We start from the raw sequence: 51,711 nt of genomic DNA, 5'->3' as shown, positions 1-51,711 counted from the left end.
AGAGAGTATTTTTAAAATACTCGTCCTACACGTGCTTAAAATATAAATACAAAGAGGCTCAATCAGAATGAAGAATCTCTCTCAGCTGTATAGAAATACACACCCCTGATAATACTTAATACAGTAATTTATGTGAGTGTCACAGACAAATGAGCAAGCTGTTTTACCCAGATCACTGAAGTATAATTAATAGATAATAAGCCCACATAATGACCGTTTTAAGACAAAGCCAAGCTTCTGAAAGGATCATCTGAGCTTTGTTCATATCTGACAAAGCTTGTCCTCGCTGCCGCCTGGCCAGCACAATCGTTATTGATCCCCTCTTAAAGTGTCCCTACATCACACGTCTACTGGGCCATGATACCTGACACCGGCCAAGAGGCCTATGATGTGTGTTGTTCATCCAGATTTGCAGCACAGTTTGGGGATGTAATAAAAAACAAACTGGGCATTTACATCCCCAGAATTAATCATATACTGGAAGCAAATATATCCAATAGCTTTTAACTTTACTTGCAAAGTTCAATCATATTAAAAAAAATACTTCAAATAATTATAATCTCATTGAAAAGCTTAAAGCTCGTCCTGCCACTAGCTTAGAGAGGAAGACAGACACATTTAGACCACTATATAATTATGTTTGTAAGATGTAAGACCGTATAAGACAAACAGCAAATATGAAAAAAGGGCAAGAGAAGGGTGAGGGGGGGGGGGGGGTCATCAACAACAAAAGGTTTCTAGCTGAAATCAAACTGGAGACACTGTGGCCATATGGCACATGTCCTAGATCACTAAGCCCCAGGGGAGCCTATAAACTTCTTTTGAGTCGTTTATGTTCTGCCTATATCCCCTCGTTTATACAGTAGTAACTGTCTGGGATGGGAGAGATCCATAAGCGAGAATATTTTCATCATCTGACATCTGAAAAACCCTCTATTTACATGTATAATAAATGAAAAAACCTTGCAATGCTTTTTTTTTGTTTGTAGCTGAGAGTGAAAAAGAGAGTGATAATACAAATGTGCTACTTTAATAAGAGCTTTTCCTGAATTATGTATCCGTCATCAAAGTAGAGAAGCATGTTAATAAAAGACCACATGCCTGCTGTGTGTGTGTGTGTGTGTGTGTGTGTGTGTGTGTGTGTGTGTGTGTGTGTGTGTGTGTGTGTGTGAGTGTGTGTGTGTGTGTGTGTGTGTGTGTGTGTGTGTGTGTGTGTGTGTGGCGGGAGGGACAGTGAGAGAGGGTGGGTGATAGACAGAGAGAGAGAGAGAGAGAAAGAGAGAGAGAAAGAAAGAGAGAGAGAGAGAGAGAGAGAGAGAGAGAGAGAGAGAGAGAGAGAGAGAGAGAGAGAGAGAGAGAGTATACACAATCCGAGGTCTTGTTTACTAATTAAATACTAAATCTTGTTTCATTATTGTATATTTTTACAGTCCCTGTCAATTGTTTTCTTTTTCATGTGGCGAAGTGTCTCATTTGCAACCTGAACATGATTCAGAGAGCGATCAATAAAATGTCTCTAAAAGACCTAAATACTAGCTGGAAACATCAAACCAAACTTTAAACAAAACTGTGCAACTAACTTCATTTATCCAGCCAATTATCTCTTACAATGAGCTGCGTAACATGAGTGATGAATTATCTTGTTGAACACACAGTTCTCCATTGCTCCACTGGATCAATACCATTGTTTTTTACGTGCTTCACTACAGAATGCATACATTCTCATTTTCAAATTCATGCCGAACAGTTAAAACAAAAACTATGTTCAAGATGGTTACTGGTGTCAATTTATTTCCATAGCGGGAAGACCAATGCACAGAAACTGATTCTCAGCTGCTCAAAAAACTAAATGTCAAGAGGTGAACAGTGACAAAAAAACATGACTTAATCTGATTAAATATCAATGATATCTTCCTTCAAAGTCAAAACAAATTAAATCAAAGGTGGCACCAGATTTAGTTTTTGCTCATCGACTGAGATCAGTTCAATCAGCTCTGCCACTGATGACTGGAAGCTTTTTGAAATCCTCTATCTGGCCACCGATTGCAGCACGAAGCTGCACTCTAAGTGAATGAAAAATAAATCTGCGCCATATTTGTTTTTTCATTACTGCGAAAGAGTGTTAATAGACTTTGTCTACCTATAAATTAACAACAAGGGCTGTACTGATGCTTTGAATCTATAAACGCAGCAGCTCGGTTTGCTAAATGGTTAGTAGCAAAGTAAAATAACTCTTTGCGCTTTTTAGTCATGCAGGAGAGCACACCTCTGCAGCCTACCCTTGGGCACTGACATAGTTTTTATGTTTCACTCACCCTGTAGCCATCAAAGCTTGTTGTGTGTGACAAATTGTGCTGTGTCATGGTCACGGTCGGCCTCTCTACTGATCAAGATGGCTGCCCTCCAAGATGATGACCATCAGGGAAAATGGGAGCAGGGGAGTCGGGGAAAGGTCAATGAGCCATACAGTCGATTGAGAAGGCCATGGTATCTGAAAGGTAAGTGCAGTTAATCTATGTTGTACATTGTATTGTATATGTTTTTGTTACTGTATACAGTTGGTGTCAAAAAATACAATTTCAATATCTATGTACCTCTAATCTCTATGTATCTCAGTTTCACATCCCTCTGTAAGTATGTCTGTCTGTTATACTTGCTGCACACGCACAGACTTTTTGTCTGAACCCCCCGCTGACTCATGAAATTCAGATGGGTTGAATCCTTCTTCAACTCATCTGTGCAGATCAGAGGCTGCAGCTGTGTGATCAACAGCACATGCGCCCTGCCACCTTTCTCTGTCTTGTCTTTTGTCTCAACATCTTTATTTCTCTTATTTTCTTGTCATTGCTCTTGTTGCTGCACAAGTCTACATCTAGTGTGGTAACGTTACGTTAGGTAGCTCAGATGAGAGAGAGCGGAGAACACACACAGAGGGTAACCACTTTTCCATGACCTTCTTGGTGAAATGGTAAAATTGTGTTGGATTACAAAAAGTGATTTTGATACTTCACCCCTTGTATCATATTACTATGTTAAAAGTGATTATGCAGATTATTGACTGATTTACTATGAATATTGTGTAGCCAACCTAACTTATTGTTGAAAAGTGAACCGTAGATATTGAATTGATAAAAAACTACATTGAAAAACGCGTTTCAAAATGGGTGGTATAAGAGAGACAAAAAAGACTAGAAAAAGAATATGAACTATAAATAATATATTGTATCATATGAAGTTGATTAAACTATGGTCAGAAAAACCAACAGACAAAGGTTGGCGTAAGTTTTTTTTTTAATTGAGAGGTCATGGATCGATGGTCTCCAATCAACAATTCTTCATTCTGTCTTCTGGGCTCATAAAGAGAAATTAGAGGTCAGGCTAATAAAAGATTCAAGCCTAGGAGGGTTGATGTGCTTTCCTTCCCAGTAATTGGCTGCGGTCCCTGTAAAAGCATGGAGTAATTGCAGGTTTCTGTGTTTTAATTAGTGCCGAAGCTTATTGCATGGCGCTTCCCCAGGTGGCCTGTAAATTCACCACACACAAAACCACAACAGCCGCTGCTGTGGAGAAGAGCATCAGCAAATAAACACATTAAACATTTCAATAAACCTAATTCTACACACAGCTGTCTGCAGGTTGGAGAGATAAAATTAAAGTAAATAAAAGTCAAATGATACATTGTCTTATGTGCAGTCAGTGTCCTTCACTGAATTCCTATTCCTCTGGTGTCTGAGCGAGCCAATTAAGGCTAATTTAATGTAGTGGAACTCTATAATGTACTCGTATATAGTCTAGCAGATCTGCATGTGCTAGTGTTTAATAGTAATACAATTTGTGACTGTAATTAAATATGTTCTGCATACCCAACACATATAGCACTGTGTAATAAAAATCCTGCCCATTTGTGGGAAAATTCATCACGAACAATCACAACTGAGCAGCTGTTGTTCAGCAACCAAATCTAAATAAATTGGCAAATTGACAGATTAGGCACCGACTGCACACATTCAATTATTTTTGAAAACTCATGCGCGAGCATTCACCACTTTTATAATTATTTAGATCAAATGTTTTGAGTTTGTAGGAAGAAAAAAAAGACATTTCAAGATATCTTCGGTTTTAAAAAGTTGAGACGTCAAATTTTCTGACATGTTCTTGAGAATTATTCAGTTGATTATATAAAAAAAAAACAGATGAATTGATACTGAATAGGATCCTTTGTTACAACCCAAATCCGTATTTTAAAATGTTAAAATATTTTGAGAATGTTTTAATCATGCCGCCAGGAACAGAGGTTTCATATAATTTCAACATCTGCAGTCAGATCATTTTGAACACACACATACACAGTTTTTCTTTTCCAAGTTCAAAGCTATTTATTTGACCAGAGAACAGAAGAATAACAGAAAATGTACCAATCAAATACCAGCAAACACGTTTGGTCCTAAATAACATTCTAGTCAGAATAAATGAGGTCTGGTCAGAAAACCCATCTACATGCTTCTCTGGAAATCAGAAAGAAAAACAGTAAAATGAAGCTCATGTCATCTTGAACTAAGTGTGTCAAACAAGACCAATTGAAATGGGATAATTAGAAGAAGAAAAAAAGATTCAATATTTATCAGATTTATTCATTCAAATTGTGTCTCTCCACAGCTGCCCGCTGCTTGGCCTCATGCCAGGACATTGATGCGTAAATTATTTCTTGCCAAATCTCTGCGGCACAGCCAGACTCCAGACCTGATCGTGGGCATCCTCCAAGTCACGGGAAAGCAGCTGATCCTCCGACAATACGTGCCCTCTGGAGCCGCGGCCAAACCTGCAAGCGAGCAGAGACAGAGGCGTCAATGGATGTGTGTTAAAATAATATATGGTTTGAATGAAAGACTTGGACCTCAGAGGGAAGAACCACACACTTTTGATGATGCATAAACATAGACAATTCACAAGCCGCAAATACAAAAGAATCATTCTGTCTGTTTGTCAAACTATGTTCATATCGAGCAAGACGGTAAAGGTAAAAGATGTAAAGTTTAAGGCCTCAAGTCTGGAACCACAATGCCACCAAAAATCATAATCTAATCTTTGCCATAAAATAACTGGTTGGGTCCTGAACCATTTTAAATAATAATCTCAACGACATGATATTTAAATATAAAATGGTATTGAGTTACTCGTTCATTCAGATATGGAAAATAGGCTTCGTTTTATCTGTATGTATCTGTACTTGCATAGCGCTTTTCTAGTCTTCCGACCACTTATAGCGCTTTCACAGTACACGACATCATTCGCCTATTCAACTATTTATATTTTCAAGTCAATTTTCAAGCCAAAATCTCAAATATTCTTCTGTTCCGGCTTTTATGACGTGGTTATTTGAAAAAAAAATCGAATAACTTTGTATTTTAAACTGATTTAAACTACAAGACATTTGATGACATTTAATTTTTTTAAATTATGATGGCCGTTGTCATCCAATTTTTTATGTTTTTTATGTTTATGGCCAAACAATAAACCAAGACAATCTTCAGCCAATGATTTGCTCAGGAACATAATCAGTTGCTGCCCTTTCTACATGGCTCTTGCAGTACATTGATACAAATATCAAGGCTTCATTAAATCATATACTATAATAAATTCTCTCCTTTTCTTCTCAAAACCTTCATGCAAGCCGAACATTATCCATTTGCTGTTTTAACTCAAACATGCTTGAGTGATCTTACTTATAAATATTTGGTTTGAATTCAGTGTTCATAAGAAACTGCTAAAATATTGAAATGCTACAGTGTTATAGATAACTTATTTCCAGTGTGGTTATGTTTTCTGTGTATGTGTGTGTGCGCTGACCTCTGTGGCTGATGGAGGACCGAATCCCTGGTTTCTCTCTGAGATCCGAGCAGCAGAGCTTTTAGCACCGCCGTCAGCAGACGGTCATCAATGCTGTCATCTGTGATTTCATTTTCCTGAAGCACAGCCGTGTACAAATAAACAAATGCAAAAGCCTTGAATTAAAAAGAACAGGAATATGTTGGGATAACATCAAGAACCCTAACTGCATTCAATTCTGGGTTGCAACACAAACCCCAAGGGGTGTTAATCTCAGTCCTGCTGCGAGAAGAGACCTTGAGATGTAGATATCGGTGTGCAAAGGCGAAGAAATGTACCTCATGCCCACTCAAATATCCATCCACCCTCATCTTTATGCAAAGGAAAAACAAGATCTATCTCTGCACGAGGAGAACCTTATAATTTTCCTTGTGATCTGAATCCTTCTCTTCTCCCGTGCTCTGGCTGTCTGTTGCCCTCAGAATATATTAAAGTGCATTTCACACTGTTGCATGACGAGGAACACTGTCTGAAATCTAAATGAGGGATATGATTCAGCTCGTCCTGCTTGATAAAAGGGCTCAAATCCCATCTACAGACTTCCTCACATGGAATGACAAACTTCTCTGAAAATGTTGGCAAGACTTCAGGTTGTGTGAGTTATTCATTTAGTCTCATGTAACACAGCGCGCAGTTCATATTTACATCCTGCCGAGAGGAGAGATCATTTTATTTTCAGATGCCAAACTTGTTTTGGCATCTGAAAACATAAACTATTTGGGAGATAACACATATTCTAATGGTGTATTTTCTTGCCACGGCAGGTTAAATGGTAGACTTGAAGTGAAGTGTGAGCGGTTTGTTGTCTCACCAGCCCCAGCAGGTGGTCGACCATGTTCTCCTCCGAGTCTGGTAGGATGTCATTTTGGTCCAGAGTGCCTTGGGTGTGAAGAGCCCGACTGACGCCAGCCATCGCCACAACCAGAGCCAGAAGAGTCACCATCGCAGCTGTTTCCATGGTCTCAAACCGAAGGGGAGCTCAGATGGAATTCTGTTGAAAAAAGGCAGGCGAGTGGTTGTCCAATTACACCTGTGGACTTCAAGAGGCTCGGCTCCTGGGGAACAGAGGAAATACTTGTGCTGGTCAGGGTTACGGCTCCTCTTTGTGCAGGGTCCCGGCTTACTTCAATGGTGGGAACATCCTTGCTGGGTCTTATATACACCTCACGGGCACTGGTTGAAATCCCTCAGGAGAACAGGAGAACGATGCTCCTGTACAAAGGGGAACAAGGGACCGGATGGAGGATGAACCAACCCCTAATATGAGACTTAACTAGGTCCATTTAGCAGGATCAGAGCATTAGGGATGCCTGAGAGCCGGGGTGCGTTATTATGTAGCCCCTAGGGTAGTGAAACGCAACTCTCACACTTATTAAACAGATAAATCCCACCAAATGGACCCTGATCCGCTAGTCCCTGTTGCCCAGTAGTCCTCACTGCATGGGCGGACAAACAATATGGGAAAACACTCATCACCCACTTAATCATGTGCCAATAATAAATCAACTTGTTGGCACGGTCTAATTGATCTTAGGGAACTAAGTGATGAACCCAAAGCAGCAGAAAATACAAAATAAAAACAAAGAAGAAATAAAAGAAATTAACACACATTTTATGCTTTTTAGTTTGTTTTTGGAAATTCAGCTTCAGAGCTAGTGTATCGAAACTAAAGGGAACGCTCAACGATAGCATCTCACGTCTCTTGCTAATGCCACTGATTTATTCATCTGTGAAGTATCAGCCTCAGAGTTTGTTTCTTAATTGTGTCTCAGATTTATGTTCACTGGCTTTATTATCATCTTACGGATCGTTTTGCCATCGGATAAATTCTCCAAGATCATGTTTCACGTCAGCGTATAATGTCAGCGTTAGCTAATGTTAATCTTAGTTAGAGGCAAATAGTTTAGGTTTATTATTGGGATCAGTTCACCAAAGAGACATTATGGCTCATCAAAACCTTTTCTTACACCGTAAGAGGCGGTTTAATGAGTTTTTTAAATGTTGATGAAGGTGTTTTTTGTTTAGAAAAAAGCATCTCCCAAAGGAACCCTTCATTTGCTAAATACTGTGGCGACCTTTTTGTTTCAAACGAACATAATTTGTGAAAGTGACACTGGCTTTTTAAGTGCCGTATGTTTTCACTTTGTCTCTGTCTTTGACTGTGTGTGTGTGTGTGTGTGTGTGTGTGTGTGTGTGTGTGTGTGTGTGTGTGTGTGAGAGAGAGAAAGAGAGAGAGAGAGAGAGAGAGAGAGAGAGAGAGAGAGAGAGAGAGAGAGAGAGAGAGTGACAGTTTGTGTGTACAGTACATGTATTTGTGTAATTAGTCACTTCCCCAATACTGGATGCGACATCAACAGACTTAGCTCATCAAAGTGCCTAATGGGCGACAATCCGCTTAGACTGTAACACACAAACACACACACACACACACACACACACACACACACACACACACACACACACACACACACACACACACACACAGTCTAACTGTCCCTGTTTAACTGCCATGGCAACCACAATGACATCTAAAGGATTCTGTGGGGAATTAGTTTTCATTAATATAATAAGATCACAAGATTAAAGAAAAATCAAATGTGCTCACTCTGACAAGATAATAAAGTACAAGTGTGTTTAGTCTGTGCTGTTTTGCTTAAGATTCTGTTTTTTTTTAATGTATTTTCAACAGCCCTTCATATGCGTTATCACGCCTTTCATATTTTGTTGTTGTTGACATGGCCGTAATGAATTAAAAGATATGATTTAGCATTGAGACTCATGTGTAACAACACATTGACCTATTACCTTAATTATAAACATATTTGAATGCACACATTTCCAACAATGTTAACAAAAAAAAGTAATATTTCACCATTTGATGGTGGATCGTACTGGATTGAATCGCAATCGATTGAACAGGAGACGGAGAGTATGGGTCAAGCTGTTATGGGCTACGTAGCTACGACATAACTTAATCACTGTGATCACACAGAAGGTTGCATCGATTTAGCTGAGGTTCAATCAAACATCTAAACAACGTGAATCACCTATAAGTAAACAGTGGAAATGGTGTCTTCGAACATAAAGCTGGAGGTTTGAGTTTCCATGGTTCGGTTGAGAAACATATTCACTATCCTCCCTAGATCTGGAGACGGTCAGCGCCGCTTACGTCCAGACGTTTTTTGCGAAGCCCAACATCTCTCTGGAACACCTTCTAACTACCTGGTTCTGCCAGTATTTTAACTGGACCTTTAAAGACCATGTATGGCAAGAGAAATAATCTCCCTGATGGTCGCCAGTTAGAACAGGAAATGAAGCGAGGATTTAAAGGTCAGGTCAATCTGACCTCAAGCCATACGGCTGACCTGTACTGTATGAACCAGAAAGCAGGCTGGGGCTCCGACCTGCGACGTACTGATGGTGACTGTTATCAAATGACAAGAACCTGTTTCTTTTTCACTAATTCACAAGATATGCATGTTGCTTTCAACATGAAAACACCAATATACCATTAGTATGTTTTCAAGAGGATGTACATACAAAAGTAAATGCTTTTGTGTCAGTAAGATCTGTCTCTGAAGTGTAAAGTGCAGTTGACGCTTTCATGCATCAGGGTTGTGGGCAACATTACCATGAAAATTAGGACTAAACTAATGCAAATGTATTCCACACAACTCCTTCAAAACTCACATTTAATAACAACTATTTATATATTTAAAAAAAAAAACAACAACAATATGTGCGTTTTAGTTTTCAGACCTTTGCCTCCATCTAGTGTTTTCAGAGTGAACTGCAGGATGATCAGGTCACATCTGGTGTACATTTCTAGGGAGAACAACACAACTTTTACGTTATTTTGTTTCCTATACTTTTATTTACAATGTTAAAATGGTGCAGCCAAACATAGAATAAATAAAACACTAAGTTATGACAACATCAAAACACAAAATAGGGGAAGGTCAGAACCGCAACAGGAGCTTCATGCAGCTAATACAAGATTGTCCAGCAATACCAAAAAAACAAGCTGACTCTTCATGCTTTACAGCCACTTCATCGACCCAAATTAAATCCAAAAACAGTCTGCGTGGTTCCTTCCCGACAAGTTCTGCTCCTCTAGAAATCTTCTCTCCTGTCTTCATTTTGTTTATTTGTCCACATGTCCAACAGATGCTTCAGGGCAGCAGTCTGATCTAGTTTGAAAGTTGCCTCGTGTTCTTTATCAGTCGCTCACAATCTGCCACTTCTACCATAAGGCACTTGTATGCAGTCAGACATGTCAGCACTGAAATGAATGTACTATCTGGTGTGACTGGAGTACAGTACCAGGACCATGTAGTGTTTGACAAGCGTGTTAATATCATACAAATAAAAAGTTGGAAATTTATTATACAAAGGTTGTGATGTCTCCAGTAACAAAAATAAAAATGAAGGTGTGGTTGAAAACCTCATAACAATGATCTAATTCATTCATACATATCATTAAAGGTTTCAATTTGAGACCATGTTTTCACACATAATCCTTTTAAAAAATTGCTTCAGAAATTTAAATGCTTACACTGCAAATTTTGAATATGTTTTCGCTTTACTTAGATATTTGGTTTCCATGCAACTGCAGTGCTGTGGTCATGGCTGTCATATGTTGTTGTCATTGTTATTCAAGTTCACTCAGGTGGTAAACTATTGATGTACAGTACAGTTAAACTGAAATATTAACAAGTGAAAAAGATATTGACACAAAAAGGCATTTCTTTTCCTTGAATAAGGATTTACAAAAAAACATCAGGTGAACTCATTTCCAGAGCAAACAGCAGGCCCAGAAAACAACACATATAAAGTTAGGCGACATATTATTAAACCGATATCTCAAACATTTTCCCAATGTTTACGAGTGCTAACTAAAAGAAAATCCCAACACATCATTTATATTTTTTTTAAAAAAAAGCCTTTCTTTCATTGCCCATATTAGTCGTCAGTCTTACAGTAGTTAAGGCAAAACATAGTTTTTGTCACGGGCAGTGGCTTCGTCAAAAATGTCCAGTGTCTCTGTATGCATCTACGATTATACCGTATGCTTGTGCATTCATGCGTGTCTTCGAATTGTGGTTTTGTGTCCTTCTTTCTTCGGACGACAGACGGTGAAGTCCATGTGAGCGCTCCTTCTGCAGACTGTGAAGCATATTGAGCAGCGAGACTGATTGTTGTTGAAAAACTGTTGTTGGCCTTCGGTATTAATTTGAACACGCTGATACACAGTAGATGCACAGTATAAATAGACTGTGCAAGGCCAGCTATCAGCAGGCTACAGCATGAGAGTGTATAGATCCAGTCACAGTGTAACAGGCCACCGATATGCAAGTACTGACACAGTACAGAGTGCACATGATGATCTCAGTCTGTGTGCACTTTGTTTAGTCAGTTAGTTCCAATGCAAAGACAGGATGAGTGCCACACATGGTGATTAATTCAGTCAGTCAGCGCTTCAAAGCAAGTTACGAGGTCCCGTCGGTCCAGTGCGTGGCCCAATCCTTTTTATGGACAACTCCTGACTTCTCAGTATGGAATTGTGGCCGGTCCTCGCGAGGAATCTTCACTGCGTGGTACTGAGGCAATTTGTCTTTGTAGGTGGCCCGTTGGAAGAAGCCACACTGTTGGCACAGGAAAGAGGAAAGCAGGTAGGGAGGAAGAATAGCAAAGAGAGGGACGGAGAGGCAGAAATGACGGGGAAAAACAAAGAATTAAGTGATGTCTTGTAGAATAATAGCAAATTACCTGCAATGGTTTGCTCTAATTTCACCAGATAAGAGTCTATGACAAGGCATGACACTTTCCCGTATCATGCCTTGTCATAGATCTTATAGTTCCTCACTGACGGACGGAACAAAAAAAGTGATTATCTGACCGTGTGCAGTCAAAGTAACATTTTAATCAAAAGTCACGTCCATCCAAGAAAGCGCATCCACATGCTGCACATTTCATTTGTTTTAAGTGTCCTCGATCGAAACACCAACACGCTGCCAAAGTGCCGTTAAGAGAAGAAGCACACATTGATGTGAACAAACCCCCTGCTGATTTTAATGACTAGTTGATTCTGGCACCTGAATAAACCAGTTGCTCATGGGCTGTAAGTCAAGTCCCCATCGACTGGTGCCAGAATGAACCAGTGCAGATAATGAAACCGTGACGTCAACAGCAGAGGCACAACACACAGCACAACAGGCAGCTAAAAAACCCTGACGGAGAGATGGCTCGGTGGTGTTCAAAAGGCACAGATTACAAAGACAATGCTAAATTATTGGAATCTTTACAAATCTTTGCCATACATGATCTCATAACAGAGACAACCGCACTAGCAAAAGTGTGCAGGTTGCTTCTGCCAAGTGCCTGATGGGTTACAAATGTAATAATATCCATCAGTTTAGCTGGCCTCATCTCATGTCACAGCTTGTTTTTGTTCTTAATTGTGTCAAAATGTGTTCATATTTCAGTCTGTAATGAACACCACCAGCCACAGCAGAGTGCATCCAGGAACAAGGCAGTTGTGGGTGAGTATTTTTACCGCTTGGAGGGAGAGGAGGAGGGGAGAGCAGGCCAGAGTGAAATTTCTTTTATATTATAGTTCTGATGCCTGCTTCTCCGCCTCCGAGGGTTGGACCCCCAAATGGGCGCGGTAGTACTCCGTCTCATAGTGCTGGCGCCGCTCACTGCGTTTGAAGAACCCGCACTGGGCGCAACAGATCACCACAGGAAAGTGAAATATTGGAAATAGAACGGGAAATAAAGAAGGAAGTAGATTTAGAGGTAGATAGTCCCCAGGTGGAAGTGAGAGGAGACAAAGCAACAGGGATGACACACAGAGGACAAACACAAAAAGGAAAGGAACATATGAGAGTGAGCTGGAAGGAATAAAATGATTAAAGGACAGAACAAAGCGGGTAGAAATAATTGGACTAACATGGAAAATGGTGACATAATGCCAGAGTAATGGCCAGTGGGATGACAAGGATGAAGTCAATTAAACTAAAAGAGCCTCTTATCTCGAGGCGGAATCTAAATCTAATAAAGCACATATTTTTACATTGTTTGAGGGACTTTGACTCGGACTTTGAAACATGAAACAAGAAGGCCTATTGAGAGCACTGCGTGTTACAAAATGCAGTGATAGTTAATTATTGTGTGTGTGTTATACCTTCCACAGTATGCAGACCAGCAGAGTCAGCAGCAGGATGCCCGCCAGCACGGCGATGAGGATGATCCACCAGGGGATCCTGTACTGGTCAGTAAGACCAGGCTCAGGGTAGATCATCACTGGCACCTGGAAAGAGAAGACGAATGTAATCGAAATGCAAAATGAAGAGAAAAATAGGAGATAAAAATCACCACACCTTATCGGGATTTATCAGTGAGTCATTCGCTTGTGCTTGTAATAATATTGTGTGTATTCAAATGAGGTTTAGAAATGTGCAGACTACCAATTAATCTTAAATTGTAGATACTGATGATAGCAATGTGCAAAAGGTGACACCAATCAATATTTACTGGACAAAAATGTGGTGCCGTTGTGTTTTTGTGAGGATACACGCTCCATGCTCTGAAGCCTGCCGAGTACCTGAGCAGCAGCATCCCTCAGGATCAGATGTTTGATGCTGGACTTCACAGTTATGTTGGCTCTGACCAGCAGCTCCAGAGCACTGACTGCTGCAAACTCCTGACAGACAGAGAAAGTTGGATCCACATTTATACATAAACTGTTCAGAGTTCAGATCAGAAATTAAGGTTGTGAAATCAAATTGCTTTGATTAAAATCAAAACCTCAGTTGTTTATGTTATTTATTTCGATAATGCATCCTTCATTCTGATATTAATGTTGCAAACAATAAAATGTGATCACAATTTTCGGTGAACCCATAACATAATCTAAAACCTGCCAAGTTTAACCTCATATTGTTCCGAAAATTATTTTCTTTTTTAAACTTATTTTTGGCAGTTTTGGCCGTCTTTCATATCATAACATATAATAGCGGCAATAGCTAAAACCGTGAAAAGAGGAACCACTTAAATTGAGGTTCAAGTGGGAAAAAGTCAAACCTCAGAAGAAAAATATGTTATTTGATGTTCACTCCTACTGGATGTCAAACAGCAGCAGCTGTATTCGTTTGCTGATGGCCTCAACATCAAAGCTCTCTTGTTGTACCATGTTGTAGTTATCATTCATTCAGCTGGACTGACGCTGAGATGGACGGAATGAGCAGTAAGTTGCTGATGTAATGATGACAGGCGTATTTTTGTTTTGTTTACCTCTATGAATGTGCTGTTCCACAGTCTGGCATGGATCTTGAGGACAGCATGACCAGAGAAGCTGTGGAGCGGACACTGAAAGAGGACACAGCGTGCCGATCCCAAGAGACAGTCCTGGAAGAAAGAAATGAGAGTTGAGGTGATATTTCAAATGACTTGGAGACTGCAGCTAGAACAGCGGTGAAAAGCAAAAGCAACAAAGTATTTTTTTTCTTCTGTCCGATCTGTATTTTTCTTTCCCTCTTACCAGTTTGAGTGACTTGCGTCTCTCCGAAGCTGCCACTGCTGGGGTGGTTTGTCCCATGCTGCCTTTTGTCGCCACTTGACCTTCCTCCTCTGAGTGGGAACGACGCGTTCGCCCAGCCTGGTGGGAGTGACACATTCACATCAGTCTCGGAAAAACATGAAATTGTCAGTTTGGACAGTGTAGTAATGTAGAACAGGAGGATGACGTAAACGTCTTGACAACCATGTGTTAGTTTACGTGCACCTGCGTTCAAACAATGCTCTCTATTTCTAACCACATTTATTTTAACAGGATGTAAAATATATTTAGGAAGGAAAAGCAGCGTTTTTGTCATTTTGTAATCATGGTTAACATTTCCAGCGCAAATTATTTAATTCTCAGAAGCGCAGAGAATAAGGTCTGATCTAATGATTGTATAGCTAATGAAATGAAAACATACCTGATTGAATAGCAAACTAATATTAAAATTGAGGTTGAACTAAAAGTTGGTCAGAATACCCACACCCACACAAAATGTAATGAAACAATTCATAATTCACAAATGATGGACCTGTGATTCCTCCGATGAAGGAGTTAAGAAAAGGAAGCACTGAAACTGAGCCACGTTGAGGTTTAATCTTCAGGAACCTTCCGGGCCAAAAGACATTGATCAACCGCACCTCGTGTGGCAAAAAGGAGTTTTCCTCCGCTTACCTTGTGATTGGCAGGCTGTGGAGGTTCTGCAGACGAGGAGCTGTGGAGCTTCAGAATATTTAAGGCTCCAGTTGGGGTGCACTGGGTGTCTGGGTGGCCCTCAAACTTCAAGCTGACGGGATACAGAAGCCATTTCTCATTGGCCAGTTCGTAAGGCCACATGATGTTGAGGAAGGCTGAGCCGAGCATCTGCAGAGCTTGGCCAGGATTAGCAACCTGGCAGAAAAAAGGAATATCATACAGATTATATTAAGAGCTGTGTCTTTCTGTAGCCATGACAGCAATCCAAACTCACATACAGGACCCCTACACACACACACACACTCGTTCCTCACCACAAACTCAAAATCCACAGGGCTGCCGATGTCCTCCAGACTGGTCATGGCACTCTCTCCCATCACCGCCCCGCTGAAGAACTGCTGGTGAGGACGGGCAAAACTGCAGTAAAACAGGATCACATCAGTGAGGCTGGGCAGCTGCATACACACTCACACGGCTTCATCAAACATGTATCTGTTTAATAGGCACAGCAGCAGTGCAGTTTAAGCCTGGGAATTCTGGAGTAGAGCAAGATGAATCTTTTTTACACAAACTCATGCATGTATGTTGTTAAACCCCACAGAAGTTTCCAATTTCCAATTCTTCAAAGTGTGGGGAACATGCTGATAGATAATATATGTGACACGGTCTTTCGAAGCCACACGCAGTTTTCAACTTGGATGAGAAACTGTTTTAAAAGGATCAACTCACCCGCTGACAGACAGGGGGAGCTCTATCACAACTTTAGCAAAAGCTGTGACTGGCGGCAGTTCAGGCTGCTCACTGATGCTGAGGACAAAAACCAAACCAAACACTGTGATCAACGTTTATTTGGGATAAAGAAGTCAAATATCTGCAGAGATGTAGAGGGCTTACGTTGTTAATAAGAGATCTGCTGTCAACTCAGTGGTCTCAATTGTGATGTTAGATGTACCCAAGTTGATGGAGAATTTCAGCTGAAAAAGCAACACATAAACTGATATTTTATCACCATAATTACACTCAACACTGAAATAATGAAGGAACTATATATATATATATATATATATATATATATATATATATATATATATATATATATATATATATATATATATATATATAAAATTGCATTTTTTAATCCTGACAGTCTTTCCAGCTTTAACTGAATTCACACAGTTTTATTTCCGTACCTTCGTATCTCGTTTCACAGGGTTTCCCAGGTCACATTCAACTTGAGAGCCATTCTGGTTCGCTTGGCATCTCATCTAAAGTCAATCAGGATATCAAACAAATATTATCAGCAAAAACAAAAAAAATAAAGTTCATGAAGTCACCTCAACGCCAACGAAAATGTTTCATCTCAACCTGTGGTGGGATCCTGGAGCCGGCGTAGGACAGAGTGTTTGGAAGGGAGATCAGCAGCTGAGCGGCGTGGGCGTCATCGCCGTCCTCTTCAGGGAGCAGCGGGTTGGAGGGTATGTTGGTGACACTGATCTCCAGCACCACCAACCGCTGGTCTGACAGGGAGAACACCTGCACATCATCCTCATCTCTACATGAGGACAGTGGGGAAAAACACATTTTTAAAGCTCTTGAGAAAATACACAAATGTTAAATCACTTCACGCTGAAGTATTCTCATGATTGTATTCTTAAAGACATGAGTGTTTGTTAATTGTAAAATCTCTTAGAAACTAATATCTTCTTGGTTCATCAGGGAATTCCTTTAAAAGCAGCATCAAATAATGTATAATCTACTTATAAGTCTATCCGATTCCATCGTAATCTGGGCCTTTTTAAAAGGGGTACCTTAATCTCAACCGGCCCCATAAGATGAATTTAAAAAACATGACAGTAAAAAGGCATTATTTTCTGACCACAAACAAATAACTGTTTGTGTTAGGATATAGGAAACAGTCTCTCAGAAAACAGTTCACATCATCATTGCCACCGACTAACTTTGGCAGTGGGGTGAAGAGGTCAGAGGTCAGAGGTCGCGTTCCAAACTGGTAGCTCAGCTTCAGATTGCTCTGGCAGATTTTGTCACTACCGCATCCTTCTCGCAGGAAATTCACCTTCACAGGGTCAACGAGACAGACGTAAAGTTGTTTATTAAATCACAAAGAGCATTCAACATTGTTTAGCTTTTGTAATGCAAGATTGAATTAAGTGGCATGGCAACTGCTAAAATTAGTTCATTTTTGCATCAACTCAGTTATTTTCAGCTAAATGTATTGGGGTTTTTGATTTGGCTCATATGTTTCATCCAAATTTATTTCGACTAAACTATTCATCAAGAATCTAATCAACCAATTCATTGTGTAGCTCTATTGTGTTACATGAAATGAAATAAGCAGCAGATATGTTGGTTTCAAGGGGAGAAAAACTGCATAAAAAAAACATGAATGCATCCAGTAGATACGTGTATGAGGAAGTAAAAAGGTGATTCAGCATAAAGCTTCAAGAAAGGATGCTGATTGAAAAACATGCAGCAGTACTGAGGTATTTGTGAGGTAATTCTCTTTTAACAACAGAATCAAACATGGTCCTTTTCTACAACAAGTATGATTAAGCATGCTTCTGTTGTTAACAGAATCAAATGTCCAACTAAATATGCTTTACATGTCATATTTTTGGGGCTTTAACTTGCCTTCACAAACCTGAGTTACTGCGGAAAAGAATGTTGATCGGAATGTAAATAAATCTCCACTTCTCCACTACAGTCATTTTCGGGTAAGTGTGGCCCATTAAAAGTAATCCGGGCCATAAAATACTTCAGCTTCCTTTCGGTTACAGACCTCAGAGTGCAGCGTGTTTGACGGGGAAACACTCAGCACAGGAGCCAGCTTCTCCAGCCTCTTGGCACCTGAGTGTCTGCGTGGTGGCACTTGCTTGATGGTGTGGGTTATCGCCAATGAGATCGGACGCAGTTTGTCACGGATGTTCTCCTGAACGGACAGAGAAGACAAAAAGATTGATGGACTGATTTTGGTCAGAGAGTTTATTTGTGGTGCATGATAATACTAAAAGGAGAGATTCCTCCTGATTGTCAGCTGTTTCCAGAGGCAATTCACAAAATAGAAAGCCTGAAAGTCTCTTCATACATATATCTGAGTGCGCTGATAGATGCAACTGTATCATGGACTCCTCATATATAATTTATTTGTAAGAAGATACAGCTGCGCATCTACTTTCTTCGTAGACTCAGATAACCTCAGAGTACTTTCTGTTTCTTAAATTAGGGATTCAGAGTGTCATGCTGTACTGCAGTACCGTCTGGCTCAGCTATTAAAACATCAAAAACGTATATATATATATATATATATATATATATATATATATATATATATATATATATATATATATATATATATATATATATATATATATATAGTCAAATCCAAATATTAGCCCCTCTCCTTTCAAACAGGATCAAAAGGATGCAAATACAATATCTCTTTTGACTCCTTGCATGCTTTAAAAGAATTACCAAAAGATTATCAACTTCTGCCCTCCAGTAGCAGAGTAGAGTTAATTTAAACTCAGACCAAAAATCTAAGTGCTGCTGAATAAAATCTGAATCCAGAGGATATAATGTAATATTATAAAATTGTCATAACTGTTAAATGTGTGTTATACATCTACATCTAGTGGTGTGTGTGTGTAACTGTATATTTAATCTGTGTGTTGATTGTTCTTTATGATGCCGTGAAACTCAAAAGGTGGATAGTAATCTACCTATACAATTGTTCCATTATTCCATCTTTTGCTACAAGAGTAAAATATAATACAAAACACAAGACCAAAAGCCACCAGTTATTGTCTAAACTAAGTTACTGACATGGAGCTGGAAGGTGGCGGTGGTGCACACAGGGTGACGCTGCTTATGCAGCTCCACTTCTTCTATCTGAGTGTACTCCGGCTGCAGGGAACTGCGGCCCAGGAAGTTAACACGGTGCGGGAGGCCCAACTTCCTGCGCTCTGTGTCGGCTTCAAAGTGCACCAGAAGTGCTTGATGGAAGTAAAAACAGAGGTGATGCATGAAGAGAGACGGAGGGATTGAAAAATGTCAGAATGCACACTGAGAGCACTTAAAGAGCCCACTGGGGTCCAAACACATATGAACCCCCCATCTGAAGGAATACAGTATTACACAGCTGTGACTTAATTAAAATAAAGTGTGTTGTTACCCCACAGATAAGGTTACTTTCCACTGTAAATAGAAATGACTTCCACGTGAGAGGCAGACACAAATGGTCTTGAAACAGAAGGTGTGACTTACTTATGTGTGGTGAGTAGTGCTCTGGGTGGGCTGTGAAGGTGAAGCAGGCCTTGACCTCCATGCTAAACAAGGCCGACGGCGGAGAGTGAAAAATGATTATCTGTTGCAACACTAGCTTAGATTGAAGTTAAACATTGCTTTTAATAAAACAATCAGAGGGATGAATACATTCACAGCTGTTTCTGTCAAATGATGAGTTCTCACCAGACTCCTTCTCTGCCCTTGCAGTTGTGCTGTTCCAGATCAATGAACTGAGGGTCGATCGATATATCTCTGATCACATGGATGACTGGGCGAGACCTGGGGGACACACAGAAACACAAAGAGTCAACTAAAATTCAGCTAAGTCCAGTTAGAGAGAAGTTCCTCAAGCAAAGGTCCAGAACATCACAAAAATGTCAAACTTGCGCTTTATGATTTTGTCCCATATGTATATTTATATTATAGATTTCTAATTGAACTGGATTATTGATAAATAATACATACTCTATTAATAAATACATTATATTCTCTTATTTTAAGTAAAAGGAAGGCTGGATTTAGGCTGACGTACTACGGTAAGTACTACGGTAACTACTACGGTAACTACTACGGTAAATACTACGGTAAGCACTGACTATCCAATGAAATAATGAAAGTTCAATTAAATAACATCAAAACAATATTTATTATTACAGATGTCTAATTGAACTGGATTAATGATAAAAGATATGTCAGATTTAGGATAAAACTTGGATTTTATGTGTTTTTAATGTTTGCTTGGATTTGATCATGGTCTATCTAACAATACAAATTAAACAGCGGGCCATTTTGGTTGTCAAATGCATTTAGTTATCGTATTGAGCATTTCATTTGGGCTTTTGAATAAATATCTCACCTAAAGAGAACCACTGAGTCATTAAGAGAGCCCACTGCAATATCAGGGTAGTGGTTATTATCGATATCCAAACCACCTGAGATGGAGTATCCAAAACATCTCACATCAAAGTCACGACCGTCCAGCACCTGATGGGATCAGAAACACTGGTCAGTCATCATTTGTCAAGTCACTCTCTTATTCTTCTTCATCCTTCTTCTCATGGATTGGTTCATTCCAAAACTGTTGTATGAAACTCACCTGAGCCGGTTTTGTTTCAATTCCAGAATCCGAGCCTCTGTAGATAAACACTTTGCCATCGCCATCAAACGGCGCCCCCACAGCAATATCTGAACAGACAGGGAAATCATTAAAAAACACTTTTAAGTGTTCAAACGTATCATTTAATTTTATTCTAATTTATATTGAAATAGTTTAAAATAAGAACTTTAGGAATGTTAACTGGTTTACAACCATTTAAATCCCCATTTTAAAAAGCAGCAGTAGAAATTGAACAGAATCAGTCCCTTTGCATTGTTGCGCTATCATAAAAATCTTTGATCATACCTCCATATCCGTCCTGATCTAGATCTCCAATATTGGCGACTGTAATCCCAAACATGGAGTCGTAGGTCCCGTTGAGCCGAATAGGCCGAGCCTGATCGTCCCAGTGACCGAAGGGGTTCAGGTACACATACACGGCTCCACCAATCTCTGCCTTACGGTCAAAGAAATTAGGAGCTCCAACAATCAAATCTGTCCAACTGAGGACAGAAACAGAGGATTAGAAATTAATGTACATTTTAAAAAAGGACTGAATTTAGTTTTTGGTGGACCTTGAACTCATCCACAGTCGCAGAAAATGCATTTCCTCCGATGTACTTTTGAGGTATTTCCATTTTATGCTACTTATTAATATGTATGTTCCTCTATCAATTCAAATGTGTGTAATACATAATACTGTACTTATTTCACTCCACTATATTTATTTCACAGCTATGGTTATAAGTTACTTTACAGTATAGCACTGTACAAAGCATGTAAACCAATTTATAAAATATGATGCTTTGTCATAGATTAAACTATGCAAAATAATATAAACCAGTTAAATGAGCTTTATATAATGTCCTATGTCATATGTTAGTGTTGTTCTCCAGCGGTAGAGAAGTACAACGGGGCCCACTCTGCCTAAAGAGCACTTTAGTTTGACACATACATATATTTTCCTGAAAACACTTATATACATTAGGTAAAATACTGAATACTCCTTCCACCACTAGTCAGTCTTATCTATTTAATGATGATCATCTCAACTGAGTCCTCGTCCAGCATTTCCTCACCCATCCCTGTTCAGATCCGTCGTAGCTACCGAGTAGCCAAATGAAGACGCCAGCTCCTCCCCCCAGAAGATGTGCTGTGGTACCAGTCGGTACACGTTGTCTTTCCTCAGCAGCACCACTGCCCCCGTGTGATTGGCTCGAGGTGCACCCGCCACGAAAGTCAGCTCCCCGAGGCTCATGATCCCCATGGCCGAGTCCACAGAAAACCCTGGAGGACGGAAGGCCGGACGGAGGGGAAGACGTGGAACAAGATGGAGAAAATGGGTCAGGGGTTAGTATTGACCGTGGAGCTCAGAGGCTCGTCGCCTCTCTGTGTAGCAGGTCTGGCTCATCTTCTTACTAATGAAATGTGTGCCTTAAGTGACTATTGATTTTATGCCAAACTCATGATGGGTGTAAATGTCCTGTGAGCATGTGTTTGAAGACTGCTGGAGGCCGGCGAATGGATACTGTGTAAGAGCAGGAAAGCCTGATTGTGTGTCGTGACGTTAACAGGAGATGTATGAGGCTTCAACCAGCGTCCAGTGAGATTCATGATGCTGCTGCTCTGTATCAGCTGCCTCAAGTGAAGGCATGATGTAAACATATGGGTGGACGTTAATCAGATTTATAACCTAAAGCTAACCACTCATTTGTGTGGAAGTGTGTGAGTGTGTGTGAGTGTGTGTGTGTGTGTGTGTGTGTGTGTGTGTGTGTGTGTGTGTGTGTGTGTGTGTGTGTGTGTGTAAAGGAATGTGTGCTTGCATATAAATCAGGCAGAGCAGCGGATTGAAAGTGGAAGGGGGAGGGATTGTGCGTGTGTGTGTGTGTGTGTGTTCGTGTGTTTGCTTCATAACAAGATGTGTGTTGAAATATTCTCATCAAGATGTGAAAAATAGCATGTCGTATCAAACATTTCACCTGAACAGAGAGCAACCACATGCATTTGCTTCACTAGTCTAAAAGCATGCAGGTGGGAGGGTGCAAAATGATCAATCAGGACATGATCTGTTAGTCCTGAGTAAACATGCAGGGGGAGACACAACGGAGACAAACATTGAGCAGCTCCACGGTGGCAGGTGAAGAATGTAACAGTCTGCATCGCAAATCCTGTAAAAACCAACGGAGGGAGACAAAAGGTGCTCCTTTTTCCACACAGGGCGGCTTTTGTCACACAGGCTCGCTACAAGGTCATCTCTATAAAGCTAAATGGGGAATGAAAGCTTAAGGCAGCAAAACGCTTGTTAAAGGGGCCCTGCAATGGTAATGTTTCTGCACTACCCTCATTCAAATCTTTGCATTATCAATTGCAGTGATATTGCACAAATATACATGTGGTTTGTGTGTTAATGGTCGTACTGTTATATTTGCCTTCAGTGTTACTATATATATATATATATATATATATATATATATATATATATATATATATATATATATATATATATATATATTCATTACACTGCCTGTTGTTATTGTATCCTGCTCTAATTTGAAATATTTAACCTGCTTATGTTCTTTGTGTGTAGCTACAACTGCCTTTCAAGCTCAACATTGAGCCTTACTGTTTAATTTTGCTTCATTTCATATGGTCGAAGAAACTATTTGATAGAAGTGGGTGCCTTTTTTTTTTCTTCAAATGTTTAACATCATTTAAATATTGCGGGATTTTACTCCATGAAATATACTTTAATCAGTGTATATCTTGTCCAGTTGAAGGTGCCTCACTAAACTGATAATGCAGTAATACATTACTGTCCACATGATTACTATACATTTAATTCTATAACTTATTCTTTGTACGTCCTCAGATTCCTATTCATTTTTAATTTTAAGGTATTGTCTCATGCATCATATTCAGTGGCAAATGCATGATAAATGTGAAATATGTGTTTTTGTTAAGTCATACTGCAACACTTTGAACTTGTTTTACTTTTGCATGTAATTGTTTTTCTGTTTTCAACTAGTATGAACAGTTAAAAATAAAAAATAATGAATAAAAACAGATTATTTGTTTTTTCTTGCCGTTTTTTTTTTCTTCATTATTTGAAAAGAAATATGCAATATAAGGTCAAGAACATAATTTGTTAAGATGATGAGCATATTGTTTTGACTTAAGCAGTATATAAAACAAAGGTACAGACACTATTTCCTAACTTACAACCGTCAAGACTCCAGAAAACCTGGCTTTTACTAATGATAAAGAAAATACGTATGATCAGAAATAGCGACAACACTGTCTGATTTCTTTTTAGTAAGCATGCAAAGGTGTGGCATCTCATCTGGTTAGGATCAATGGAAGCATGTGAGTTTTAAATGAAGGCCAAAAAAGGTCATGTGGGAATTAGTGTTGTCATGGAGACGGCTCAATGTGGAGAGCGGGAGGGTAAGCAGGCTTGGAGGTATGTGAATAAAGAGATTCATGGCAGATCCACACACTTAGTGAAAAGTAGTAACGGGAACCATCACACAAAAACGGTTGTGTTAACGAGGCGTTGCTACACATGGACGCTAAATACCAAGAGATTCACAACAAAAACACACTTGAGTCCACCACTTTGGTCCACACACAACAGCAAAAAAACTACTACATGGATTGCCATAACATTTTGTGCAGACATTCGTGATCCCCAGATGATGAATCCTTCTGTCTTTGGTATTCTCTTACACGTTCTCTCTAGCGCCACCAGCAGGTCAATAAAATATCTCGACATGGATCTCTAGATGGATCGGGACACAATTCTGTAGAGACATTAAACATCCATGGTCCCCAGAGGATGAGTCCTATTAGCTTTAGTGATCTCCTTACTTTTCCTCTAGTGCTAGCATGAGGTTTAAATTTGTAGTTTTGAATATACTTTGTCAACAACTATCACGTTGTTTGCAATGAAATTTGATACACACATTCATGATTCCCTTCAGGATGAATCGTATCAACTGTGATCTGAACGTCTCATGTAGCGTCAACATGAGGTTGAGGCGTTAACGTGTCCATTACTATGACCAAACATGCTAACTAATGGCATTCCCGCTGTCATCTGCTGTACTTTGTTTTTAAAGCTATCTAGCGAATGTTTGCATACTAATATAGTAAGCAAAGATGGTGAACATGCTAAACAGTATACCTGCTAAACATCAGGATGTTAGCATGGTGAGCATAATAACATGCTGATGTTAGCATTTAGCTCAAAGCACCTCTGTGCCTAAGTTCAGCCCTTACAGAGCCGCAAGAAAGGATGTAGGCTCTTTGTCTTCTTTGTTAACCAAACGTTTTAGTAAATTGATTTAGTAAAACTATGGCAACTGACGAGAAAACCACCACCACCTAGGAAGCTGTGTACCAACACACACATGCAGATTGAGTCAACACACTATAGACGACAGAAATCTACAGACAGAACAGACAAACACTCCGCTGCTACTCAAAAAGACAACCATCTCCTCGGCCTTATCAAGTCAATAGCTAGAAGGTGAAGGTGACAAATAATCACAAAAAAATACAAAAAATAAAGTGAATTTAAATTTGAATAACAACAAAAAACAATAATAATTTAATCAAAGTTTGGGATGGCTGTCTCTTTTGAACAGTGCAGGTGATACGGTCCCATTTAGTAAACAGATTACACACTAAAAATCTATCTAGAATTAGCAGAAAAGATTAAAACAAAAACGCAGGAGGACTACTTCCACTACAAGCCCAGTCCGGTCCAAACAAAAACACCTCACGCCTACAAACCTAAGTAGCTATTAGGAGCTACATCCTCAAACGCTGTGGGCCGGCTGGAGGGCTCCAGAGTTTTGTACAGCAATGCATCTTCAATGGGGCTAGCCATGAACAAGAGCCCTATGGCCCAAGACAGGAAAAGAGAAGAGCGAGAGAGGAAGACAGAGTACGAGTGTAGGAGGGAAGTGATGGGGTGGTGAAATGGTGAGGGGGGAGGGTGAAAAGAGAGAAAAAAGAGGAGGAGAGGGAAGTGCAGGTGAGACAGGCTGTGATTGATTGGGGTTTTGTCTTTGTGGCGCCACAGCGGTCAACCAAACCACTGGGTACCTGGTGGAGGGACGACGTGTTGGGCTCAGACTGCCTGCCGACTGGTTGTACACCACCCTCTGTAAAGTTGTGACGTGGTTTTCTGTACTTTGTTTTCGGAAGAGGGCGGTAAATGGGAGGAGGATAATGTCATAGTTGTTGGGCTAATTTATTTTTGGGAAATATTTCCCTTGGTTAAGAATTCATGCCAGGCCTCTGGACATTTCCACCCGTGTCCACCCAGATTCACATGGGAAACGTTAAAAAAAAACAACGAGGTGGAGTAACATTCAAGGCTCCGTGAGTCACACACAGATAGGCTCATCCAGAAATAATCCACTGGGAATGAGCAGTTTGAGGCATTTTGGCAGCTGCTACTGTTACTAGCTCCTGTGGTTTTGGCAGCCATGTTGCAGTCCAGCCTGAGCCCTGATGTCACCCTCCACCGGCCCTCTCTTTCTCTCCTGTGCACAGGCAGCAGTGAGCAGGGAGGGCTGATCCTACCCAGGTAACTGTGGGAGGGCACAGGGATGAGCTGGGCATTAAGTTGTTTCTGATCTGCCACCTCGTAGGGCCCGTCGTCATAGAAACCGAGGTTGAGCAGAGTCTGGTTTAGGAGCTGGACGCGCATCTCACCTGGAATGGAAACAGGTGAGGGCACAGCAACGCAACGAGCACACACAGCTGTCATCAGAATACAAACACTCGTGTTACCTGTTGCATGCACGCACGAGTACTTCATACTTCTAATACTAATAACATGTACTCTATGTAAACTTGTCATAGTATACTGTTTGTAGAGTGGAAACTCAACATACTTTACTACTTTAGACTGACAGGAAATGATGCAATGCACATGCAACTTGGACGTCATAAAACTTTTAGAAATCGGATGAAACTAAATGAGGCACAAACACATATAATTACACTTTTTATCCATGTAAATACAGATCCTGTAGTAGACACAGTTCTTACATTTAAAATAACTTTCATTAGAACCAGAAACATTATTTACATCTAGCAGAAAAGATGTTCTAATTGTTTTAGAATGTGCATTTTATAAATTAAAATAAACATGAGCATTGATCATCATGTTGCAGAAAAAATGAATCAATCCAGTAGCTCTGATAACTGCACCAGATAAATCTCAGTGCTTTCTGTGATGAGCATGTTGCAGCTCTGCATAATGTCCAATCACGAGATTGGTTTATAAATCAATTTGATGGTTTGAATCCCAAACTGTACTGTCCTGCTAATTGTACTGGGTTGGCTCTCTTCTCGAGCTTACATTAGTTGCAACACTATTTCTTTATCCATAAAAAATTGTCAAAGAAAAGTTATGTTTTTAAACATGAAGAAAATGGACTTGTTAGCTTGTCTTGTTGGTGTCACTTAGTGCCCCAAAAGTAAAGTAGGAAGTAACACGTTTGCCTTTTCACAGCCTAGTTTCCGTCATGCAGCCCCTGTACCTTACCTTTCCAGTTGTAAGTTCCCGGAGCCCCAAACAGTATGAAGTTGTTGTCTGGGCTGAAACTGACGGAGAGTCCCTGCTGGCAGAAGCCAAACTGCTCGTGTCCCTGCGGCCGGCCCTCGCAGAACTTCCATTCTCCTCCGTCCAGGTCGTCTCGCTCTGTCAGATCATCGCTCAGGACGTAGCAGCGTCCGATGGGGTCGCGAGTCTCTGCTGGTTTTTTCACGCGTTGCCTGAGCTCATACAGGTGAGCACAGGTCTGATGAAGGACAGGAAACGGCATTAAACAATTGATTATTGGGATTCACTGAGCTGTTACTGGTGACTTTGCAGACTATCTCGTATTCATCTGTATACATAAAGTTTCATATGTTAGTACAACTTAACACAAACAAGGTTCGTATGAATTATGTTCTCAAATCATTGCGTGAGAAGCGGGCCAACATTTTTATTTTCAAACACAAGACAGAGCCGGCTTCCTGTGCTGATGCATTTACAGGATGTGGTATTCACTTACCACGACCTTCCCTCCAATCCCCTGACTCTTGACAGTGACTCCCAGCCACTGGTTGTCTTTGCTCTCTTTGTTCAGATTCACTAAGGGAAAACAAAGAAGGAAATAGCAACCATAGGAGTTTCCGTATTGTAATGCAATTAGGATCTGAGCTACAGGAAGCAAAGAGCACTTTGTTATTTAATAGTTATCAAAGTTCAAACTATAGATGACAAATAAGAAAATATCCATGCAGGGTCAGTACATTTTAATGGCAACATTCGTAAAAAGCTTTTGCATAAAAAGGTATAATGGCATTCACAAGTAACTGAATTAATCTAGAAGAGTTGATTCTGATGTCACAAATAATCTCAATGGAAATTCCAGACAACAAAGTCATTTCTAAAATTAATTAATCAACAATGGGGTTGAAAAAGTGCAGAAAATAGTTCAAAATAATTGATATAATAAGATAATAATTAGAGCATATTAATTAACATATTTACACTGAACCTTGAATTTCCCTTTGGGGATCAATAAAGTAATTATCTATTTATCTGGTCGTTGAAAACTTTAAAGTGTTCGGTTTACTGTCAAAAATCGAGAAAAGTTCCAAGAAAAACAAGAGAACAAGCAAATATTCACATTTGAGTAGCTGTTTATTTCATTTCAGCTCAACTTTTACTCACCGTCTCCATCGATATCCACCCTCTCACAGTCGTACTCCTCTGGTGTGATTGGACACTTGAACAAGGCTCCGGGCCGGCTGCCCCTCAATAGGCCCTGCCCCGCTGCCTGAGGGGCCCCCACCAGGAGCCTGAAGAAACATCACAATGAACATTTCAGTAAAATACATAATATATAATAAAAGACTGATGGCTGATCTCACAGTAGTGTGTGTCATAGGTTCTCATGTGAGTCTGTTTGGTTCAGTTAAAACAAACCCGGGTCTACGATCCCATACTAGATCTGTACACTATAACCTCCTTATGCAAATCAACATGAGCTGGTACGACTGCTGTGCTTGTTACCAACGCCATGTACTTTGTTGGTTCATTAATTCCAATAAAAAGTGTGTGACGATCCTGCAGTAATAAGCTTCACACCATATGGGCTCATGCACTGGGGCTTTTGTACAGTCTCTACATGTCAGTCATGTCAGTCAAAACCAAAACCAGAGCTAAAATGCAACACTGTGTCCCTTTTTTATCTTTAGTTCTGTCTGAAATCACCCTTAGTACTACTTACAAGTTAAATGTAGCTGCAGTGATCATTAAACACTATTAGTTCACATGTTACTGGTGGCACCAGTTTGAACCATTTCAGCCTCAGCTGACCTTAGCCACCATTACTGTACAAACACCTGCAGCTCAAGCTATAAAAAGTCCTGTGAGACCACCTACAGTCGAAAATGTTATCTTGACTTTAAGATGATTCAAAGCAGCTCTGTGGCGTCTGCATGCACTGTATCTTGTTTGTACTAACAGCTGATCACAGACCAGCCTTCATAATCAAAGCAAGGAAAAGTTTTATTCTCAGTGAGGTAGGTGATGATATTTTGGGGCCAGTGTCACTGCCTCTGTGCCTTATTAGGAGCGGCTGATTCGGGCTAGGATGCTATTTAAAAACCAAACGTTGAGCCACATTCCACCCAACACGGTCAGCCATGGCATATGCATGGAAGCGAGACGCGGGGAAACAGAGGCAGAGGAGCGATATCTGAGAATAAAGAGAAGATTGTACGGTGGGGAAAAAATGTTAAAAGGATCAACCTTGAACTGGGTACCCAAACAATAGCTGCATACATAAACAGCCATTATAACAATGACGTAGGAGTAAAAAACTAGCAGTAATGTCTGTGTGAAAGCTTCCCATACCCCCCCCCCCCCCCGCCCCCTCATATCTAACTTGTTATGTGTACACTTAAATTAGAGTTATCTCTGAGGCTGGGAAGTATTTTGACTATAAATACAGTGTAGCAAGTTGATAGCGTTGCATGAGAAGAAGGAGGCGTAGACACAGACACTCTTCAACAGGCCATAACAGCAGCAACACATCATACTTATTTTTACATCTCGCCGTCTTACTCATTTTACGCCGTGACAATAGCAATCGCCCGGACTCAATATCTTGTCTTCTTCCAGTGTAACAAAAAACCTTGGTCCTCAATGTCATCCTCGCCACCATGACCCACTGACAATACAACTACAGACTCATACCACCCAGACTGCCAGACAGCTGTACCTTCTATTTTCTTCTCTTCCTTGACAAGAGCTTCTGTTGAGGTGCAGCCGTGCGTTGCCTCAGGGATGATTCCCCTCACCTTAATGAGTGAAAACCCCCAACACCCCTCCACCCCCTCCAAAGCCAGGACATCGCGCGTGAAATAACACCTGCCCCACACCACCCGTAGACCCACATGAGGAACTCTGACCAAACGGTGTTAAGCTAACGCAAACATGTTAAACAAAAGGGCATTTAAGAGGAAAAACATATCACGGAGTAAAAAGAAAAGAAGAAACAAAGATAAGATCTAATCCCTCTTATAGTTCGACATTCCTGGGGAGCTCTGGTTTATGTTGAGGAGTTGCGGTGATACCCATCGTCCCTCCTCTCACCCCGACTTGTGTTAGACACACTGGCAGGTGTCAGGGTGTAAGGTGGGAGGTCTGTGAAGATGTAATACCGCCAGAGAGAGTTGGACGCCTCCCAACCTGCCCATGTGCCTAAACATTATATTCAGCCAAGACTGATTCAAATGATTCTTCAGGGAGAGCACACCTCACAAGACGTAAAGTAGATGTAGCGATGAAACAAAGCCATTAGGGCCCAGGTCATCTTTCACCAAGAAGTACCATACTGCTACTAAGCAGTCACACAATACAAATATCTTTCAAACGCGGCTGAGAGACAGAAACACCTGTCTGTGTTCATGTTTATCAAACTTCAGTCAATGCAGATGGCACATACCTCTTGTCCTATCAGATCATATTCCCTGGCACTAATACTACTATGCCTCCATAATCTCAAATATGAGAAAAGAATTTAGATTAAATGCTTCATCGACTCAGTAATAGAAATATAATTGCCAATTGCTTTGTTTTGATATTTGATTTCAATCATTTTATAAAATAAAAATGCTTAACATTCGCCAGCCCTTTTTTGTTTATTTAATTATTAATTCCCTCATTCCCTTCATCTTTCCATTACATCAAAAGCATCTTTGTATAAAAATGTTGTCTCTAATTTAAAAAAAGATGAGATACGAGAAAACAAGGACATGTTGTCTGGGTGTCCTCAACAAATCGTCACAGCTCTGAACCTTTTTAAGTTTGATCTGTAGGAAGTTCAGTGCATGAGTAAGTCAGAATAATCCTCAGCACACACACATGTCCCAAATGCAGTGGTGTACAGTAACGAAGTAGAAATACTTTAAGTCATTTTTTTGGATACTTTACTCCACTATTCATATTTCTGTTGACTTTTACTTTGACTTCACTACATTTTGCAAAGGAAACTGGTACATTTCTCCTGAAACCTTTGTTACTCGCTACAAATTAAAATATATCTTTAGAAGAAAAAAAGAGACAACGACACCCGACATGTGTTATGTCCATTCTACTCCTTTACTTAAACCCGCTGCACAAAGACAGGATGTTGAAATGGAGGCAGGTTTTCAATGTTTTTTTGGCGATCTCAGGATATTCTGCCTTAGTTTTAATTCAGAACACTGGCAGAGTTGAAACAGACTTATAAGTTTAATTTTTGGGGAAACGTATCACGTCTGAGAAAGGCTTCAGTTTTGTGTCAATTGAGCAGCTGTTGTTAAATTGCTATAATGTTGACCACACCATCTTAGTTTAGTGTGTTTACCTGCTAAAATGTGTTAATTGTCACTGAGGCTGACGGCATTACTGTCCATAGAGCCATATGGTACAATCATGGAAAAATAACATTCCCAAAACTAAAATAGTGATTTATAACCCCACCCTGCACTGTCAAAGAAATCCTCCTTATTTTTCCAGCTAATCATCACAGACACAAGACAGTCACACCCGGGACCCTCATTGCACGCCACTCGGACCCATGTGTTCATTGAGGGGAGCATGTGCAGTGACCCCGACACTCTCCACAATCTTCTCCACCCCTCCCCCATCTAAACCCCATCCATACAACATAATCCAATCCTCCTTCACTCCTTAACTCCTCCCCCTCTCGCAGGAGTCACATCCATTTGTTTAGCTTCGGGCAGATTGAGAATGAGAGACAGACTGGACAACAATACATCACATATGTAACCAATATTCAGACCAGCATCCCTTCTCTAAATATCAAGAAAGAAACCATCCAAAAAGACAAACAGCTACTCAGAAGGATGTTGATCCATCTCCTCTTAGTAAATTACCTTAAAACATGAAATCCAGTAATGTTTAGCCGTTACTCTGCCTTCTCTTTGTTACAGAAATCACCCAGCAAAAGCAGCAAGTAAACACACCAGTACACAGTCAAACAAGACACAGAACAATGTGCCAAAATGTAATTTATGATCCAAAAAGAATTCCTGAAATCTTGTTTTGTTTGCTTTACAGAAAGAGGACTTTCACTGAAAAAGGAGAGACGTGTGAGAGCGATAAAAGACTGGCAGGCAGATCAGACATGATGGCCACACATGCACAATGTGTAAAGGGCCTCAATGTGACAACACATCATCCAAACAAAGTGCTTAAGGGGGCAGAAGCTTTTTCACACTTCAATTTAAAGAGCAACTGAAACAGTTAAAAGTGGATACAAACTTTTCTCAACCCAACCCTTCCCTGGAATTTTCCAGGCGTGGGCCTTTCAAAATGTTGAATGAAATACACTCTAAACATTTCTAATATTTACTTCCAGGACCATTTTAGTTGATCCCTCCTAATCTGCCAGCTCACACCCTTTGACATCTGTCCGTCGGACAGCAGCAAGGGGCTGTTGCTGTATAGACAGTGGCTCTACAGGATCAGCATGGGGGCCAGGGGCTCTTTAGGCCTTCTGTTACCCTGAGGCCAGACTGTGACCTCTGACCTGGACACACAAACATGCACACACACACATACTATATACATGCAAAGGAAAACATGTGCAAGCATTATTAACACTAGTCTGCATGTGCAAGCATGCAGACTTTAACTGAGGCATGTACAAACAGACTTGAATATTTGTTCATAAACTCACACACACACGGACGCACATGTGCAGATTCACGCCAGACAACAGGAGGCTGTGAAACAACTGTGTAAACTATGGATCAGCACACTGACTGTAGCCTGTCCAACAACATCGGCTGTGACAATCAGTCTCGTAAGACTGAGCTGTTTCAGAAAATGCTCGCTTTCACACCTGACTTGTGCTGATGAGAAAATGACAGCTGGGAATGAGGTGACAGAGCTGTGAATCATCACGTTTTTAACATCTCAACTCTTTCCCACTCTGGGCAGGGGAGGAAAAGGGGTTGGGTGATACACAATAAAGGGCAAAAAGCGAGACAGAAGCAGCTGCCATGCCATGTCAAAACCCCCTTTGGGAAATTGTGGTTCACTGTGCCGGACATGACTCAACTTCCTGCTTAAACGATTTGTTCAAGGACAATCACAAGGGTAGTTTATATCAGTTTAAAACAAACAAAAAACACTGCAACTTCTATCCACTGAAAGTATATTTCAGGAAGGAGAATGGTGCTTTCAGAGGACAATGGTAACCTCATCCTCACTCCACATGCATCTTTAACAACCTCTCAGCTCACCACCTGCCCCACTACTGATCAATAAGTGAATATTTCCAGCCATAGATGGTGTAATGATTGGCCCTTAGGTCCAAAGTGCAAAGAGGATATAACCCTTACACCATCCCTTTTTTTTATCTCTTCCTTTTCTTCTCATCCCCTTATCCACTCGTCCATCTATTGATCTGTATATGTAGATCTGGTTCTGCTACTTTGATTCTATTTTAATCTTTCCGTCCTTTACTGTCCATCCATTCATCTTGTGGGAGGGCTGGGACAAGCAGCATGCAAAAGCAGAGACGCACCCTGGACAGGTCTATCACACAGACAGACAAACACAGTCAATAAGTCACACCTGAGATCAGTTTAGAGTTTTCAGGTCACATCTGGAGGAAACTAATCATGCTCACAATGTGTGTGATTGTGTAATAATGAAAGACTCAGATTCAGAGAGAGAGTGTGATGTGAAATAGAGGAAAATAATTAGACAAAGACAGGAATTAATTTTCCACATGACTACAAAATGAAGATTTAAGTAAGTATGATGCACTGCTTTGCCATATAGTTCTATCAACGTCTGTTCTGCTTTCTTTCTACATTCATATGATTTTTTTAAGTAATGCGATGCCAACTGTGAGGTCATTACACTTAAACACATTACAAATCTAAGTATCATTTTTGTTTTATTTTCCAACATGGAGAAATGTTTTTCAGATGATTGAATTGATGATGAATTATGCTAATTTCTTATGCTACGCATTTAGCATTTAATCGTATTATCTTTATAATTTAAGGTTTATGGTTTTATTTTATATATATTTGACATAATTTTGTTAGATTATATTTTATATTAGCTCTCATTCTCACATTTTGTCCATTGAATTAAAGCTGGTGGTTAAAGCATGTAAACATTTACTGAAAATTATCTCTACTTAAGAACTAATTTGTGTGGTGCAGCTTCTTTTATTTTAGAGGTGTGTAAATCTCCACACACATACATTATGTGGTTTGAGTCGGATTTTACAAAGTTCTTGTGCTTCTTAAACAAAGTTCTCAAATGCACAAAATCACTTGAACCTGATTCAAGATACCAGCAATGACAGCACATGCGGACATTAGTGGAGCACTTAAATGTTTGAGGAAATTAGAAAAGATAAGCAAGTGACTGATAACGCAAAGGGCATCTCCTACTTTAAGATTTGTATCAACGTTTAATTAATTATATGGTTTGCACCCAAAGACTTTCCCGTGTAATAAATCAGAAAATCTCTTTTCATAACTACAAACAAAAAGCCACATCTATAGTAATTTCCTCTTCCTGTTTGCTTTTCCCGGCTTCTTTCAGATCACAGTTCTTTATCAGTTCCCAGTAGAGCCGCCATCAGCTGATTGATTAAACTGCATCCCTAACAGAATGGACACACACACATAAGCGTGGACACACGCGCACACACACACATATTTAATCAAAGGGAAGGCCATCCATGATTTATTCCTCCCTGCAGCTTCAGTCCCCATCAGACCGTCAGCCCTTCCCCCACGTACAGATCATACCATATTCATATCAATGCTTTAACAGCTGAGAAATCTAAACCTAATAGCAAAGTCCAATATGAATAATTAACACCAATAATAATAATAAGAATACATATATTAATAATAATATACAGTGTACTATAATGCCAGAAACCTTCTCAGGACTTTATCTGCCAACTATCTCTAAGTGCAGATGCAGAATCAACTCCTGCCAGCATTTTATCTGCACCTCCATCCGATCTAAGTCGCATGTTTCCTTCCTGACTCTGCAGATTGTCGCTCTGCTTCCAGTGAGCACGTGGTCCGCAAAGTAATATTCCTGAAAGCTCTCGGCCAGGCAGCGCTGCTTCCCACCGAGCTTTTGTCCAGGCAGCCCAGCGTGGAGGAATGGGAGAATGTTAAATAGACAGAGAGTAAGTGGGAGCTAGTAAAGAGCATTAATTGTATGTGTGTGTGTGTGTGTGTGTGTGTGTGTGTGTGTGTGTGTGTGTGTGTGTGCGTGTGTGTGTGTGTGTATGCATGCCCAACTGCAAAGCCCACGTTATATACCCTTTGCTCCTTCTGATCTCTCATATAAATAAGTCCGGCAACAGCGTGAGTTCCTACATTTACGAGGCTTTCACATGAATGGCCTCGAGAAGATTTAGCAACAAGAGAGCAAGGGAGCAAGAGAAGAATCATGAATTGAATTAAGGAGGGAAAAGGGGGAAGGTGCATTCTCAACTCTTAAGCTGGGGCTGAAAAAGCAGCTTTTATTTGGCTATTTTAATGCAAATTAACCCACAGAAATTCTTCATTGTGTTATGAATGTGTGAAGCAGTTATGCTAAGCCCCATTTACACACATTTATGTGTGTTTCAACACACATAAATGGTACTGGAAGGTACAGAAGGCATTGTGTTTGACTCATGAAGGCAATAGCTAAATGCATTTTAACAGAAAAATAAAAGTAAGCAACTAAAATTTGAGCTCAATCATCTCATCTAATACAAATATGGTCTGTTGACTTAAATGTGCACAGTGCTGAGTTTCTTATCTTTTGCAGCCTAACTTTTTCTTGCAATCTCTACAACCTTTTGAATGTCATCCAAAAATCCCTTCCATGCGCCACTCTTGTTTTTAAAGCTGCGCAAATCAAGCCTCCAGTTCAAAAAAAGGGTTTGTTTAACTTCAGAAATCTTAGTTTTTGATTCTTAGTCAGCCAGAGAAACAGAAGTGTGGACTACCTGTCTAGGATTGTATTGGCTACCTGAGGCCTCACTGGCACTGAGACTCTCCTCAGAAAGGCCCCAAAGCAGGTCCATGGTAAACATGAACTCTGCTGCAACCTGAGACCTTCAACTTTCCTTCAGACAGCAATGCAACACAGTTTACCTTACTTCTACTGACATCAACAACGACCAATCTGATCAATCACACTCTAACAATGTGGTCAATGTGTGGCTGCACCCGAAAACACACTGACATGGTTCAGGAATTGTTAATTAGTTTGCCAATAAAGTCCAGAAAAAGGTCATTACTGCTTCAATTAAAAACATAACACAAAAGGAGAGCTACCAATTGGGTCAGACTGAACACAATAGATGTCTATCAAGGCCAGATAGAGATCCATCACGGATGATGTGTGACCTACATCAGAACTGCCTTCCCCCACCTTTGTCAAAGCCCTCTGAAAGAAAGAGAAATACCTTTTCACCAAGAGGCAGAGATCAATTTAAGGAAATACGGTCTCAATGCTTTCCAGCATACATGTTGGGAACAGTATGATTTACAAGCCTTTATGCTATAAAATGTTTTTATGGGTTTGATATAAGTACACTGATGTGTGTGACATTAAAAGCTTGCAGTATGTGGAATCAGCTGATCCTGAATATAGACAATCAGCAGTGCAGCATTGGGTTTTAATTAGCGTCACTCTAGGAATGGCAATGAGGGACAGTATATTGGTCCACCACATTGGTGCTGACTGAAATATCTCAGAGAATGAATCTTAATGAATTTGGTAATCCTTTGACTTTCAATCTAACGCCAGCTGGAAAATGAGTCGGTAACTATTAGTGTTTCCATGAACTTAATTATTGGGGTTTCCATGAACTTAATAGGTTCACATATTCATATTCCTGTCAAGATGAAGCTTTTGCAACTTATTCTCTTTTGAATATTTTCAAAAGGTACGATCGTGTAAGATATCATAACTATCATAACATCCCTTTGAAAACATGTAGTAGCCGATTTCAGGGAGATTGAGAGTGGTGGGATAAAGCTCAGGAGCTTCCTGACTCCACCATGCAGTGAACTATTAGCGGACGCACTTCTCATTGCCGTAAAAATAGCAGACGCACACATAACTCAGACTGAAATACCCTCTCATCTCATCCTCTGTCTGGCATCAGCAGCGGGAGAAGAAGCCCCGTTAATTCAGAGTGAGGCCTTCAGGACAACGACAACGACCAGAAGAGATAATATAGAAAGTTTTGAAGAGGCTCCGTTGGAAAACTTTAACTTCCTTCCATGTACACGTCACTGAACCGGATCTCATTACAGCACATTGGTCAATATGAGATCTTTGTGTCACATTGGGTTGACCTTTGCTGCCATACTGAATGTTTGGGGGTTGACATACGCCCATGCTGAAGGGAAACTGTAAAACTGAACAAAAAGACATTCATTCCATAAACCTGCCGGCTGTATCTGACGCTGAATGTCTGTGACTCGACATTGTACGATTCTGCCTTTGAAGACATACACAAAAACTTCTCTGATGCCAAACTCTCTGAAGCAAAACTCCAAAAAATCTGTGCAACTTGAAAACCAGACACGGTGAAACTCTACAAGTGTGACGAAGCTGATTTCTGTTTAGCACTTTAATGTTTCGGGTTGTGTGATACATCCATGACTAAGCACCGAACAGAGCATCAAAGCACTAATATCATTTTCACCATTGAATCCAGCAGCACAACACACAATGAGAACGAAACTGTACGGCCACGGGGGACAGTAACCCAAACCGTAATAATACGAAGAGAAAATGAGTCAAGGGCATCGAATTACAGTAAGATGAAGGCAAATTGTTTTAAAACTGAATATCAGAAGTACAGTGATGATGGGAGTACCTTGGAAACTGAACTCCCAGAACTGAACTGCAATAACAGGGAGAGGACACAATTATGAAGCATCATTATGATGTACTATTCAAACGGGAAAGATAATTGCTCTGTTGCTTTCTGAATAATACATGTACGATACCAAGAGTGCAATAACATCAAGTCGATGTGTTTTGAAGTCGTACCGTCCCAAAGTACCGACGAAATCATCAAGTCATCAGAGGTGTACCAGTGAGGACTTCAAATCATAATTTCTGAATATTTTCTGGGAACTTGCAGGTTTGACGAGAAAGCTAATTTGCACTTTAGATTGATAGATATTAAATAGTCTGATTTGACTATTTTTGCACTTAATTACATTTTTGTGTCAATTTTGCCAAAACACATATATATAAATACTGGACACTGTTTGAGCAGATAAACTTAAAGAGACAAGAAAGAGGTTGGTTGTATTGACGAACCTACAGCACGGATTATTATCAACCGACTTTTAATCTTCCTTAAAGAGGTTTTACACCGGTTTTCAGTTCATTGTTTAGATGCTTTGGTTTATTCTCACTGTTGCCATCGCAACATTCCAAGGATTAGCCCAAAATTAACTTAACATTAGTTAACGGTTCTTGTCCTGCTCGTCACCAAGCATCAGGCGGACAGAAACAGATCGCTACTAGCTAGCTGGTGAAGACAGCAGAGCATTTAGCAGCGAAAGAGCCTGATGTTGAAACAGAGCTAAGGTTAGCTAAAACAGGGTGAATATTGGACTTACGCAACATTTAGCAGACATACTGTCTTCCAGACTGACTTCCAGCTGTGGGTGAGTTCTGATATGGTTTAGAGGACGAGCTTGTCGGTAACAACTCTCCAAAGTTCGGCAAAATTTTGATGAGGAAGGAACTAGCTTGGACGTATTCACAGGGGTTGCTTGACATCTCACCTTAATATTTATGAATGAAAATAGTTGTTATGGATACCCACGAGTTTTCCTCTTTGCAGATACGCCATTGTATGATAAAGTATTTAGTTTGGGACCAAAAACAAGCATATATGTTGTTTTTTGGCAATAAAACTTGTGTTGTTAATTGAGTAAGTCTGGAAAACTGAGACCGAGTCTCGTGGATCCAATGAGCCCAATTGTATTCATGTGTGATGATGTTTGTCCCCAAAGTAGCTATTTAATTGTAGTAAGATTGTTTTTAACTTGACATTAAATGATCTCTTGTGACCTCCAGCATAACAAAAACTGAAACTTTACAACCACAAATTAGAAGTCTATAGTGTTTAGAGGACGTACAACTTTCCTATGTTTATGGATAATAAGGGGGAATCTGAGCATTTTCCAGAACAGAAGTGCATTATATCCAATTGATGAAAAAAATGTAATTCTTCCAAAGTTTTAGATGCAAAATCACAATATGAATTATTCTATGCTCTCAAATTCTTGGTGTCTTAATGTGGTATTATATTTATAGGGATTTTTGATCGTATGAATGAATAGTTAAATTTTGCACCAAATCTCTGAAATAAAAACTTGCTGCAGCAACGTAATAGATATAATAGAGCATAGAAATAGCCATCACATACTTATGTCATCATAATGTTCTTAAAATACATAATTATACATTTATATTTCTGATTTATTACTATATCAAATTGACGCACCGTTCTGAGCTTCATCTCAAATCAATCTTTAGGTTCTTAAGTTTTCAGATGATGTAGACCTTTTCTAAGTTCCCCCCTTCATGTTTACTTTTTTTAATGACCTCAGAATTTCAGAAATCATGACTACAGCCCTGCAAGTCATAATGATAAAGTTGATGTAATCGTTATGAAGTCATGCAGACAGTAAATGTGATGCCACAGCATACTGGCAACAGCATTATTCATCCTACTCTATTCCAGTAGGTGCATCACATCAGCACATCAAGTTATATTGTCTCCTCCTAGCACACAAACTGCACCGGTGCAGCATTAGCATTTTCTCAATCGTCCGGCCTCTGTTACAGTCCGAAGTGGGCCACAGTTGTAAGCGAGATACAATACTGTAGTCTCATAGTCAGTTTTTAAAATAAGTTCCAGGAATGCTGCTGGACAGTGAGCAGGTTTCAGAGTCTATGTGTCTGCATGAATGCCCTGGTCTTACCAGGCGACAGGGTGACTCCAGCACGAGTAAACTGAGGAGCCAACAGTTAAATATATACAGAGCTCCAAAACAGGGACCTGGTATATGATTAAGAGTAGTATTTGGCTACCTATTCTTTACTCATGTATTTCTATTTTATTCAACTTTTAACTTCAACTACTACATGTAAGATGGGAACATTGTACTTTTAAACCACTACATTTATTCACTTTGCATAAAGATAAAGATTTTTACATAATGCTGGCTACTGCATGGTGACGTTATAAAATATGATGTGCTAAAATATCCAAAAGAATATTGCCATCAAAAGTGTTCTACCACAACCAACTGCATTATCTATTCAATACTGTAATAGTAAATTGCATACAGTGTACTTGTAATGGAGTATTTGTACATTGTATTACTACCAATTTACTTTACTTTATTTACTTGAGTACAGAATCTGAATGCTGCTTCTACCACTATCTTCATGCTTCACATTGCTATACATTAATGTTTAAGTCTTACTCCTGTTGCTTTTTTGCTGCAACATTGAAAGAAGATGTTTCACTAAAACTTTCTTTAGAAGTTAAAAGTTGCTCCTTTTTAAAGCTGTTTTGAATATGGCTATATCTGTGCCAACTGAATTTGTTGTGGAAAATAGAGTACAGACCTCTACCAGCACTATGTCTTATAGCTGTGTTACAACGCTGTTCACTCGGACACCTCATCAAATGAAATATTAATCACAACCTCTCTCTTAAGGAGAGATAAATTAAGGCCACATCTCATTAATCATCATGCAGTAAATGTTTCTAAAGATTTACAAGCAGAACTGCTGATATCGTTTACACATGATTACTGGAGGACGGGAACAGGACTTATGAGTGTTCCACTCACATTGAAAGACACAACAAAACAGCTGTTGGCAAACAGCAGATCATCTTCATCACAAAGACAAGCTAACACACATTTCATCCATGGACACATATACACACAGCCCGACACACTATAGGACAAACCAGTATCTCCTCCCTCCTTGTGTGCGGTATAGTCGGCATCAGACCTGAAGTGCTCTGGAAGAAATCACTTCAAAAACCTTTTTTCCTCAGGAATCACTGCCTGCCAGCTGATTCAGCACAAGCATACTCTCATCCACTCTCCACTTACTGTAAATCATTGTCTACTAACTCAGAGCTCCATCTGCTCTTGCTGCACATTAACATGCTAAAACTCCTGCACACAGTTCAGAGTTATAAGTGCAACAATGATTTAGCAAATTTGAGGACTGGTGCAGCATAAAAATGATGACTGTGGAAGCCACACAACCTCAAATGGCAGCTTTTAACTGCCCTGAAAGGGAAAATCCATGGTATGGTGAACATTTAGCACGAGGAGCAGGTGCATCTATATGAGATAACGCACATCCAAACTGAGTATGTGAGGTGTAACAAAAAGTCAAAGAGGACACACAAGACACAAAACTCCCACCCACTCACCAACTCTGAGGCTCGGGGGTAAGCTGCTGGTGGAGTGCTAGAGAGAAACCAAAAAAGGTGCCACGGTCTCCCAACTTATGCAGTGTGTGAGTAATATCCAGATTAAAGCCCCACACTTGGCTTGAAAGGGTCAACAGAGTCCAGAGGATGGAAGTCCAACGATGAGAGGAGCAAGATGAGAGCAAGACGGTGTTCCCATGTCCCACCGGGGCTGCCATTGCACAGTGCAGGTCCTTGAAGCAGCAGAGCAAGTTCACTTCAAGAGGAGTACAGGGGAGAATCCAGAGAGATAAAAGAAGGGAGAAAGGGGGCAAATCCTGTGTCGTCTTCTCTTGTCTGTGGATGCCTTCCTTGTTCCCAAACCTCTTTCTCTTCCTCCCTCTCTATATCGTGCTGCCTCTCAACTCCGTTTGCTGCTGTCAGTCTGAAGAGCAGGCTGTGAAAATGTGGCCGCCACTATGTGTGTGAGTGTGTGTGTGTGTGTGTGTGTGTGTGTGTTTCTCTCAATGCATGTGCGCCTCCCCCTCCTCTATGCTCAGAGGGAGACAGAGGACAAGTGCCTTGAATAGCCCGCTCACTCCTCCCCCTTCTCTCTCTCTCTCTCTCTCTCTCTCTCTCTCTCTCTCTCTCTCTCTCTCTCTCTCTCTCTCTCTCTCTCTCTCTCTCTCTCTCTCTGTCCCTCCCTCAGCTGACATCAACACTCAAGGGACTGCTGCCAAAATACCAGGCAAGGTTGTCAAGATACTTGGAGACTATTGAATAGAGAGAAAGAGAGAGAGAGAGAGAGAGAGAGAGAGAGAGAGAGAGAGAGAGAGAGAGAGAGAGAGAGAGAGAGAGAGCACATGGGTTCACATGGTCCTCTTTCTGTGGTCCGTCTTTGCTGCAGGTGCTTGTAGATCTGGGGAGCATAAAAAGGGGAAAAGATGAAGTATACAGTCTTGAAAGTTAAGCAAGCCAGATGAAGAAAATCTTCTTTTTTTTTTACTCTGAGCTTAAAAGCCCTGACGTCTGACTCGCTCTGCAGTAAATGGGGGACAAAAGGGGAAATGTGGACAGTGACCCACAAAACTTTATTACAGACCTTTAGCTCCTCTGGAAAGGGAGAGCTGTTCTGTGACAGAGCAATGAAACATAATCAGGAAAACAGGACTCCAACAAAGCACATTGTGTGATATTATTCATTCACTCACATGAATGTTTTACCACCATGACTTGCTCGAACACACAATATAATGCCAGCCTACATGAGTCATGTCCTCTTACCCACAGCTGCTGATCAAACCAGCTGATTTCTGTTTGTCTCAAGTCAACCAATGTGCAGCTGTCAGTGTGTCACCTCAACTGTTCCACACAATAAACCTCACACACACTCCAACGACGTGAGAAAATGACATACTTTAATGCGTCACCGTCCAAGTTTGGATGGGCTGATGGGATTTTGGATAGACGGCATTTTTTAAGAGGGTGACTTTAGATTTAATTCATTATTTAACTTTTTATATATATATTTTTGTATTTTGTTTAACTCATCCCACCAATAAAAATTAGAATATCGGAATATCGAAATTAAAATGCAAATAAAAATAAACAGTGCAGGACCACATGAAATGTGAAAATGCACTTTTTCGACTGTGTAACATCCACTCAGTGGCCACTTTATGAGGTGCACTGTTACAATCTAATGCAGTTCAACATCCCTGCCAGGTTATTGTAAACATATTAAGTATATTCTCCGTTCAAAATGTTTTGTTTTCTTGCTGAGTCTCCAGTGACTAAAGCATGTGATGGAATTGGTTGGTGTGGTCTTATTCAGCGGAGATATTAGCTTTGAGCGTTGACAAATAGGCCACAAAGCTTCTTAAAAAAACTTGCACATTGAGGAGGATCAAAACTGACCTAAGATTAGTGTCTCTGGGCACTATCATCAATGTCAACAACATACCAGGTGACTGGAAGGAAGAGGCTCAGTTCCTCTCATGTGATCCATTTGGCATCATGCACCAGGTCCTGGTGTCCAACGCTCTCTGCCCCCTGCTGCCCATATGAGGTATTGAAATAAAAGTGCTGATGAGCTTTCACTAAACACTCAGCTGCCTCTTTATTAGACACACCAAGGTAAAACTCATGTAGTCTAATGCAACAGCCCTGCAATAAGTGGTTCAGATGGTTATTTTGGAGGCTAAAGTTTGTGGTGCTGCTAATTTATGTTGTGTTTTTCTCTGTTTTTATTATTTTGTCCATCCTATTTACATGAAAGAGATCAGGCTGAATCACAGGAACATCTCTCTGCGCAATTAAATACAGTTCAATAGCATCACCAGCTACATCGACAAGACAGACTGTTGTGTTAGACTGCAGCCAATGCACTTTTTGTTATACGTTACCATATTTGTTGGCTCCAATCTTCTTAGCATACTTCTAACGACAAAGGACATATTTCGATAACAAGACGAGTCTACAGCCATGCTAGCAACTCCGGGAAGCTGTACTTTGAGCTAAACACGATGTGTTCATGCTAATATGCACACAACGACAATGCTGAAATTAAGCTGCTATCAGATTTAGCATCTTGGCGTGTCAGCATGTTTAGATTTGCTAATTAGTGAGGAAGACAAAACAAAGCCAAGACTGATGAAAATAGATATTGAGTACCTAAAGTATTGGAAACATTTGAAGTTCGACCTAATGGTGTTAAATGACAAGTCAGGGGCTCACTAAAAATATAGGGGGCAACAAAGTTTGTCACAAATTTTACGGAAATCCATCCAATAGTCTTTGGGACACTTTACAAAAAAAGAAAAGTCCCCAATGTTGGTGGTATTCATCCTCTTGGGACAACGAATGCCATGACAATTTAATAGTATGGATGATACTGGATGGATGAGATATTTTAGCAGTGAAAACGTTCACCAAACAAACATCTCATGAGCCATAATCGTTGGTCTTTTGTACCTTAACCGAAAATCTGTTAACATTTATCTATAGTGATGGAAAAGATGGAGAAACATGAATATAAACAAATGCTGTTGAAAACTTGTTATCACTTATCTCTATTAAGGGAACATGTGTAAAAATAGCTAATTTGAACATACATAATGCTGTCAAGTCTGTTTGTGTTTCTAAGCATGTGGGAAAGTTCGGCATGCCTGTATCTCTTTGGAGCATCTTGGCCTGAGAGAGCACGCAATGTGGAGTTTGTCAGTAATTGCTCCCACACACAGTTCACTGATTCAGTGCCCTGAATAAATATCTAAAACCTGATCAGAAGGTTGATTTCTGATGTCCAATAACATAGTGTTTTTCCCCTGTCTCCTCTCCATGTGCCGGGGTAGCATTCGACTTGATATATAAATACCAAGGGGATACTGCAGAGCAGAAGAAAGGAATGGTGTGGGATGTCGAGAAAATGCTGAAAACATCCTAATGGCAGCTCGGGAAGGAGGCCAGACAAGAATGCCTTGAGACAGAACAAAGCACAGTAAGAGGGACGGACAGAAGAAAAGGGAAAGGGAGAAGAAGAAGAAATGGATGGGGAGGAGGAGAACATTAGTGCTGGCTGTAAAGATTATCTGCCACATCGTCCATGACACTGGCATCCCGACACGAGTGCTCATTAGCAGTCCGAGCCACACTTCAAGGAGAGATCTTATTTTAGTCGGCAAGCAGGGAGCAGCACATACAGTACAGGGTCCTGTTTCCTGTCAGAGCCCCCGTCACTCTGATGACTGAGGCAGCCGCAGTCAGCACTATCACTGTATTGATTAATGGATGGTGTGGGAAACTATAAGAGGGAGTGGCGCTGGTTATTATGGGATTAAATGCAAGCACGCCCACTCCGGTTATTTAACGGCACATGAGTCCAATGGAAGAGGCTAAACTGAGCCCAGTGGTTTTGTCAGACTGAAGGTAATAACAATACAACATTATGGATTTTTCTGACAAACACTGATTTTATTGTGAGCGGGTTTAAGAAGCAAGCTGCAGCAGTAAATCTCTCCCTTGCTTTGATGCATTACTGCAGAGCTACAAGAGATGTTGTGTTCTGAAAACTCCTCTTACAATCATCATCTTTCACATATGCACACACGACTGCAACAAATAACTCTTCATTCTTTTCAACACAGCACATCAAACCATCAGTTCAAATGTTCCAGTGGGGGAGGAAGTATTCATATCTTCTACTTAAGTATCAGTACCTCTATTGTGTTGGAATATTGCATAAAAGTAAAAGTGTGTAAGTGTAACCAGAAGCATGTGTCCAATTAAATCATTCATCCATTTATGGCCAGTACCCCGTTGTAAAAGAGATTCAAAATCTTAATGGGATCATTATCCTGGTTAAATAAACAATGTTTTTTTTTTAATTTATGAATTGCTGTGTTACTATCACTTAGTGCAAAACAGATTGAAAAATAAGTAATATTGTAGTGGTTAAAAGCAACAGAGGATGATCCAGTGAGTCTCTTTTGCTTCCAGCAGACGAATAGACCTCAATTATCCTTAAAATATTTAACAGGACAACTAAACATGCATCATGTACATCAAGTGGTTGAAATATAGCACCCTCCTTTAAATCATTCATCTGTGAAAGAAGTATGCTTGATCATAATGGACCAAAAGAGGGTGATATGTCATATCAGGTTTATTATCTATTCATTATCTTGACGGTAAGACTTGATAACTCCAGCATGTAGCATAAAGTATCCTTCCGTTTCCCTTTTTCTATTCAAATGAAAAGCGAGGCAGTGGCGACCTCTAGAGGCAGTTGGAGTTTATAGAAAAAAGATCAAGATTTCAACTTCTTTAATAGCGCCACAGTTTAAGTAAATAAGAAAATCCCAATAAACAAAGACTGAATGCAACATTTCGAAAAATATTTGTTGAAAAAATAAATACAAATTAAATAGAAATACCGTAAGCATCTTTAGATTTGTTGTCATATTATTGCTGTTGTTATCTATTTTGTATCTCTCTTTCGTGACTTGAAATGTGTGTTTTTGGTACTCGCATTTATTTTCTGCAATTCATCATTATTCAACATTCAACTCCGCCATTTAAAAGTAGCTATATTTTGAAATTGGAACAAATGACCATTCCTGAAGCTTACATTCATAAAGGTTTACCCAGCAGCAAGATAGAGCAAAACAATTTAGTAGAAAACGTAGTTTTATGAAGACATATTTGAATTTGACCTCCTGCACAGAGGGTTTCCATTGAAACAACACAACCTTATCCACACATTTCTTGGGGAATGGTGGCACAAACATGCAGCACTTTGGTCTCGTTAGCTATCCAGTTTAAATGTTTGGCACATAAGCAGGGTTGTAGGGCATCGGTGCTGAATGTGGTGGCGGTGCATACAGCTGACCGGGGAAGGGCATCATCGGCATGCCGGCAGGGAAAGCACCAGGAAAGTGAGCTGGATCGTCTAAAATGACAGAAAACACACATATTTGGTCTCTTGCTCCTCAAAATTGTGATGCGTTCCCACTTATACTTATAGTTGGGTTTGTGGGCCACCGCTGGTATTGTGATCTCATTGGAGGGCGACACAGAAAGCTCAATATTTTTGAAAGTTTACTTATTTATTTACTTTTACATTCATAACATATGTTCGTCATATTTGACAAAAAAAGGTAACCAGCAGTTTCTATACATTTTATATTAGTTTTTATATTAGTATAAGTCAATAAGTTCCATTTAAAACACTCTCAGGACACTCCACATCTCCTTAACCAAAGATGGGTCAAATGCAGAGAAGAATTTCCCCGAGGGGATTAATAAAGGATGACTTTCTTTTCTTTTTTCTTTTCCTCACCACTGAAGGCTGTGCCCGCATCCACAAGAGATCTACATTTTTGCAGAATGCTGAATTTTCAGTTTCATGAAAAAGGCTTTCTACATTTTCATAAATTGCTGTGATTAGCTGTGCAAAAAGAACATATTACAATTACAATAGAATACAAAATAAAGTTCCATAACCCATCTTGGATCAAGTTCAGAAACATCCATCCTCCATCTTCCATGAATTTCTTCACTTCTGCTCTTAACTTACAAAAATCTCTTTGGCGTTTCCTCTGCTGAGCCAGCACGCCTCAGTAAATATATGTATACCATATGTTGACTCAACTTCTTCTAAAAAGGCTCTGCACTGGCGGTGCTGTAAACCTCTAGACCTGATGTAATTGATACATGTCAGGACAACAGACATGACGTGTTCATAGTTCAAGCATTTACTGCACAGTGCCTTGTTGGACAACCTGCAATTTATGTGAATCTCTTATCGACTAGGGCCCTGACCTTTCTATGACCACTTTAAACGAGGCGAACATCACATTGTTTCAGAGTGAAGAAAGAACAGAACTAGTGAGGCCCACCAACCAGACGCTGTAACAAACTGTAGGGTCTTGGGGGTCGCAAGCTTCGGTTTGACAGCTCAACGTAAAGCAGCAGTACATTGTGAATGCGCAGATAACAGGACGCAAGACGTCAAGATGTTCAAACCAGATTAGTTCTCTTCAGTGACTCGGGAGGCCGAGAAGCTGAGTTGCAGGACTCTCCCAGAGTTCAGGGGGGTCATAAATTAGAATACGGAAGAAGGTTTTGGGGGCCTGCAGTGTTATGATCATGTGTGTTTTATTTCTTGAATGTAATCTAGTGATGCTCAGGATGGAAGAGAACGTGTCAGCTAGAGACCGTAATCCACCTTTCCTTGGAGCGGCGCTACCAGTCCTTTCTTTTTGTCTATCATAGAAGGGGCTTTATCCCTGGTAATCACACCGCACAGCTGCTGAAATATATCTTTGGCTGATGTACGACCGTGGATTGGACACAAACTCAGCAATTCTTCCGTCACTTCGAGTTGCTCATTAATACCCCTGATGAATATGGCTACCTGAGCATGGTCGGTTTTGTCTGTCAAGCGCCACAAAGTATGCAGTGAAACCTCGGGCTTTTTCACATAGCTGATCGTAGATGTCACTCGACAGCTCGTTAATCCGCTCTGCCATTGTTTGCCGACGGACAGAGAGATATTGCTGAACAAGCTCTTCTTTTCTGGTCACAGAATATCAGCGACATGCAATCCTTCAGAAATTGGCCTTTCCTGCTTTGGAGTTTAACTCACCCGCCACATAGCTTGCCTCAACCGCAGCATCACTTTCCTTCTTGGCATTTTGAAAAAGACTTTGCTGAGACGCGAGTCCTTTCTGAAGCCGTGTGGCTATTTTTCCTCTCGTCTCCCAGGTACTTCTCTGTGTTTAGTCGAGTAATGACGCTTGAGATTATATTCCTTTAAAACAAATACTCTTTGCATATGGGGCAAGTGGCATTTGCATCAGGGGCGTGTGAGAAAAAACGTGCTTGATGTCAAGGCGGCCACAAAATATCGGCTTGCGGGCCGCAATTGGCCCGAGGGCCGCGAGTTTGAAAGCCATGCCTGTAACAATCATGAAAAGATACTGCTGGAGTACAGTTCTCTATTTTTGCTCCCAGTTTATCTTCCTAGAGTAGTGATTGACAAACACATTTAAAATATATAATTCTCCCTCTTGGCAAACATTAGGAATAGAAAGGACTTCATTGAGGGCTGTTTTCAGATGCAGATTGATACACAATTGAAGCGTTCATTCATTTTTACAGCAGCAGATCTGAAAAGATGGGATTGACTCAAATGTTCTTGGTAGAGGAGGAACGTGTCACCTAGTGCAAAGTTGTTGCTCCTTATTTTCTTTCAGCAGTGGCTGAAATAACATTGTTATTCTATTGAACTGCTCACAACAGGGTCTGTGAATTGTCTTGAGTTAGAAATAATCTTTCAAAAGTATTTTCTGGTGCTTTGAGCGGTGCCATATAGAGAGAATAGGCGGACATCTCTACATCTCAAAATGAGGCAACTCACACCAAAACAATCTAGATTGATGAATAGCCCGACAGTTGAATAATATATTTATAAAGATGGATTTTTTGATTTGGGGGTGAACTGTTCCTTTAATTTGAGTTTTAAGCTTTCGAGCCAAGCTATATAAGTGCTCAAACTGTGAGTCATGTAACATTCTCTACGGGAAAATACCTCCGTAACAGCGGGCGGCTGAAATAACTCTTACTTTGCAACTCTGCTGGTTTTTAACAATGGAGCTCTATAGCACAGAGGAATACAAAATATAAGATTTTAGGTACACGCGTAATACTTCAAAATCAATTAATTGTTGCTTTTGGTCTTTATCTGACTTGTTGACAAAACAAGAAAAATAAAGAATATCAATAGGCTAACTTTTTAAAACATGTTATTGTTGTCAGTAAAACTGAGAAACAACACAGGTTTGATAATGAGAACCAGATGAGAACGCTTCAGATAGAAAATCACAGAACAAACATACATAAATCCAGATGGAAGGGATTAGCGAGCTCAAAGGGGGACATCAACCAAGTCTACAACTGTATACTCTCAGTTTTAGTCTTAAATGTGTGTTTTTTTCTCAAAGTATGTTAATTTTATATAACTGTCTATTTACTTATTCATTTTAATTTATTTTTCCTTAGATTTCGCATCCTCAATTAAGAGGTTTTTTTTCTTTCTTTCTTTTGTTGCTCGGGGATGGAGTTTGTTTACAAGAACAATGATACCGTTAACTTGAATGCTGTAAGGGGGGGGGGGGGGGGACGAAGAAAAATGTTAAATGTATCACAATTGCACTGTATTTTTGTGTTTAGTTTATAAAATTTCTAAATGACATGAAATAACTCACTGGTTTCCATGTAGGGTGGTGGTGCCCCGGGGGAGGGCCGGCTTTCATAGCCAGGCTGCACAGGTACGGGCTGGTAGCCGGGGTAGGCCGGCTGATGTCCGGCGGAGGGAGAGAGTGGATGCTGGGGCAAGTGGACTGCGCCAGGGGTGGTGGTGTTTGTCACGACTGGAGGAAAAGTCATAGCCTGAGTTTGGTTTGAAAATAAGGTAAGCCATACCAATAATGTATTCACTCTTCACCTTCTTACTGAGTCGGTTGGCTCATACAGGGCTCACACAATAAACTCATTGCATTGTTTTTTTTTTGGAATCTAGGTGTGGAAACCTCAAATCAATGTTTTATGGGTGGTTTGGTGCCAGATATTTCTCGGACCAGTTGTCAGGCAACCAGTGGCGATTCTTGTCGGGAGTTACTGGTTCCCATAGCTGCCTGGTAACTGGTGCAGACCAGCAAATATCTGGCAGATAAAACAGTGATTTGACATTGTACGGATTAAACTAACAAAGATACAACATGTTCATTATTGAGCTTCAGAAGAGCTTGCTAAGCCTAAACCGAGCCAGACTATGTTTCCATCTGTGTCCAGATGTTGTGCTAAGCTAAGTTAGCCGGCTTCTGGTGGTAACTTAAGATTTAGCTTAGCATAGCATGCAAAAAAAGAGTGCATGCAAATCTTCTCATTTCACTCTCTGCAAGAAAGTGAATGCTCGTATTTCCCAAAAACTTTTCTGTAATTTTCCAAACAATCAATCAAGTACAAAGTGTTATACTTCGTCGCCTTCCAATCACTAAACTAAAACCCAAACATATGTCGTACTTCGGGGACTTTGGTTGCCTCTTTTTCGACACTTCTTGAAGAACAAGCAGCATGGAGCCACACAGCAGATGATGAGACACACGCAGAGCATAATGGGAACAATACTCCCCAAGATGCTTCCCAGAAGCACAGCAAGGCGACTTTTTTTCCCACGCTCAGAAGAACTGGAGGAAAGACGGAGAAAATTTGAATTTCTTAAAACTCTGATATTGTTACTTATCCTGTAGCTGTCGTTTTTTTTTCTTTTTTTTTTTACACAGGATTACAAGAGGAGCACACCTTCCATAACAGTTTGTTTCTTCTTCTTGAGAAAGTCGTTCTATTCTGTTACTGCAGCAGTACTTTCTCTGGCAGTTTCCGCAGCAGTACTGAGAGCCACATTGCTGAGACTGGTGGTGGTAACCATTTGAGTCCTCGTAGCCGCGACAGTAATCGGCTGCAACATGTAAGAAGTGAGTGAGAGAGGTTAACAGATAAACTATTTAAACTAATTCACGCACAGATACAAGCTCAAAACGAGAGGCACTGCCACAAAGAGG

The 51,711-nt window shown here is 40.2% G+C and overlaps 3 protein-coding genes across 5 annotated transcripts; all 3 read right to left on the bottom strand.

Annotated features, from left to right (window-relative positions):
• Positions 1-4,610: 4,610 nt before the first annotated feature.
• On the bottom strand, positions 4,611-6,980 carry npffl (neuropeptide FF-amide peptide precursor like). The gene is made up of 3 exons (XM_068594948.1): positions 6,698-6,980; positions 5,848-5,963; positions 4,611-4,819 (listed from the first exon to the last, which is right to left on the bottom strand). Exons 1-3 carry the CDS (start codon positions 6,842-6,844, stop codon positions 4,699-4,701), a joined length of 384 nt encoding a protein of 127 aa, XP_068451049.1. The 5' UTR covers positions 6,845-6,980; the 3' UTR covers positions 4,611-4,698.
• Positions 6,981-9,744: 2,764 nt separating this feature from the next.
• On the bottom strand, positions 9,745-42,105 carry itga7 (integrin, alpha 7). 3 transcript variants are annotated; one of them, XR_011078570.1, is made up of 26 exons: positions 41,609-42,105; positions 28,282-28,409; positions 27,617-27,696; positions 27,103-27,358; positions 26,133-26,264; positions 21,620-21,827; positions 20,847-21,043; positions 20,541-20,629; positions 20,301-20,428; positions 19,628-19,723; positions 19,424-19,485; positions 18,983-19,152; positions 17,940-18,089; positions 17,101-17,216; positions 16,508-16,694; positions 16,333-16,407; positions 16,037-16,116; positions 15,872-15,949; positions 15,457-15,559; positions 15,122-15,337; positions 14,429-14,545; positions 14,182-14,295; positions 13,493-13,591; positions 13,073-13,198; positions 12,443-12,607; positions 11,443-11,531 (listed from the first exon to the last, which is right to left on the bottom strand). XR_011078570.1 is itself a non-coding variant. In XM_068593865.1 (25 exons), the coding sequence occupies exons 1-25, from the start codon at positions 41,824-41,826 to the stop codon at positions 11,376-11,378; spliced, it is 3,381 nt and encodes a 1,126-aa protein (XP_068449966.1). In that variant the 5' UTR covers positions 41,827-42,105; the 3' UTR covers positions 9,745-11,375. The 3 variants fall into 3 exon arrangements, 2 of the variants coding, with proteins under 2 accessions (XP_068449966.1, XP_068449967.1); XM_068593865.1 differs by lacking the exon at positions 12,443-12,607 and having other exon boundaries at positions 9,745-11,531; XM_068593866.1 differs by lacking the exons at positions 12,443-12,607; positions 26,133-26,264 and adding an exon at positions 25,335-25,442 and having other exon boundaries at positions 9,745-11,531.
• A 4,800-nt stretch (positions 42,106-46,905) lies between these two features.
• On the bottom strand, positions 46,906-51,490 carry LOC137796086 (protein shisa-5-like). The gene is made up of 3 exons (XM_068593758.1): positions 51,452-51,490; positions 50,356-50,520; positions 46,906-47,036 (listed from the first exon to the last, which is right to left on the bottom strand). Exons 1-3 carry the CDS (start codon positions 51,456-51,458, stop codon positions 46,906-46,908), a joined length of 303 nt encoding a protein of 100 aa, XP_068449859.1. The 5' UTR covers positions 51,459-51,490.
• Between the last annotated feature and the right edge of the window lie 221 nt (positions 51,491-51,711).

Source organism: Clinocottus analis, unplaced genomic scaffold (assembly GCF_023055335.1).
Source record: "Clinocottus analis isolate CAN_PGR_092001 unplaced genomic scaffold, fCliAna1.0.p SCAF_3, whole genome shotgun sequence".
NCBI lineage: Eukaryota > Metazoa > Chordata > Actinopteri > Perciformes > Cottidae > Clinocottus > Clinocottus analis.
This window is presented reverse-complemented; position numbering and strand designations above follow the sequence as displayed.

What these genes read in the sequence shown, in the direction of transcription:
- itga7 (XM_068593865.1), bottom strand. Translation starts at nt 41,826, where the DNA reads ATGGCAGCCCCGGTGGGACATGGGAACACCGTCTTGCTCTCATCTTGC. An exon ending in ACGGATCTGAACAGGGATGG is followed by an intron (nt 21,044 to 21,619) that starts GTGAGGAAATGC and finishes TTCTGTCCTCAG; the next exon opens with TTGGACAGATTTGATTGTTG. An exon ending in TGGTCTGCATACTGTGGAAG is followed by an intron (nt 11,532 to 13,072) that starts GTATAACACACA and finishes CTGTGCCAACAG; the next exon opens with TGTGGCTTCTTCCAACGGGC.
- npffl (XM_068594948.1), bottom strand. Translation starts at nt 6,844, where the DNA reads ATGGAAACAGCTGCGATGGTGACTCTTCTGGCTCTGGTTGTGGCGATG. An exon ending in TCGACCACCTGCTGGGGCTG is followed by an intron (nt 5,964 to 6,697) that starts GTGAGACAACAA and finishes GCTGTGCTTCAG; the next exon opens with GAAAATGAAATCACAGATGA. An exon ending in GTCCTCCATCAGCCACAGAG is followed by an intron (nt 4,820 to 5,847) that starts GTCAGCGCACAC and finishes GCTCGCTTGCAG; the next exon opens with GTTTGGCCGCGGCTCCAGAG.
- LOC137796086 (XM_068593758.1), bottom strand. An exon ending in ACCACCCTACATGGAAACCA is followed by an intron (nt 47,037 to 50,355) that starts GTGAGTTATTTC and finishes CTGTCATTTTAG; the next exon opens with ACGATCCAGCTCACTTTCCT.